Genomic DNA, 72089 nt, shown 5'->3' on the forward strand with positions numbered 1-72089 from the left:
CACAGAGATTTTCCTCTGTGCTGGGATGACGGCGGGATGCCGCTCCTTTGGATAGGGGATAAGATGTCTAGAGGCAGAGTACCCCTTTAAGCCCTAACAGAGCCTTCCAATGAGTGTATCTGTATACTTGTATATCAGTCAGTGTATGTCTATAGAAAGAGAGAGAGAGAGAGAGAGAGAGAGACTGAGTGGAGTATCAGCACAACCAGACAAAAAAAAAACTACTAAACTGGTGCAAACGGACGAAGTCCCTTGGTCAGAGGTATGGCTGCAGCACTCAAAAATGCGGTGGAAAAAAATAGGTGGTAGCTTTATTCCATGTGCTAATATAGATGCAACATTTCGGCTGTCATGCAGCCTTTTTTCAAGCATACAAAGTGACTAAAAGCAGTAGTATATATAGGACCACCTCCAACATGGGGTGGAGTTACAATGTAATAAACAATAAAAATATAAATCAATATACATCATAAAACATATAATAGTGTAAATACATCAAAGTGCATAATTCAGAGAAAATAAAAATTGTCAGCATAATAAAGTATATACAGTGCCGTGCAAGCTATAATTAGGTTACAAAAATACACATAGTGCTTGATTGAACATACAATACATCATAATTGACAGTGGGGGAAAGTTCATGGAGGAACACTCACCAGGTAAGTAGTGTAAATATAAAGGTAACACACTGAAGCAGCGTGCACCACGCTATGGCGGCACCATAGTTGAGAATGGGGATAGGTGTCCGCCAATAGGAAGGCTAAAGGAGAATCACATGCATCACGGCGCTCAAGGTATAAGTGGCCATCTTACTTAAGGGAACGACCGCATATCATCATCCGTTCAGGTGTTTAAATAATTTATGTAGCAAGAGGTGTGGAGGATTCAATAAAGGTCGTGCAGTGAATACTAGTGTGAATGGTGTCAAAAAACAAAATTAGAATGTTAAACATATAATAAAGATGCAGTGGAAGTGTGAATGAGAAAAAGTGAAGTGTGAATGGTGTCCACACATGAATAACAGGGTAATACTATCAGACATAAAATAAGAAAAGAGTATATATAAAAGAAACTAAAAAATGGAAAAATGGGGAAAAAATTTAAAATTAAGAAACAGACAAATAAAATCTAAATATATAAATAGAACAAAAAATGAAAATGAAAAATAAGAAAAATAAAATAAAAATAAATAACTAGAGCTGAAGCAACATTACACCAAAAGCATATATTATATGGATCTCTCAGGTGTAGGCGCCCACCATAGTATAAACCAAAAGGAATAAGTTAGCATGCATCTGGAGACTAATTAAGGCCGTGCACAATTTTACTGCTCGGGTGGGTGCGGAAATACCGTACCCAACTGTGCATCCAGTGACCCATGTGATACACCTGATGGAAAACATTGTCACCAGAGGAAAGTCATGACCGTGGGCTATATCAACAAAGTACAAAAGCTGTTCTTGCTTTAAAGGCAATACGTACTGGGGTCCAAATCGAGAGCATTAGCAGGTGGTGTTGCCAATTTAAAAAAAAATACCAACATTTTTTTGTTAAAAATATTTAAAAAATCTAAAGTAAAAGATGAGAATAATGGAAATATCAAATAAAAATAAATAAAAATAAAAGTTAAATAATATAGGCCATATATTAAAAATATAATAAAAACGTGCAATTTGTAGTAAGGAAGATCAATGTATGTAACAATCGATTAAGGGGTCAATGTGTTTATTCTAGATAATATACATAGTACAGAGGTATATATCATATTGAAAGACACCTTACGGCAAAAAAAGGGGGGGGGGATTTGCGAACATAAATTAAAATAAAACGGTGAGATTCCTATCAGTCAACTTAATCGCCACCCTGAAATACAAAAAGAGAAAAAAGAGAGACATCATTAGTCACTAGGTATATATTTCACAGGGGACATACACAGATACCTATCAGGCATTATAAATTTGAGAGGTAACACTGAAATCAACATTCAAACCTTTCTGATAAAGGGATTGTAAATCAAATATCCATTTCAATTCTCTACATTTTAGGATACTGACCCTGTCCCCCCCCCACCCTTTTCAATGGTGCTATATGGGCTAATAGTACAAATTTAAGATCTTTCTCAGTATGTTGAGCCTCAACAAAATGTTTGGGGACTGGGAGGTCCATTTGTTTTTTACGTAGTGTGTAGTGGTGGTGGTTAAATCTGGATTTAAAATCCCATGTGGTCTCACCCACATAAAGGAGACCACATGGGCAAACCAGAATGTAAACTATGAAGTCAGAGGTACACGTCAAATAAAGTTTAAGATGGTAACCCTTAATCATCTGATTGCAATTGATGCATTGACGACACTGAAAGGAGCCTTTATTTTCTTTTGAGAACACAATCTTAAAGAGACATCTGACTTAACCAGTTCATACTATGGTGGGCGCCTACACCTGAGAGATCCATATAATATATGCTTTTGGTGTAATGTTGCGTCAGCTCTAGTTATTTATTCTTATTTTTATTTTTCTTATTTTATATATTTTTTCTTCTTCTATTTATATAGAGCCAGGAGCTCATGATGTCATAGCCCCTCTTCGTCATGACCTCACGCCCTACCCTCTCATTGCAAGTTTATGGCAGGGGGCGTGACAGCCGTCACGCCCCCTCCCATAGACTTGCATTGAGGGGGTGGGGCGTGAGGTCTTGAGGGGGAGGGGATATGATGTCACGATCTCCCATGCGCCGGATCCAGCATTCAGAACAGTTTGTTCCAAACGCTGAGCAGCGGAGTACCCCTTTAAGTAAGATGGCCACTTATACCTCTATGTGCGCATCGCACATGCGCCCGCATTTGCGAGGGTCGCAATGCATTCAATTCTCCTTTAGCCTTCCTATTGGTGGACACCTATCTCTATTCTCAACTATGGTGCTGTCATAGCGCGGTGCATGCTGCTTCAGCGTGTTACCTTCATATTTACACTACTTACCCTGTGAGGGTTCCTCCATGAACTTTGCCTCCACTGTCAATTATGATGTATTGTATGTGAATTCAAGTAGAGAAAACAGGCATGGTCGTACATCCACAATTTGTATTTTGATCTTCTTGCTTCTCAATATAAATTCAAAAATTAACAGGTTGTTAGCATACATTTGGATCAAAAAGTACAAGCCCACTCCCCATGTCAAGGCCACCTATTTAGATTGAGTCCCTAACGTCCCTAGCATAAAATGGCATAGCACTGGGTGGCGACCGACGCAACACCAGTGCCCACAGGGGAATGACCCACTGGCAGAGCAGTACCAATGCCACTCCAACCAATCCCAGGGCCGCGCCTCCCCACAGACACGGTGCCACAGCAGCAATGGATGCCGCACAGCACCACACCAGTGTGAACAAGGTGTCAAAGCTCACTTACCATGTGCACCCAGTTGGACTGGGAGGCTACCAGAAAAAAAAAAGGGCCCTGAGCAGCTTCCTGCTCATTTATGTAGGGTTGGGCTGAGAGGTGGGGCAGAGTGCAGACCAAGTAAAAACAACAACAAAAGAAAGGGATAGAAGACACAATGTGAATTCAAGTAGAGAAAACAAACATGGTCTCACATCCACAATTTGTATTGTGATCTACTTGCTTCTCAGCATAAATTCAAAAACCAATTGGTTGTTAGTATACATTTTGATCAAAAAGTATGAGCCCACTCGCCACGGCCCTTTCTTTTCTGGTGGCCTCCCAGTCTGACTGGGAGCACATGGTAAGTGAGCTTTTGCACCTTGTTCACACTGGTGTGGTGCTGTGCTGCGTGCATTGTTGCCGTGGCACCATGTCTCTGGAGAGGCGCGGCCCTGGAACTGGTTTGAGTGGCACTGGGGCTGCTCTGCCAGTGGGTCGTTCCCCCTGTGAGCACTGGTGTTGCGGTGGTGGTGGTCGCCGCCCAGTGCTACGTCATTTTATGCTAGGGACATTAGGGACCAACTCTAAATAGGTGGACTTGACGTGACAAGTGGGCTTGCACTTTTTGATCAAAATGTTTACTAACAACCTGTTATTCTTAAGCAAGTAGATCTAAATACAAATTGTGGATGTGCACCAAGTCTGTTTTCTCTACTTGAATTCACATGATGTATTGTATGTTCAATCAAGCATTATGTGTATTTTTGTAACCTAATCTTAGCTTGCATGGCACTGTATACACTTTATTATACTGACAATTTTATTGTCTCTGAATTTGGCACTTTGATGTATTTGCACTATTATATGTTTTATGATGTATATTGAATTATGTTTTATTGTTTATTACATTGTAGGTCCATCCCATGTTGGAGGTGGACCTATATATATACAGATGCTTTTAGTCACTTTGTATGTTTGAAAAAGGCTGCATGACAGCCGAAACGTTGCACCTGTATTACCACATGGAATAAAGCTACCACCTACTTTTTCCACCGTATTTTTGAGTGCTGCAGCCATTCTTTGCTTATATATTTATATATATATATATATATATATATATATATATATATATATATATATGCATTTGTGTGTGACTGTGTAAGCTGTATTGTAAAGTGAAGAGTTGCAGAGTTGCAGCAAGGTAATTACCCAAATGTTATTCTAGAATTATTGATGTACGCTTATTATTTTAAATTCCACAATTCTGTCCTTGGCACAGTCAGGGGCCGTATGGGACATACGCTCTAACAATCTGCTTACAAAAAATACTTTGTATAATATGTCAATGCCTTGTTTCATGTTCTGGAATAAAAATCAAAGCACATTTGAATCCTGCTGAATGCTGGGACCAATTACCATACATTATCTACAAATGGTCTACACTGTTTCGTAGCATTTAAAGGGACTAAACAAACAAATGCTATATGTATCTCATCAGCAAATGCATATATGCCCTGTGAGGTTAACCCTTTGATAGTAATTACATTTATTTTTCAAAACAATGGGACAGATTTACAAAAAAAAGTCTAGTTCTTAGGGCTACATGGTGATTTTGGTTGCGTAACACAAACAGTGTCGTAATGTTAGTGAAAGATGTTGAAGTGCCATATGAGACATAATAATGAAGGGTGAACGTTTAACCAAAGTCGCTATGTAGCCCTTACCTTAGTGTTAACATGGACTAAGAATGTGCAAGATTTATCTCAGGTTGGTTGATAGATCTGTCACAGTATCAGACTGTCTAGTCAAAGTTTAGAAGAATTATTTGTTGGCTCAAACTTCAATTTGTACCAGAATTGTGGTGCAATTTGGGTGCATGATGTCGCACTTTATTAGGGTACTCCGGTGGAAAATATATTTTTTTCAAATCTTAATCCAGTACTTATCAGCAGTATACTACAGGAGAAGTTGAGTTGTTCTTTTCTGTCTGACCACAGTGCTCTCTGCTGACACCTCTCTCTATGTCAGGAACTGTCCAGAGCAGGTGCAAATCCCCACAGCAAACCTCTACTGCTCTAGGCAGTTCCTGACTGGACAGAGGTGTCAGCAGAGAACACAGTGGTCAGACAGAAAAGAGCAACTCAACTTCCTCTGTAGTACAGTGGGGCAAAAAAGTATTTAGTCAGCCACCAATTGTGCAAGTTCTCCCACTTAAAAAGAAAAGAGAGGCCTGTAATTTTCATCATAGGTATACCTCAACTATGAGAGACATAATGAGAAAAAAAAAATCCATAAGATCACATTGTCTGATTTTTATAAAATTTATTAGCAAATTATGGTGTAAAATAAGTAATTGGTCAGCTTCAAACAAGCAAGATCTCTGGCTACCACAGACCTGTAACTTCTTCTTTAAGAGTCTCCTCTGTCCTCCGTTAGTTACCTGTGTTAATGGCACCTGTTTGAACTTGTTATCAGTTTAATGGACTCCTATCCACAACCTCAAACAGTCACACACCACACTATGGCTAAGACCAAAGAGCTGGCGAAGGACACAAGAAACTAAACTGTAGACCTGCACCAGGCTGGGAAGACGGAATCTGCAATAGACAAGCAGCTCGTTGTGAAGAAATCAACTGTGGGAGCAATTATTAGAAAATGGAAGACATACAAAACCACTGATAATCTCCCTCGATTTGGGGCTCCACGCATGATCTCATCCCATGGTGTCAAAATGATCACAAGAACGGTGAGCAAAAATCCAAGAACCACACGGGGGCGACCTAGTGAATGACCTGCAGAGAGCTGGGACCAAAGTAACAAAGGCTACCATCAGTAACACACTACGCCTCTAGGGACTCAAATCATGTAGTGCCAGATGTGTCTCCCTGCTTAAGCCAGTACATGTCTGGGCCCATCTGAAGTTTGCTACAGACCATTTGGATAATCCAGAAGAGTATTGAAAGAAGGTCATATGGTCAGATGAAACCAAAGTAGAACTTTTTGTTAAAAACTCAACTCGTTGTGTTTGGAGGAGAAAGAATGCTGAGTTGCATCTAAAGCACACCATACCTACTGTGTATCATGGGGGTGGAAACATCATGCTTTGGGGCTGTTTTTCTGCTAAATGACCAGGACGACTGATCCGTGTAAAGGAAAGAAGGAATGGGGCCATGTATCATGAGATTTTGAGTGAAAACCTCCTTCCATCAGCAAGGGGATTGAAGATTAAACATGTCTGCGTCTTTCAGCATGACAATGATCTCAAACACACATCATGGGCAATGAAGGAGTGGCTTCTGTGTGGTCTCATATAAGTCATCAGCCACTTTGTTTCAATATGGGTGACAAAAAATGAATGAATGGCACAAGAAGCAGCCAGCATGCATAGATAGTGAATCTTAAAACAGTTAATAGTTGTTACTAATTGTAGCCAGTTCCTGCAGCAAGTGATACTTGTGGAACATGAGATACTTTTATGCTCACCGCTCTGCTGGTTAAAGGGGTACTCCGCCCCTAGACATTTTATCCCCTATCCAAAGGATAGGGGATAAGATGTCAGATCGCCGCGGTCCCGCTGCTGGGGACCCCCGGGATCTCCACTGCGGCACCGCGCTATCATTACAGCACAGAGCGAGTTCGCTCTGAGCTTAATGACGGGTGATACAGGGGACGGAGCCGCGTGACGTCATGGCGCCGCCCCTCGTGACATCACGGTCCGTCCCCTTAATGCAAGTCTATGGGAGGGGGCGTGACGACCGCCAGGGACAGGTTCACTGCTCTGACATCGATCTGTGTGAAGCAGGTATCAGGTTTTTTATGAGATGCTGTGATCTCCCCTGCAGTCTTTTTACTTTCACTTTGTTCAGATCGTCGGTGCCTCTCTCAGCAAGAGAGAACGTCGCCTGGAGACTCGGCCGACTCCTAGGTTGGCGGCGTTTAGGTGGCGGTGGGTCCCAAATGTGGATGCTCCAGCGCTTCCACTGAAGGTGCCGGTCCAGTCCTCGTGGCGACGTGAGCGCATGCACGGGACAGCGTGTCAACAGGAGATAAAGTGACAAAGTCTATACTTGGCAGGATGTATAAAATGATGGTCTGGGTGGTCAAATAATTCTAGCTGGACGCGTTTAAATACTTTCTCAGTATTTTCCTCAGCAGCAAATGAATATACTGTATATTCATTTGCTGCTGAGGAAAATACTGAGAAAGTATTGAAAGTATTGAAACGCGTCCAGCTGGATTTTTTGCCATTTGCTGCTATAGACTATTTCTTATCAATTTCTATTTACATTGTAGGTGGTCTTATTATTATTATTAATTTTTATATACATATTGTTTGCTTAACCATTTACAGTTATCACCATAATTACACAAGGGCCCTGTGTATTATTGGTATCACTGTATAGCTTTTTATTATATTAGAATAAATCAATTAATTATTATATATACACCTGTGTCCTCAAATCCTTGACCTTGAGCCCCAATAATCTTTCTGCTTAATAATCTATTATTGGTACACCGTGGGTAGAGGTGTACAGTTTGGGCAGCCCAGGTCTATTTTGGTTGTAGTAAGAACAAGAGCCATTCCACTTCTTTCTTTTAGATTTGTAAATTACTTCTATTAAAAAATCTTAATCCTTCCAATAGTTATTAGCTTCTGAAGTTGAGTTGTTGTTTTCTGTCTAACTGCTCTCTGATGACTCACGTCCCGGGAGCTGTGCAGTTCCTATTGGAATATTCTCCCACCATGCACAGCTCCCGGGATGTGACATCATCATTGGGCAGTTAGACAGAAAACTTCAGAAGCTAATAACTATTGGAAAGATTAAGATTTTTTAATAGAAGTAATTTACAACTTACATAAGATATTTATCGGCTCCCAGCCATTACTGCCGGGCTCCAGTTTTTATTTGCATAGACATAGGCACTGCGTCTCTCCCCACTCCTTCTAGTGACCAGTTGGGATCTGAACACTCAAACCCGACCAATAAAAACTTTTGACATGTCCCTAGGACGTGGCAAAGTTTCTTTATAATGACAGGAACACTTTGAATAATGCTCCTCTAGGCATCTATAGAAACACTTCAGTAACTTCCCAATATAACTTCCTACAAGAAAACCTGACTGGAGTGCACAACAACTATTCAATTCTACAAAGTGACTTTCATCACAGCAGTTGACTTGTAAGGCAGCTGGTATATGTACCAACAAACAACTCCAAGGTCATTGCTAAGCCTTATGATCCTCACTCGTCTGCTCCTGCAGCAGACTGTGTTCTGACATCTGGAAGGTAAAAGTCATGGTACCGCTTCAGGTATTTTCCGGAACATTAGCTGAAATGCTACATTACACCACCTGCATTTCTGTTTAAGTAAACTACTATCAGTCGGATTATTTGGCCATTTATCAAGTTGTTTGTGCCTGTTGCGTCACATATGGTTGGTTTTATTTTGTATTGTGTGAAAATAGGAACCAGTGGGAGTTAAATAAAGCAAAGAGAACATTCGATCAGCAAGCAGCTTCAATGATCTTTATGCTCAAAGAATCACTACATAACATACGTATATACTCGAGTATAAGCCGAGTTTTTCAGCACGATTTTTGTGCTGAAAACGCCCCCTTTGGGTTGTACTCGAGTGAATCTAAAAAAATTAAAAATTGCTTTAGGTATACCGATGGGGAGATGGGCCAGGCCGTCCATCTACACTACAGGGACTGTCCACATTCCGGTGGGGAGGGTGAGCCGGTCCGGGCCATCCATCTTCACTGAGAGGCCCTCTTCCTCACTCCGGGCCATCTCCGGACTAGTGACACTGCAGTGGGGGGTCCGGGGATAGCCCGGAGCAGAGAAGAGGGCCTCCTGGTGAAGACTGACGGCCAGGACCGGCTCATACTCCCCACCGGAATGTGGACTGTCCTTGCAGTGAAGATGGACGGCCTGGCTCACCCTCCCCGGACGGTCCCTGCAGCTACTAGTGCAACAACTGGGGAGCTGAGAAGAGAACGAAAGGGGGGTCTGGATGATGACAGGGGGGATATGGACAGGGGGATCTGGATGATTACAGGGGGGATATTGACAGGGGGTCATATGGAAAGGGGGTGATATGGATAGGGGGTGATATGGACAGGGGGATCTGGATGATGACAGGGGAGGGGGGATGATGGATGATGACAGGGGAGGGGGGATGATGAAAGGGGGGATGATGACAGGGGGGGATGATGTATTTCTCACCCTAGGCTTATACTTGAGTCAATACATTTTCCTAGGTTTTTGAGGTGAAATTAGGGGCCTCGGCTTATATTAGGGTCGGTTTATACTCGAGTATATACGGTAACTTTAATTGCATTAAAGGGGTATTCCAGGCAAAACCTTTTTTTATATATATCAACTGGCTCCGGAAAGTTAAACAGATTTGTAAATTACTTCTATTAAAAAATCTTAATCCTTCTAATAGTTATTAGCTTCTGAAGTTTTCTGTCTAACTGCTCAATGATGATATCACATCCCGATGGGAGAATATCCCCATAGGAACTGCACAGCTCCCAGGACGTGAGTCATCAGAGAGCAGTTAGACAGAAAACAAAAACTCAACTTCAGAAGCTAATAGCTAATAACTACTGGAAGGATTAAGATTTTTTAATTGAAGTAATTTACAAATCTGTTTAACTTTCCGGAGCCAGTTGATATATAAAAAAAAAGTTTTGGCCTGAAATACCCCTTTAAGAAATGAAGAAATGTAGAAAATTACCTGATTTCTGATCCCTAAGGCTGTGTTTGTGTTTAATTGGTGGCATTGGAGGCTAATTACCACCATAATTTTAACACTATTTTACAAAAATTATAGTAAAAATTGCTAAATTTTGCAGTGAATACTGTAGCACAATCTTACAATTAAAGGGGTATTCCAGGCCAAAACTTTTTTTTATATATATAAACTGGCTCCGGAAAGTTAAACAGATTTGTAAATTACTTCTATTAAAAAATCTTAATCCTTCCAATAGTTATTAGCTTCTGAAGTTGAGTTGTTGTTTTCTGTCTAACTGCTCTCTGATGACTCACGTCTCGGGAGCTGTGCAGTTCCTATGGGGATATTCTCCCATCATGCACAGCTCCTGGGACGTGACATCATCATTGAGCAGTTAGACAGAAAACTTCAGAAGCTAATAACTATTGGAAGGATTGAGATTTTTTAATAGAAGTAATTTACAAATCTGTTTAACTTTCCGGAGCCAGTTTATATATATAAAAAAAAAGTTTTTACTTTGTAAATTTTTACAGCAATTCAGAAAAATTGCAGAAAAATTGCAGTGGTGATTAAATGTCATGTGTAAACACAACCTAAGTGGTAAACCTAATTTGGGCCTTTTTGCCTCCAAAATTTTTAAGAGTAGTTTGTTCTTTTTTTTGTTGTTGTTTATTTCTTTTTAAATCAACGTAGCTATATGTATAATGTCTGTCTATATTATCTTATCAGTCATTCCTCTGGCACAAATGTTTACAAGCACTAGTGTTGCTCGCGAATATTCGCAATACGAATTTTATTCGCGAATATCGCATATTCGCAAATTCACGAATATTCGCGTATATGGCACTATATATTCGTAATTACGAATATTCGTTTTTTTTTTCACAGTACACATAACAGTGATCATCCCTCTCTGCTTCCAGCTTGTGTGGTGTAAAGAAGGCTCTAAAACTACTGTGTGAGACTGGTGCGCAAATCTTCGCATATGCAAAAATTTGCATATGCTAATTTTCGCATATACAAATTTTTGCTTGCACAGGTTTTCTTATATGCAAATTTTCGCATATGTTAATTTTCGCAAACGCGAATATTTGCATATGCGAAAATAAAACGCGAATATTCGCGAAGATATGTCGAATATTCGTCCATATATTCGCGAATATTCGCGAATTCGAATATGGCCTATGCCGCTCAACACTAACAAGCACATACATGGCAGGCCATGAAAACCCATTACCACCCTGCAATCAAGCCCCACAGTTTCCTTGTCAAGGTCACAATTAGACTGTGACCAGTTAGGTGTTACACTATCAGGAGTGGTCTTGGCTGTTAAGGTGTGAGCCCACCTGTCGTGCGGGGAGTAAACCTTCCATGATCCTGGCACGGGAGACCTATGCTGCGTGGCTGTTACGCCGAGCGCTCCGGGTCCCCGCTCCTCCCCGGAGCGCTCGCAGCGTTCTCTCATTCGCAGCGCCCCGGTCAGACCTGCTGACCGGGTGCGCTGCGATATTACTCCCAGCCGGGATGCGATTCGCGATGTGGGACGCGCCCGCTCGCGATGCGCATCTCGGCTCCCGTACCTGACCCGTTCCCCGTCTGTGTTGTCCCGGCGCGCGCGGCCCCGCTCCTTAGGGCGCGCGCGCGCCGGGTCTCTGCCATTTAAAGGGCCGCTGCGCCACTGATTGGCGCAGCAGGCCTAATCAGTATTCTCACCTGTGCACTCCCTACTTATACCTCACTTCCCCTGCACTCCCTCACCGGATCTTGTTGCCATTGTGCCAGTGAAAGCGTTCCCTTGTGTGTTCCTAGCCTGTGTTCCAGACCTCCTGCCGTTGCCCCTGACTACGATCCTTGCTGCCTGCCCTGACCTTCTGCTACGTCCGACTTTGCTCTTGTCTACTCCCTTGTACCGCGCCTATCTTCAGCAGTCAGAGAGGTTGAGCCGTTGCTGGTGGATACGACCTGGTTGCTACCGCCGCTGCAAGACCATCCCGCTTTGCGGCGGGCTCTGGTGAATACCAGTAGCAACTTAGAACCGGTCCACCAGCACGGTCCACGCCAATCCCTCTCTGGCACAGAGGATCCACCTCCTGCCAGCCGAATCGTGACAGTAGATCCGGCCATGGATCCCGCTGAAGTCCCACTGCCACCACGGTGGTCGCCCAACAGTCGCAACAGATAGCGCAACAAGGTCACCAGCTGTCCCAACTGACCGTGATGCTACAGCAGCTATTACCAGAGCTCCAGCAACAATCTCCTCCGCCAGCTCCTGCACCTCCTCCGCAGCGAGTGGCCGCTTCCGGCTTACGATTATCCTTGCCGGATAAATTTGATGGGGACTCTAAGTTTTGCCGTGGCTTTCTTTCGCAATGTTCCCTGCACTTGGAGATGATGTCGGACCAGTTTCCAACTGAAAGGTCTAAGGTGGCTTTCGTAGTCAGCCTTCTGTCTGGGAAAGCTCTGTCATGGGCCACACCGCTCTGGGACCGCAATGACCCTGTCACTGCCTCTGTACACTCCTTCTTCACGGAGATCCGAAGTGTCTTTGAGGAACCTGCCCGAGCCTCTTCTGCTGAGACTGCCCTGCTGAACCTGGTCCAGGGTAATTCTTCTGTTGGCGAGTAAGCCATCCAATTCCGTACTCTTGCCTCCAAATTATCCTGGAATAATGAGGCCCTCTGCGCGACCTTTAAAAAAGGCCTATCCAGCAACATTAAAGATGTGCTGGCCGCACGAGAAATTCCTGCTAACCTGCATGAACTTATTCATCTTGCCACCCGCATTGACATGCGTTTTTCCGAAAGGCGTCAGGAGCTCCGCCAGGATATGGACTTTGTTCGCACGAGGCGGTTTCTCTCCCCGGCTCCTCTCTCCTCTGGTCCTCTGCAATCCGTTCCTGTGCCTCCTGCCGTGGAGGCTATGCAAGTTGACCGGTCTCGCTTGACACCTCAAGAGAGGACACGACGCCGCATGGAGAACCTTCTCTGCTACGGCCTTCTTGGATTCCGGATCTGCAGGAAATTTTATTTTGGCCTCTCTCATCAACAGGTTCAACATCCCGGTGACCAGTCTCGCCTCTACATCAATTCTGTTAACAATGAAAGATTGGACTGTACCGTGCGTTACCGCACGGAACCTATCCTAATGTGCATCGGACCTCATCACGAAAAAATTGAATTTTTGGTCCTCTCCAACTGCACTTCTGAAATTCTTCTTGGATTACCGTGGCTTCAACGCCATTCCCCAACCCTTGATTGGTCCACAGGAGAAATCAAGAACTGGGGTACTTCTTGTCACAAGGACTGTCTTAAATCGGTTCCCAGTACTCCTTGCCGTGACCCTGTGGTTCCCCCTGTATCCGGTCTTCCTAAGGCTTATATGGACTATTCTGACGTTTTTTGCAAAAAGCAAGCTGAGACTTTGCCTCCTCACAGGACTTATGACTGTCCTATTGACCTCCTCCCGGGTACTACCCCACCCCGGGGCAGAATCTATCCTCTGTCTGCTCCAGAGACTCTTGCCATGTCGGAGTACATCCAGGAGAATTTAAAAAAGGGGTTTATCCGCAAGTCCTCCTCTCCTGCCGGAGCTGGATTTTTTTTTGTGTCCAAAAAAGATGGCTCCCTACGTCCTTGTATTGATTACCGCGGACTTAATAAAATCCGCTACCCCTTACCTCTTATCTCGGAACTCTTTGATCGCTTACAAGGTGCCCACATCTTTACCAAACTGGACTTAAGAGGTGCTTATAATCTCATCCGCATCAGGGAGGGGGACGAATGGAAGACCGCATTTAACACCAGAGATGGACACTTTGAGTATCTGGTCATGCCCTTTGGCCTATGCAACGCCCCTGCCGTCTTCCAAGACTTTGTTAATGAAATTTTTCGTGATCTCCTATATTCCTGTGTTGTGGTTTATCTGGACGATATTCTGATTTTTTCTGCCAACTTAGAAGAACACCGCCAGCATGTCCGCATGGTTCTTCAGAGACTTCGTGACAATCAACTTTATGCCAAAATGGAGAAATGTCTCTTTGAATGTCAATCTCTTCCTTTCCTAGGATACTTGGTCTCTGGCCAGGGACTACAAATGGACCCAGATAAACTCTCTGCCGTCTTAGATTGGCCACGCCCCTCCGGACTCCGTGCTATCCAACGTTTTTTGGGGTTCGCCAATTATTACAGACAGTTTATTCCACACTTTTCCACTATTGTGGCTCTTATCGTGGCTTTAACCAAGAAAAATGCCAATCCCAAGTCCTGGTCCCCCCAAGCGGAAGACGCATTTAAACATCTCAAGTCTGCCTTTTCTTCCGCTCCCGTCCTCTCCAGACCTGACCCATCTAAACCCTTCCTATTGGAGGTAGATGCCTCCTCAGTGGGAGCTGGAGCTGTCCTTCTACAAAAAAATTCTTCCGGGCATGCTGTGACTTGTGTTTTTTTTTCTAGGACCTTCTCCCCGGCGGAGAGAAATTATTCCATCGGGGATCGAGAACTACTGGCCATTAAATTGGCGCTTGAGGAATGGAGGCACCTGCTGGAGGGATCAAAATTTCCAGTTATCATATACACTGATCACAAGAATCTCTCCTACCTCCAGTCTGCCCAACGACTGAACCCTCGCCAGGCTAGGTGGTCGTTGTTCTTTGCCCGTTTTAACTTTGAAATCCATTTTCGCCCTGCTGACAAGAACATTAGGGCCGATGCCCTCTCTCGTTCTTCTGATGCCTCTGAAGTAGAGGTCTCTCCGCAACACATCATTCCTCCGGACTGTCTGATCTCCACTTCTCCAGCTTCCATCAGGCAAACTCCTCCAGGGAAGACCTTCGTTTCTCCACGCCAGCGTCTCGGGATTCTCAAATGGGGACACTCCTCCCACCTCGCAGGCCATGTGGGCATCAAAAAATCCTTGCAACTCATCTCTCGATTTTATTGGTGGCCGACTCTGGAGACTGATGTTATTGATTTCGTGCGGGCCTGTACTGTCTGTGCCCGGGATAAGACTCCTCGCCAGAAGCCTGCTGGTCTCCTTCATCCTCTGCCTGTTCCTGAACAGCCTTGGTCACAGATTGGTATGGACTTTATTACAGACTTGCCCTCATCCCGTGGCAACACAGTTGTTTGGGTGGTCGTTGATCGATTTTCCAAGATGGCACATTTTATTCCTCTTCCTGGTCTTCCTTCAGCGCCTCAGTTGGCAAAGCAATTTTTTGTACACATTTTTCGCCTTCACGGTTTGCCCACGCATATCGTCTCAGATAGAGGCGTCCAATTCGTGTCTAAATTGTGGAGGGCCCTCTGTAAACAGCTCAAGATCAAATTAAACTTCTCTTCTTCTTATCATCCCCAATCCAATGGGCAAGTAGAAAGAGTTAATCACGTCCTGGGTGACTATTTACGGCATTTTGTTTCCTCCCGCCAGGATGACTGGGCAGATCTTCTACCATGGGCCGAATTCTCATACAACTTCAGAGTCTCCGAATCTTCTGCTAAATCCACATTTTTCGTGGTGTACGGCCGTCACCCTCTTCCTCCCCTCCCTACTCCCTTGCCCTCTGGTTTGCCCGCTGTGGATGAAGTGACTCGTGATCTTTCCACCATATGGAAAGAGACCCAAAATTCTCTTTTACAGGCTTCATCCCGGATGAAAAGATTTGCTGATAAAAAAAGAAGAACTCCCCCCATTTTTGCTCCCGGAGACAAGGTATGGCTCTCCGCTAAATATGTCCGCTTTCGTGTCCCCAGTTACAAACTGGGACCACGCTATCTTGGTCCTTTCAAAATCAAGTGCCAGATCAACCTTGTCTCTTACAAACTCCTTCTTCCTCCTTTTCTCCGTATTCCCAATGCCTTCCATGTCTCTCTCCTTAAACCACTCATCCTTAACCGCTTCTCTCCCAAAGTTGTTTCTCCCACTCCAGTTTCCGGATCTTCTGACGTCTTTTCTGTGAAGGAGATTCTAGCATCCAAGACGGTCAGAGGTAAAAGATTCTTCTTGGTCGACTGGGAGAATTGCGGTCCTGAGGAGAGATCCTGGGAACCCGAGGACAACATCCTGGACAAAAGTCTTATCCTCAGGTTCTCAGGCTCCAAAAAGAGGGGGAGACCCAAGGGGGGGGGGGTACTGTTACGCCGAGCGCTCCGGGTCCCCGCTCCTCCCCGGAGCGCTCGCAGCGTTCTCTCATTCGCAGCGCCCCGGTCAGACCTGCTGACCGGGTGCGCTGCGATATTACTCCCAGCCGGGATGCGATTCGCGATGCGGGACGCGCCCGCTCGCGATGCGTATCTCGGCTCCCGTACCTGACCCGTTCCCCGTCTGTGTTGTCCCGGCGCGGCCCCGCTCCTTAAGGCGCGCGCGCGCCGGGTCTCTGCCATTTAAAGGGCCGCTGCGCCACTGATTGGCGCAGCAGGCCTAATCAGTAGTCTCACCTGTGCACTCCCTACTTATACCTCACTTCCCCTGCACTCCCTCGCCGGATCTTTATGCCATTGTGCCAGTGAAAGCGTTCCCTTGTGTGTTCCTAGCCTGTGTTCCAGACCTCCTGCCGTTGCCCCTGACTACGATCCTTGCTGCCTGCCCTGACCTTCTGCTACGTCCGACTTTGCTCTTGTCTACTCCCTTGTACCGCGCCTATCTTCAGCAGTCAGAGAGGTTGAGCCGTTGCTGGTGGATACGACCTGGTTGCTACCGCCGCTGCAAGACCATCCCGCTTTGCGGCGGGCTCTGGTGAATACCAGTAGCAACTTAGAACTGGTCCACCAGCACGGTCCACGCCAATCCCTCTCTGGCACAGAGGATCCACCTCCTGCCAGCCGAATCGTGACAGTGGCCTTGTTAACTCTATAAGCAGGTGAAAGTGTAGCCCATGTCCCATTAGTGACCATCATCAAAACACACGTTTGGTCATTACGTTTTTGTAATTTATCAGCCAATAGCCTCCTTTTGTTTGGTCATACTTTATTCTCATATTTTCATTTATAGAAAACTATTCTTCTACACTAAATGTGTCCCAGGAGTACAACCATGTATGTCTTGTCCTCCCAATCCTCCATGTGGCTGTGAGACAACTGACTGTAGAAGAAGTCTTCCACCCCTTCTCTATCTGCAATAGGAGTCCAGGAAAACTAAACACTGTTGGATAAAGGGGTTATACAGGAATAGAAAAACAGAGCTAATTTCTTTCAAAAACAGCTCCATGTCTTTCCCCAGGTTATGTGTGGTATTACAAATTGGCTCCATTCACTTCAAAGGAACTGAGCTGCAGAACTATACCCAACCTGGAGACAGATGGGGAATGGTTTTTTGAAAGAAATTAGTTCTGTTTTTCTATTCCTGGATAAACCCTTTAACCATACGCTTTCCCTCATCTGTCTTTAGTTAATATGGGTATTATAAGGAATTTTCTTTTCTTTGTAGAAGTTTTCAAACTTGTTTGTTTTAGGAGCATGAATGTACTTATGTAGACTGTTAAACAAAGTTAGCAATTTCTAGCTTTTGTTTATCTTTTACATTCCTTTCTAGGTTATGTGTTCCCTTATATGCAAGTCCATTATCAGTTAAATAAGTTGTAGAAGGAAAAATATGAGCAATGCAGTAAAAAGTAGACTGTGTATGGCCCCTATTAGCCTATAGGTTTATCACAATTTTAAGCCCAGAGAGGGCAAATTTTTATTTACATCCTTTTCACTAATCTTGTGGATTTTACGCTACCCATTGAATGGAGCTAAGTCACATTTCTGAAGTTTATTTTAAAAAACTACACCCCATTTTTAGGCCAAAGCTAAAAATTACATGCATGGTGGAAAAAAATGCAAAAATAAAATGGCGCAAATACTTAATACATTTATCTAAAAGGCCAAAGCCATGAGAAAAGCTATATAGAGTTGTGCAAACTGCAAAAGTAATTCAAAAGTAGTGCAAAAATAAAACTGGTAAAAAACAATTTTAGTAAATAAACAGACATTGATTAACTGTTTAAATCATTTAGCACTTTTTCACACATTTACTGGCACATTTTCATCTGTTATCAGAAAAAAGAAAGCCCAGGGACTGGACAGAATGTGAGGGTAGGGGGCGCATGAGGGTAGGGGGTTGGATGAGGAGCAAAAGGGGATGATTAGGGTTTAATGGTAAGAGTGGGAAAATAGAGGAGTGGAGCTAGCAGACAATGGCCGGGGACGGGGGTCGGGGCATCCACGACACCTGTAGTTTCTGTGGCCCGGTGTGTAGCACGGTCCCCTGCAGCGGTCGTGGAAGTGCGGGGAGAGAGTTTCAGATCTAGCGCTGCAACGCAGTCTAGAGCCGGAGGCTAGTGGCAGTCTATGCTGTCACATGCTGAGCTGGTGTGTGGGGGGCACTATCCAGTCCTGCCCACTGCACATCTGATGAAGAAGAAGGGGAGATTCAGGAGGATGTGATGTTGCCACCTGGCCTGCTGGATGACAGTTGATGCCCGGATGAACTGCACCGGGACGGGCCTGGCCTGTCCCTTGTGACCCCTGCTGATGTGGAGCATGGTGCTGCAACCACAGCCAGTCGGGCCCCGAGTCTGGTGTCGTCTGCTAGAGTGTCAGAGTCGGGGCTGGATCCCCCTGGACCATCTGCAGTTACAGCCACTAGACCGTCCGCCCCAGAGAGGTTGGGGTAGTGCACCACTAATCTCAGGTGTGGGGGGGGGAGGGGTGGGGGAGGGCTTGTATGAGCTGTTGCATGATGTGTGGGTCTTATTGCAGAGGCGTGGGAGGTTGGTGGTGGGGTCGGCGGCGGTTTTGTGGGGGGCGCCTGGGCTGTCCTGTAGTTGGGGGGGGGGCTCGGGTCGTGGTTCCTGCTGTGGTGATACCAGTTGCCGTGCCCGTGATGGGGGCAGATAAGGTTGTGAATGGTGTGTGGGGCAAGGTATCTGTGTGCTTTGAGGGCCCGCTGGGTGCGCATTTGAAGGTTGAAGTGCGGGAGCACATTTGGAAACGGTAGTATGTAGAAATAATTTCCTTGCTCCCCTTGGAGAAGTTCAACTTAGAACGGGTCAAGCCAGATCAGTCTAAGAAGGAGGAGGAAGAGCGGCGGCGGTATCGGCTGATACCATACACGTTTTCTAACTGGCTCCAGGCGTACGCCATTCTGTCAAGTGTTGGGGAAGAAGGCGCAGGAGAATAGCTCGGCCCTGTTTTGCTATTTAGATTTGGTGGGGGAGGTGTACAGGGTTTATGGTGGAAATACGTGGCTTCGCTACGACGAACAGTTCTGCCAGAGGAAGGCAGTGCGACCGGTCTTGTGCTGGGACCATAAGGACATTATGTAAGGTCCTCGGAGTGGGGGTAGGCAGCAGCCCTTTTGTGAGGGGGCCGTCAGTTCGGGCTCCGGCTCTGGGCGGTCGGAAGGGGGCGGAAAGGGATATTGCTGGCAGTTTAATGAGGGGCAGTGTAGGTTTGAAGGGGACTGCCGCTTCAAACATGAGTGCTCTCGATGTGGGGGCGTTCACAGTTTGCCGCACTGCTTGCAGCGGGTAAGCAAAAGGGGTCTGGAGAACCTGACCAGAAGAGGGGCGACGCAGGTGAGGCTGGCAGAGATGCTGCAGTTCCTTGCGTGGTACCCAAATATACTGTGGAGTTGCTTAGAGAGGGGTTTTCCTATGGCTTTTGGATCCCTTGTGTTTTGGGCGGCTGCCGGAGGTGGGGTTGCACAATTTGGCTATGGCTTTGAAGGTTGTGGCAGAGAAGTTGTTTGAGGAAGTGGCGCTGGACCGGATGGTGGGTCCGTTTGCTTCTCAGCTTTTGCCAGACTTGTGTTTATCCCCCCTGGGTCTGGTCCGGAAGAAAGAACTGAATAAGCTCCGCCTCATTCACCACCTTTCCCACCCGGAGGTGTCATCGGTGAATGATGGCAATGATTCGGAGCTCTGTGCCATGTCGTATTCCTCTTTTGATGAGCCATTAGGTTGGGTTCGGAAGTATGGCCGGGGGCCCTGTTGGAAAAAATTGATATTGAAGCGGCATTTCGTCTGCTGCCGGTGCATCAGGAACATTTTCATCTGTTGGGTTGTTGTTGGTTGGGGTCAGTTTTTTTGTTGATTTGTGTCTTTCCATGGGTTGTTCGATCTCATGTGCTTATTTCGAGAATTCCAGCACCTTTTTGGAATGGGTAATGAGGTCTGAGGCTCAGGTTGCATCTTAGCTTCACTATCTAAACTTTTTCTTTTTGGGGCCTGGGGGCTCGGCGCTGTGTGGGATTTTGTTGCCGTCTATGGAGCGGTTGGCTAGGTTGTTTGGGGTCCCGCTGGTGCCCGATAAGATGGAGGGCCCGGCTACTGAGATTAAGTTTCTGGGGATAGTGATTGATACCATGGCCATGGTGTGTTGGTTTCCCTCTGACAAGTTGCTGGAGTTGAAGGCGGCAGTATCTTCGGCAGTTCGGACTCCTAAGTTGCAGCTGCGGGATTTTCAGTCCCTGTTGGGTCGTTTAAATTTGCCTGTGGCATCATGTTAATGGGGTGAGTGTTTTGTAGGAGGTTGGCAACTGCCACCTCTGGGGACGTTATGGCTGATTTGGCGGTGTGGCAGGAATTTTTGGAGCGCTATAACTGGCGGTCGGTGGTTGTGGAAGGGTTGGTGTTTCGTTGTACTTTGGAGCTGTATACGGATGCTTTGGGTAGTTGTGGTTTTGGGGCGTATTGGTAGGATCAGTGGTGTGCTGGGACCTGGCCACCAGAGTGGAGGGAGGCTGGTTTGGTGCGTAACTGCTGGAATTGTTTCTGATTGTGGTGGCGGTGGAGATATGGGGGGAACAGCTTCATGCAGGATTTGTTTTGATGGATTTATTTTTGGTGTGACAATTTGGGGGTGGTGCAGGCAGTAATGTGCAGACTGCGTCTTCTCCGCCGGTTGTTCACTTGCTGTGCCGGCTGATACTGCGGCGGCTTGAGTTGAACTCATTTTGTTGCGTGTCATGTGCCTGGTGTGCAGAATGCCATTGCTGTCTCTCTTTCATGATTTCAGTGGGAGGGGTTTCGGGAGTTGGATCCGGAGGTGGAAGAGCGAGCTCTGCTGTGCCCATTGTGGCTGTGGAAGCTGGTCTGAGGGATGCCTTTGTTCTGGTTCGTTGGTCTGTAAGTGAGGCCACTTGGTTGGGGTATACTCTGTGTTGGCAGGAGTGGGAGTTGTTGTTGGTGGAGATACGGAGTAATGGGGAGTTTGCTGATTGGGAGATGTTGGTGCTTTTTTATGTAGGGTGGTGCTTTGGTGAGGGTGCGTCCCCTTCTGGGCTGGCATTTTGGTTTAAGTTTCGAGGATTTGACCAGCAGGCCGCGAAGGGGGTTTTGTAGGGATGCTAAAGTGCGGGACTCGCGCCGGTCAGTTCTGTTTCCTTTGTTAGGATGTTAAGGGGGTGATGCTGGAAGAGGTGTGTGTGTCAACTTATGAGGGGGTGCTTCCCTTAGCATTTTCGTTGGCGTTTTTTGGGGCCTTCAGGGTGTCAGAGTTTGTGTCCCCTAGTAGGGTGGTGTTGGGGGGGTTTGCTTCTGACGGAGGTTAGTTTGATGGGCTCGGTTCAGGAGTGCTTTATTCGTAGGTCCAAAACGGATCAGTTGGGGAAGGGTTTTATAGTGAGCTTGGCGTCTCACGGTGAGTCTATGTGTCCGGTGTGGTGCTTCTGGGCTTTTGCGGCCCTTTGGCCCGACATTGGGAGCCCCTTGCTGGTCCATACCAATGGTAAGTTTTTGTCATGTTTTCAGTTTATTCAGGTTTTCAGGCAGTGTGTGGGCAAGGTGGGTTATGTGGAGAGTGAATTTAGTTCTCATTTGTTCCATATTGGTGCGCTACCGAGGCGGCTTGGTGGGGTCTAGGGCCGGAGGATTGGTAGGTGGGAGTCAAGTAGGTTTTCGGGTGTAGGTCCGGCCTCATTTGTTGTAACTACTGGGGGTAGTATAGTGTTTTTTTCTGGTGGGTGTGTTTCTGCTGGCTGGTTATGTTTTTTGTGTTCTGTTTTGTAGATACCGTTCCATGTCTGATTCGTAAAGTGGGTTCCTACGAGCTGCGGTGCGGCCAGACGGCTGTCAGTTGGGTTTCCCCAGGACTGTTGCTTAGGTGCGATGGGTTGCTGTGGTCGGAGCTCCTCCCCTTTGTGCATTCCTTTGTGGCCATGGATCATGCCCCGGATGTGCTGGTTGTACACGCTGGGGGGAATGACCTGACGGTCCCTTATACGAGACATTAAGTTGGATCTGTTAAGGCTTTGGTCTTTGTTCCCTGGTATCCTGCTAGTCTGGTCGGATATTGTGGCAAGGCTTCGCTGACGCCAGACGAGCTCTGTGCGCTGTGTGAATCGGGAAAGGGCCCGGGTCAATAGGGCAGTTAGGAAGTTCGTTGCTAGAAACGGGGGGCTGGTGGTCCAGAACGTGGTTCTTGAGGTTCCTTCAGCTGATTTGTTGGGACCGGATGGGGTGCATTTGAATGATATTGGCACTGATTTGTGGGCCCTGTCTATTCGTGAGGTGGTGGAGCGAGACGTGAATTTGTGGCAAGACGGCCGGGTGTAAGGGCTCACATCTGGCCACCTTGGCAGGAACGGAAAGGGGGGACTTGGAGGTATTTTTTGGAAAATTGGGGCAGCGGCCCAGCTATACAGGCCCCTGGTGGAGCTGGGATGGGACCCAGCTGGCCATGGCAGTATACTCTCCGAAAGTGGGGCCCTTGGGTCAGGGGGTGAGGTGACTAAGGGCACAGTAGGAGACATATAGGATTTGGTTGCCTTCAGGGCCTCCTTCTCCTGGGCAGTTTAACACCTCAGGGGTTAAGTATGTTTTGCACTTTTTATAATTGTTATGAAGGGGTTAGTGTTGTTACCCCGTAAATTTTATATGTTAATGTGAATATATATATTTATGTCAAAAGTTTAATAAACGTGGTCCACTGTGACCACAAAAGCAGGTGTCTGTGTCATGATGTAAGGTGGGTGGGGTGGTAGTAGGCGAGTGGATCTAGACGATCCCCTAGTCAAGGGCTGTAAAAAATGCAGCCTTTTTTGCCAATTAAATAAAATATGTAGTACATTTTATAATATGTAAACTTTGGGACACATAGGGCTGCTTTAAAGTGGTACTCCAGTGGAAATTTTTTTTTTTTTTAATCAACTGGTGCCAGAAAGTTAAACAGATTTGTGAATTACTTCTATTAAATAATCTTAATCCTTCCAGTACTTATTAGCTGCTAAATACTACAGAGGAAATTCTTTTTTTTTTGGAACACAGCGCTCTCTGCTGACATCATGACCACAGTGCTCTCTGATGACACCTCTGTCCATTTTAAGAACTTTCCAGAGTAGGAGAAAATCCCCATGGAAAATATATGCTGCTCTGGACAGTTCCTAAAATGGACAGATATGTCAGCAGAGAGCACTGTGGTCATGATGTCAGCAGAGAGCGCTGTATTCCAAAAAGAAGAGAATTTCCTCTGTAGTATTTAGCAGCTAATAAGTACTGGAAGGATTAAGATTATTTAATGAGAATTATTAAGATTATTTAATGATAACAAGTCTACCTGTGGTTATAAATAACTCCCTGGGACACTCACAGTTTATAATATTTTTTTGTTTTTAAGTTTTCACTCAAAGTGCCCCGGTTACAGGGAAAAGCACCCCTCTCATAAAATACCGTAAGTCCTTGAAAGAGTGTGTCTAGATCTGCTAATACCCAGTGGCTATGCCATGGGGGTTGCGAGTAGCAGCTGTTGGCCAAGCAGGTATCTAAGTCTGGGTTCACATTTTAATCAGAGGTCCGTTCGTAAAATGAACAGATCTTGATAGATCTCATCAATTTAAATGGGGTCTGTCTGATGTCTATATGTCTATTTATTCAGCAAGATTAGATCAGACAAAAAATCTTGTCCAGACAAATCTTGCTTAATAAATTGAAATTGGATGGAGTCCCCGTAATGTAACTCCAATGCAAATCTGAACCTTGCTTTAAATATATGGATAACTTTACAACCAACTTGCAGAGATATGGACAAGGCCCCTTTATCAGTTGAAAGAGCATTCATAGTAAGGCTTGTTCCCAATTATTGGCCCATATAAGGGTGTGTTTACATGTTCAGATTTTTTATTGCAATTATTGAATACAAATTCAGGAGAGGATTATAAATACCATGCAATACTGTATACTCGTGTTATGTATGCACATATGTTGTTATACGGTTTGTACAGTTTGTGACTATTACACAGTCATGGCCGTAAATGTTGGCACCCCTGACATTTTCAAGAAAATGAAGAATTTCTCACAGAAAAGGATTGCAATAACACGTTTTGCTATACACGTGTTTATTTCCTATGTGTGTATTAGAACTAAACCAAAAAAGGGAGGGAAAAAAGCTAATTGGACACAATGTCAAACCAAACTCCAAAATTGGGCTGGACAAAATTATTTGCACCCTTAACTTAATTTTGTTTGCACACCCTTTGGAAAAAAAACTGAAATCAGTCGCATCCTATAACCATCAATGTTAGGATTCGGCTAGCTGGATGTGGATCCTCTGCGTCAGCGAGGGATTGGCGTGGACCGTGTCGGTGGACCGGTTCTAGGGTTGCTACTGGTTTTCACCAGAGCCCGCCGCAAAGCGGGATGGTCTAGCTGTGGCGGTAGCAACCAGGTCGTATCCACCGGCAATGGCTCAACCTCGCTGACTGCTGAGAAGGCGTGGGACAGAAGGACTAGGCAGAGGCAAGGTCAGACGTAGCAGAAGGTCGGGGCAGGCGGCAAGGTTCGTAGTCAATGAGGATAGCAGGAGATCTGGAACACAGGCTTTGGACAACACTAAACGCTTTCACTGGCACAAGGCAACAAGATCCGGCAAGGAAGTGCAGGGGAAGTGAGGTAATATTGACAGGGAGCAGGTGGAAGCTAATTAGGCTGATTGGGCCAGGCACCAATCACTGGTGCACTGGCCCTTTAAATCTTAGAGAGCTGGCGCGCGCGCACCCTAGAGAGCGGAGCCGCGCGCGCCAGAACATGACAGCCGGGAACCGGGACGGGTAAGTGACTTGGGATGCGATTCGCGAGCGGGCGCGTCCCACTATGCGAATCGCATCCCCGCCGGCAATGTCAGTGCAGCGCTCCCGGACAGCGGGTCTGACGGGGGCGCTGCAGAGAGAGAGACACCGCGAGCGCTCCGGGGAGGAGCAGGGACCCGGAGCGCTCGGCGTAACAATCAATAAGCTTCTTACACCTCTCAGCCGGAATGTTGGACCACTCTTCCTTTGCAAACTACTCCAGGTCTCTCTTATTGGAAGGGCGCCTTTTCTCAACAGCAATTTTAAGATCTCTCCACAGGTGTTCAATGGGATTTAGATCTAGACTCATTGCTGGCCACTTCAGAACTCTCCAGCGCTTTGTTGCCATCCGTTTCTGGGTTCTTTTTTACGTTTGTTTGGGGTCATTGTCCTGCTGGGAGAACCAAGATCTCGGACACAAAGATTTCTGACACTGAGCTGTACAGTGCGACCCAAAATCCATTGGTGATCCTCAGATTTCATGATGCCTTCCACACATTCAAGGCACCCAGTGCCAGAGGCAGCAAAACAACCCCAAAACATCATTGAACCTCCACCATATTTCACTGTAGGTACTGTGTTCTTTTCTTTGTAGTCTAATTCCGTTTTCGGTAAACAGTAGAATGATGTGCTTTACCAAAAAGCTTTATCTTGGTCTCATCTGTCCACAAGACGTTTTTTCAGAAGGATTTTTGGCTTACTCAAGTTCATTTTGGCAAAATGTAGTCTTACTTTTTATGTCTCTGAGTCAGCAGTGGGGTCCTCCTGGGTCTCCTGCCATAGTGTTTCATTTGATTTAAATGTCGACGGATAGTCAGTGCTGAAACTGGTGCTCCCTAAGCCTGAAGGACAGCTTGAATATCTTTGGAACTTGTTTGAGGCTGCTTATCCACCATCCGGGCTATCCTGTGTTGACATCTTTCATCAATTTTTCTCTTCCGTCCACTCCCAGGGAGATTAGCCACAGTGCCATGGGTTGCAAACTTCTTGATAATGTTGCACACTGTGGACAAAGGCAAATCTAGATCTCTGGAGATGGACATGTAACCTTGAGATTGTTGATATTTTTCCACAATTTTGGTTCTCAAGTGCTCAGACAGTTCTCTTCTCATCTTTCTGTTGTCCATGCTTAGTGTGGCACACACAGACACACAATGCAAATACTAAGTGAACTTCTCTTCTTTTTATCTGCTTTCAGGTGTTATTTTTATGTTGCCCACACCTGTTACTTGACCCAGGTAAGTATAAAGGAGCATCACATGCTTGATACAATCTTATTTTCCCACAATTTTGAAATGGTGGCAATAATTTTGTCCAGCCCATTTTTGGAGTTTGGTGTAACATTATGTCCAATTTGCTTTTTTCCTCCCTTTTTTGGTTTAGTTCCAATACACACAAAGGGAATATACATGTGTATAGCAAAACATGTGTTACTGCAATCCTTTTCTGTGAGAAAGTTCAGGGGTACCAACATTTACGGCCATGACTGTATGTGCAATGTAAAACATTGTTATTTGAGTTATATGGGAACAGTAGGCAATACTATTTGATCACTGTTTAGCATTGTTATCCACTATCCACCATGGAAAGCAATAGCTGTGTAGTTTTTGTTACACTTTGGGAAGGTGTTTGCAATGTTAATCTGATACTACTGTGAATAGCCCAGAATTTTGCAGGTTTTCAAAAAGAGACAAGAACTCTTGTAATAGGCTGGAAAAAAAAACATTCAGGTGATTCAGCCAAAGTGAGAAATGGATCCAATGGGAAGAAGGAATAAAGTCAAGTTTCTTCCTTTCTATTTTTTACTCCTTTTAAATCCACTTCTGGTTTTGTTTCAAAAACTGCACTTCATGCTGCAACAAAAACTGCATGTGTATTTCCAGCCTGAAGGAGACATAAAGTGGATTTGATTAGATTAAAAAAGATTAAAATTTTAGCACAGAAATAAAAATAAATAGGTAAATGGTTGAGAATGGAAGAGAGTTTAAAATCCTGAAATGTTTACTTTATTTGTTGTCAAGTTTATATCCATCTTAAAGTAGGGCTATCCCTCTGGAAAAACATTATAACATTCATAAAGCTCCTTTGATGAGGGTTCACAGCCATCTAATCATAATACATGAGAAAACGTGGGTTTTTTACATTACGCAGACATATGATAAAGTTTCTCTTAAATTGAGTTGGTATTTCACCTACACATGACTGAAACAGGATTTGTATATTATTAGCAGAAATAGCAAGAGCCCAGCATATAATAAAATGCACTGTAAGTATATATAGAACTAAATGCAAAGACTACTGTCCATTTGTAATGTACACTAATAGTGTTTTTCTTCTTCTTACAGGTAAGTGCATCATCTTTGTGATTCTGAATAGTTTTGGCGAGTGTAAAAGACCATGTGTATTATCTATAGCTGGATGTCATTCATTCCTATGAAAAATGTCATAAATGGAATAAATACAATGTAAAGGTGACCCAACACATTGTTATCATTATTATTATTATTATTATTGAAGTAGTTTAATAGTTGTTTAATAATTGTGGTAAATGAATATTACACCAATGCAGCCGTACACATTTTAGTCCATATAACTATATATGTTCTATGTCCCCATACAAAGAACAATCTTTAACTGGGGACTATGGGTGAGATTTATCAAAACCTATGCAGAGGAAAATTGCCCATAGAAACCAATTAAATCGCTCCTTTCATTTTTAAAAGGGCCTGTGCAAAATTAAAGAAGCTATCTGATTGGTTGCTATGGGCAACTTGGCAACTTTTCTTTGGAACAGGTTTCGATAAATCTCCCCCTATTTTTCCAGGGCACGAATATTCACCTAATGGCTGACTGCAACATATACATTCAAGAACAAGCAAATATTGGTAAAAAATGAATGAAAAATGAATTTTGCAGTCACTGGAACTTAAGGAATAAACTGTTACAGTTCCCCTAGTCAAAGTGGATTGTTCCTACAGTCTGATAGCTCTGTTAGTTCTGACTTATAAGACTATGTAGCAAAACACCTTTAACAGGCAATTCCCAGTTGTGAATTTATTCATACATTTTTAGGATTGGACAGGGTAACAGCACAGAGTTCTAAGAGAGATGTGGACAAATACACTGACGTGGTATCAGATGGCAGAAGGTTGCTCAACCCCTGAATGCAGATGTGCATAGATACTGGGGGGCAGAGCATGCTCTTATGGACTGTTGCTATGGGCAATCCCCAGCATAAAATGCATACAATGGAGGATGCCTGCAATCGACAAAAGTACCACAATGGCATCCTGCACCATATAGATAGGTGGGGATGTGAAACAATCAAAATAATCTATGTAAAATATAGGTGCACTACTGTGGTGGATGTAACAATGACATTGGCTATCCCTCAAAACTGATATTAAAGTTGAAACATTCGCCAGTATATCCTTACATCAAGGAGATACCTGAGCCCGCACTCCAACGCCAAGGTTTCTCAAGTGGCACGGGACCTAACACTAACCTACCTGTGCATGATAAGCAAAACCAGGGGCCAGTGGGCAATAACAGCAGTATTAAGTCTGACGCACAGCCTGCTCCCAGGTTACCTCCAGTGTGACTGAGCACACATACAATGGGAGGAGGAAGACAGGCTGTAAGCCCCACCCAAGCTGGCTGATATGATGCCAGCCTCACAGGTGAACCTTAATGGTACCTAAAATGATAATAAAGGCGCATTAGTATAACATTTTGACAAATACACTGATGTGGTATCAGATGGCAGAAGGTTGCTCAACCCCTGAATGCAGATGTGCAGAGATACTGGGGGGGCAGAGCCAGCACCTTTATTATCATTTTAGGTAGCATTAAGGTTCACCTGTGAGGCCGGCATCATATCAGCCATCTTGGGTGGGGCTTACAGCCTGTCTTCCTCCTCTCATGGAATGTGTGCTCAGTCACACTGGAGGTATCCCGGGAGCAGGCTGTGAGTCAGAACTAATGCTGCCGTAATTGCCCACTGGCCCCTGGTTTTGCTTATCATGCACAGGTAGGTTAGTGTTAGGTCCCGTGCCACTTGAGAAACCTTGGCATTGGTGTGCGGGCTCAGGTATGTCCTTTATATGAGGATATACTGGTGAATGTCTCAATTTTAATATCAGTTTGGGGGGAAAGCCAATGTCATTGTTACATCCACCACAGTAGTGCACCCATATTCCACATAGATCATTCTAAGAGAGATGTGCCAGAAATGTTATATTTTGGGGAATACAGTTGTTTACAAAAACAGGCATGTCAGGAGAGGTGACAGTTTCTCATGAAACCACTCTTGTATATTTACCTAACCTTGAGATTTTCTATCACTGAATAAGCTGCGTTTGTGATATGCTGGTCTATAATAAAAGCTAAAAGAGTATACATATAATTTGCATAGGGTTTTATCCCTGGATGTTGTACAAATATATACTAAAAGCTTCTCATTTCTGATGGAAGGTTAGAGGATGATGTTCAGTGTGTCTCTCTGACCTTGTGTGAAAATAGTTGTATTAATTCTTTTAGAGTAGAAGGAATATTAAAGCAGACAGGGCTGTGGTAAGATTTAATGACAGCTGGAATGTCACAGTAGGAGTTTGTCCTTTGAAATGAGCATCATAAAAACATTTTGATTTCTTTTTACATCTGAAATTATTTTTTCCCAGTAATACTCTTACTGGACTGATTCATTAATGTTTTCTTGATATTTCATACATTAAATGATGGTACAGCTGAGCAAAACCATTGCCATCAACATTGTGCAGCTAAAATCTAGAGCTGGGCTCGAGTTAGATGCTTATACTCACCTCCAAAGATGCAAAATTGTCTCTCCAGTGCCCCCTATAGGCCCAACCTCTTAAGGAGCCTAAAACATGACTCAAGTTATCAGCTAAGCCGGACATCCATCTGTAGACAGCTCAGAGTTCTTGCTCCACATCAATACAACATAATGTTTTTCACTGTATAAGATGGAAATTAAAGAGTCTCACGCTTTTACACATTTTACTTGTGGAGAATCAGCAAATGACAGGAATGCTTTTATGGCAATGTTTCCATTTTAACATTGTATCATTCTGTCTCCAAATGAATATTTTTCCAATTGCTTTATGTTATGCAGAACTCCAAATCCACTGCACCGTCTTGTCTTTAATGGTGTAATTCTTGCTGCCTACAGCCACACCTATAGGGAACAGATAACATTTAATATATAGATGTTTTATACAGTTGAATGTAGAAGCAGTATTCAGTAATTCCAGCAATGGCCAGAATCAGTGAATAATGTTCATGTGAGTAACATATATCCCATAATAAAGATATACAGTATTAAGAGATTAACCAGTACATCATTTTAGACCATTTTATGTTAAAATCAAATCTCAATGATGTTTGTAGGTAAACAGTCAATGTAAGACAATGCTCACGGTAATTCCATAACATTCTGGGTATTTGTTTAATAATAGCAAAGAAGCTGCCAACTATGGACCAATGAAGAAAAAAGTTACTTCATTTTCAATGGTTGGGGATCATATAGAAACAGAAGGCATCTTTCTGAAGTTTATATCCCAAACATAAGTTAAAACATAGATATAAAGCCCCTAGGCTTCAATACAACATTTGTAACTGGTATCCTCATATAGGACTGAAAACTTTTCACTGCATTCAGGCTTCGGTGGAGGCACAGAAACAATCTCTGACCCCCCCCCCCCCCCCCCCCTTAGTTATGCCCTCGTCTTACAACACTGCTTCACATGGAGGAATATCAAAAGCTTTAACATGTTATTATCTAAAAATGTATTTATGCCTTATTCTTTAGTATCTCTCCCAAGGGTGTGTGTCTAATGGGCCTTGTACATGTGACCATGATTGCCTAAGCAATGGTTATGACTATCATTGGTCTTTGATCTTTAATGTGGGCATAAAAATATTGTTTGTCTGCAGTACATCTCCAGCACGGGGGGCATGCTGCCAACAATAATGAAAACTGGTTAATAGAAATGATTATTGGAACCTGAAAACGTAGAACCATTCATTTGCTATGGCATTGATCTGTGCTTTTTATGAGTAGTACATCTACCCCTGTAAAATGATCCTAAATGATCCTTAGGAATCTTTATCATGGCTGGATTCAAGTTCAGACTGCAATAAGAAGAGGGCACAACCAACAACCTTTTTGCATGTATTCAGTGTATAAAGTATCTAACCAAAATGGCATGTAGTTCAAAACAACAAGCTAAGTAAGGGGACTTAGAAAAGTTACTTAGTATTTTATAAAGATTTTGGCCCTCATTTACTATTGCAAACCCGACATGTTTTGTTGGGTTGTGCACCAGATTCTGTCGCATTGCGCCAGAAATTCTGTCTGCGGCAGAATTTGCGCCAGAAATGAAAAAATCCCGACTAACTCTCCACTTTGCTAAGAAAACCTAAAAAAAAGGGGCGCGACCGAATGGGAATGGGACATGGTCTCAGAAAAGGGGCATGTTCCCGACATTTTCACAAAAACCCAACATATTAACTAAGGTTTCCACATAAAATGTGGTGGATTTGAGCTGAGGAAAACCAGACAGATCAGAGCATGTAAAAAAAAGCAAAATGTAGGGAAAGTGGAAAATGTAGGGAAACATTAGTAAATACCGTGGAAAATAAATTGTAGGGAATTAAAACCCACAGAGAAACCTACACAACACTCTTAGTAAATGAGGGCATTTAAGTAAATGTTTAAAAATTGAATTTCCTTTTATTCCCTTCAACCAGTGGCCTATGGACCTCTCTATGTGGCTGCCTGGTTATTGGCAACTGCAGATACTGTTGTGATGGCTGGCATCATGGATATCAAGCTATTACTAGAAATAGGCACCTAATCATAACTATATTATAGGGAATATTGTGTTGTTTCTCTAGAAGCTGTGATGTGTATGACATATCTGTTTTCATATAATGCATAAGGCTGTATCTACATCTGTGCCAGAGGGTCCATTTGGGGTCTCCATCTTGGATTTCATTCAAATAACGGAGCAACGCTTAATTCTGATTTTTTTTGTGCCCTGTTGTTGCCCAGGTCTGACATCCAAACCCCATATCCCCCCCAACAATCAGTTTGTCAGGGTCGCTGCACATGTATACACAATAAATAAATAGACAGTTCTGTACATTGGGTAATGGAAGCATTTCACTTCAGTGGGAGCTAGGCTGCAGTAACCCAGAATGACCACTAGATGAGGTATGGAGCTGTCTGCCTCCAGCTCTGCTCTTTGTGTATGTTGGCATCACATCTCTAGTAGATAGCAGATAGGCTGGGGTGCTGGGTATTAGCCCCCCTCTGATCCGATGTTGATGGCCTATCCTGGAAATGGGCCGTCAATAAAAAATGTGCAGAAATCCTCTTTAATACAACAGTGAAGCATTCTGCCTGATTCTGACTGTCAAGAGGAATTGAGGTCTTATGTAAAAAACTAAATGTAAACAGAACCTCACAAAACATCGCTTGGTCAGATCTTTAACAGGCTATTTCACTTTAAATAATTATTGTGGCCCAATACCACCTGCTATATCATAATGTCATAGGATAATGTCACAGGAAATAAGTTTGGTCTTATGATATAACTATTGCGGGGAATTCTACCATCATGTAGTGAAAGAAGCTGTTAATACAAGGAGCAAATGTACAGCTAAACTATTATAGTGCGAATGTTGAAGCTTGGAACTGGTTATAGGACAATCTGTGCTTTGAGCCTCAGAAGCAGCCAAGCCAACTCACCAGAGAGCTAACAAAGATAAACTGCTGGCTTTTGAGTCATTCCAGACACATGGTAGGGCCATTTCTCTATATATTGACTACTAAATGATGCCAGGGAATATCTATTTCTCCGCTATGATTGTGTGGGCATTTTGCAGTGACTGCAGTTCAATAACAGCAGGACATTAAGATAAGATTATGAGAATTTCTGCATGATTTCACTGAAAAGCATAAAACGTTAAAGCTTTGTTTGTAATTAAAGATGTGAAATATAACATCTAAGTTAACTCCTATTGGGAGCAAGTCATAATATTGCTGAAGTGCATTCAGGGAAACCGCATCCCATAGACTTTAATGAATGCAGCCTGCCTATACAGCCGCCACCCTGATTGTACACGAGCCACAAATGCCTCAATTAAAAGACAAATTATGCAATCACATGCCGGATAGGAATCTGCCTTTAAATGATTGGGACTTCTTGCTTTATCGGTAATGTTTAATGCCAGGTGAGAAATCCTAAAACCTAAAATTCCTGAAAGTGCTAGATAGGTTGGAGATAAGACTTTGCTCACACAAAGTATTTTGACCTAGTGTCTGAGTTGTAAAATGTGCCAAACTTTTTTTTTTTCTTTTTGTTATTTTGTTTTTAAATATTGAGTTTAATTCTACTCGTTTGGTAATTTCCATTAAGAAAAAAAATTACAGTTTGAAAACTGCATAAACAATCCCCATCCCTTCCATTGTAGCATCAATCCAGGAGACATCTAAGGCCTTCCCACAGAGGTGAAATATTGGTACAGAGATCCCACTGTACATGAAATGGCCTCCTATTGGACACCATTTTTCCTTGATTATGACTATCCAAAGAGATATTTTACCTCTAACCCATTTTTGCAATCTTACCCCTTTCTGCCATATTTCCCCAAGGCATCATTCTAGGATTTGAAAGATTACAGAAAGAATGCCTTAAGGTGCCCCTGACAAGTGCCCAAAGGGGATTCACTGGTATGTTCCACTAGCCTGCAAGTGGGCTAGTATAGGTATGAGTGTGGGCTTCCCATTGTTTGGTTAGTAGCCAGAATCCTCTTGATTTGGAAGATAGGTGGAAAACTTACAGATTTACTGTAGTAATGCATGGACTTGGCAGTTTACATATAAACATGAAAAAATCCTATCCAACAGCGTCAGTGAATTTTAAAATCATGATGTGTAAATGTAATGAATTGTGTCACACCACTTTTTAAAGTTTTTCCTCTGTTTTCATGCACAGGTTAGGAAGCAAAGTAGAAGCTTATTACAGCTTGTGAGGACTTGAACTGGGTGATGGTGCCCTTGGATGTGATATGTATGGTAACGGGGGGTTTACCTGCTATCAGGGATTGCAAACTTCTGGGTTCTTGTTCTTGTTCTAGCACTGCTGGTGTCCTCTCATCCTGGGAGCCGTCAACTGGGATATTTTGAACTCTCTAATAGACTTTCTTCAGGTGGTTCTTCACTGGGCTCCAATAGAAGGAAGCAAGTCAACTAGGAGCAAACCTTCTTTCTATTCCGTCTCTCTCTCTCTCTCTCTCTCTCTCTCTCTCTCTCTCTCTCTCTCTCTCTCTCTCTCTCTCTCTCTCTCCATCTAAAAATGCCATTTCTATCTCCAAAATGCCTATCCACATATATTATTATGTACTATACACTACTAACCAGTTTCTTAGACTTCTTTCTTAAACCTCTTTGCAATTTTGGGTGAGTGCCATATTTATTTTTGCTTTTATTACATGGATGCAATTTTATAGCGCATAGCTATTTCCAGACCAGTTATGCTTAGAATGTTTCTTTCCAGATAGATAACCATGCCAGTAAATGAGCACATTCTTCTTTTTCTGGTTATTAAATCTGATTTGTGATTTCCTACATGTCATTTACTTCACATCTGCTCATATCCACAATTATCAATCTCAACCCTTGAAGCAGATGTTGTTCTTTACCAATACTCATTTCCAAATCCACAACATAATTGAGTATAAATCAGATTGTATCCTGGAGAAATACATGCAAATGTACTATTGATTGCATCCATCTACATATTCAGGCATTGTAAGAATGAGTTCCAGTGATCCTCACAATCCATCACTCTGGGTCAGGGAGATCACTTTCACCTTGCTATTAAGTACCGTAAGAAACTAAAATCCTTTTTATAACCGCGGTGTAATAGTCATTGCTCTTGGAACTGTAACACTAAATTTTATCAGCATGTCTCCTTCAAAGGCCACTAGTATTACTCACCATCTATAAAGACTATATAGTGTTCACTTATCCTAAAGGTGGGTAGCATCGTGCTGGTACTGTGCAAGAAATATTGCTTATTGAATTACATTTTATTGATGCATGTGTGTGTGTTTGAGGGAAGGAAAGCAAGCAGTGTTGGTAGGAATATAGCAAACACATGGCTCAGGGTTAACGTCCATATCCTTCACATTCATGCTTTATGGCTCAATGCTACAGTGATCAGAAGTGAAGTCGGCAGTAACAGTGGCAGAATACACAGTGATATGATTTCAGATTTTTATGCAGCGCGGCTGCTCACTCTTCCTTAACAGAATCAATACAACTTGGAGATGACACACTGTCCTTTCAGATTTCTATTGTTGCTTTTTAATTGACATTGAGAGTAGACTCGTTCTCGGTGTTTGCTTCCTCTAATTTATATGTATCAATCCATGTTGTGCATGTAAATCACACATTTGCACTTGACGTCTGACATTTCCGTTGTTGAACAGAATAATGGCAGATGTTGGGACATGTGTATATGATTATCAGACCCCCATAGAAACATGGCGGAATGTTAAAGTGTTGCAAATAATTACAGTACGTAGGATAACTGTTTATATGTTTTCTATCAGAGTAAGAGGGAAACAAAATAACATTATAAAATCTGAGGGGGGGCCTTACCTGTTCACAGCCATGCTTCAGTTTCCCTTATAGGCATCTTATGTCCTGAAGTAGGCCAATACTTAAAAAAAAACATTTATCCATGGTTTTATGATGTTAAGGGTAAAAGATGAAGTCATCAGTTTAGTAAATGTTACAGTACTTTTCAATAGGCTCTTCTAGGTGTAGGGCACCTGAAACGCGTCATTTCCTGTTCCACTTTCCTTTTGTGTGTGCTGTCTATGGAATAAATCCAAGTTTCTTAAGCAACTTTCCTGCGCTGGACTTTGTTGTTCTATTGGTATGGTGTTGTCCTACAACGCCCGTGCTGCGGCCTGAGCTGAAATTGCTATAAAAATGTGTACTCTAGGATAGCTTGTGCAATACTAATTTATTACATACAGTAATACATTGCCAGTTAAGTTAGTGTTTATATATTGCAGGAGTGAGTAAGGCTGGGTTTACTAATATCAGGTGTCCAACATAGTTTCCCTTCGGTGTGTTGCGTAGGAAAATACAGGTGAAACTTGAAAAATTTGAATATTGTGCAAAAGTCCATTGTATTTCATTAACCTCTTAAGGACCCAGGGCGTATGGATACGCCCTCACACCCTGGGCCTTAAGGACCCAGGGCGTACTAGTACGCCCTGGCGTTTTCCGGTCTCTGCCGCGCGCCGGGCAGAGATCGGAACTGGATGCCTGCTGAAATCCTTCAGCAGGCATCCAGGGCAAACGCCGAGGGGGGCCCATGTCGGCGATCGCCGCAAATCGCAAGGAAAATCGCCCTTGCGATCTGCGGCGATACCGGGCTGATCGGGTCTCTGGGACCCGACCGCCCGGTAATTTCGCATGATCCCGGCTGTCACAGACAGCCAGGACCATACTAACGTATAGGAGCAAGGTGGCAAGCCGGCCACCTCCTCCTATACCCTGCGATCTGTCGGTTAACTAACCGACCAATCGCAGGGGGGAGGGCGGTTACTTTCTCCCGTCCTGCCCGGCCCCTGAAAGTCCGGAGAGGACGGGAGGAAGACCGGAGGACGCTGCGGGGGATGGGGGAGTGCTGGGGACCGGCCCCGGTACTTACCTCGTCCCTGAAGACCCGGATCCCGGCGAGGAAGACGGCGGCGGCGGCGACAGGTGAGTAGATCTTCAGCCGCGGCCGGGCCCTTTACAGCAATGCACGTCGCCGTAAAGCGACATGCATTGCTGTATTGGGACCCTGTAAACTACAACTCCCAGCATGCCCAGACAGTCCTTGGCGTCTGGGCATGCTGGGGGTTGCAGTTTTGCAACATCTGGAGGTCCACAGTTTGGAGACCACTGTGCCCTTCCAGATGTTGCAAAACTACACATCCTCAGCATGCCCTTACTATCCAGGCATGCTGGGAGTTGTAGTTCTGTAACATCTGGCCCTTCAGATGTTGCAGAACTACAACTCCCAGCATGCCTGGACAGTTTTGGCATACTGGGAGTTGTAGTTTTGCAACATCTGGAAGGGCACAGATTGAGAACCACTGTATTAGTGGTCTGCAAACTGTAGTCCTCCAGATGTTGCAAAACTACAACTCCAAGCATGCTGGGAGTTGTAGTTCGGCAACATCTGGCTCTAAAGATGTTGCCAACTACTACTCCCAGCATGCTTGAGAATGCTGAGAGTTGTGGTTTTGCAACATCTGGAGGCACACTGGTTGGGAAACATTGTCTGTTTCCTAACTCAGTGTTTCCCAACCTGTGTGCCTCCAGCTGTTGCAAAACTATAACTACCAGCATGCACTGATAGACTGTGCATGCTGGGAGTTGTAGTTTTGCAACAGCTGGAGGTCCCCCCCCTGTGAATGTACAGGGTACATTCACATCGGCAGGGGGCTTACAGTGAGTATCAGGCTGCAAGTTTGCGATGCAGCAAATTTTGCGCGGCAGCTCAAACTCGCTGTAATCCCCTGCCCGTGTGACTGTACCCTAAAAACACTACACTACACTAACACAAAATAAAATAAAAAGTAAAAAACACTACATATACACATACCCCTACACAGCCCCCCTCCCCTCCCCAATAAAAATGAAAAACGTCTGGTACGCCACTGTTTCCAAAATGGAGCCTCCAGCTGTTGCAAAACAACAACTCCCAGTATTGCTGGACAGCCGTTGACTGTCCAAGCATGCTGGGAGTTTTGCAACAGCTGGAGGCACCCTGTTTGGGAATCACTGGCGTAGAATACCCCTATGTCCACCCCTATGCAAATCCCTAATTCAGGCCTCAAATGCACATGGCGCTCTCACTTTGGAGCCCTGTCGTATTTCAAGGCAACAGTTTAGGGTCACATATGGGGTATCGCCGTACTCGGGAGAAATTGCCTAACAAATTTTGGGGGGCTTTTTCTCCTTTCACCCCTTATGAAAATGTGAAGTTGGGATCTACACCAGCATGTTAGTGTAAAAAAATAAATTTTTTACACTAACATGCTGGTGTTGCCCTATACTTTTCATTTTGACAAGAGGTAAAAGGGAAAAAAGTCCCCAAAATTTGTAATGCAATTTCTCCCGACTACGGAGATACCCCATATGTGGGCGCAATGTGCTCTGGGGGCGCACAACAAGGCCCAGAAGGGAGAGTGTGCCATGTACATTTGAGGTGATTTGCACAGGGGTGGCTGATTGTTACAGCGGTTTTGACAAACGCAAAAAAAACTAAACCCCACATGTGACCCCATTTTGGAAACTACACCCCTCACGGAATGTAATGAGTGGTGCAGTGAGAATTTACCCCCCACTGGTGTCTGACGGATCTTTGGAACAGTGGGCTGTGCAAATTAAAAATGTTGTAAAGCCCACTGTTCCAAAGATCTGACAGACACCAGTGGGGGGTAAATGCTCACTGTACCCCTTGTTACGTTCCTCAAGGGGTCTAGTTTCCAAAATGGTATGCCATGTTGGGGTTATTTTGCTGTCCTGGCACCATATGGGCTTCCTAAATGCGAAGTGCCCCCCGAGCAAAATTTGCTCTCAAGAAGCCAAATATGACTCCTTCTCTTCTGAGCATTGTAGTTCGCTCGTAGTGCACTTCAGGTCAACTTATGGGGTACCTCCATACTCAGAAGAGATGGGGTTTCAAATTTTGGGGGGTATTTTTTGCTATTAACCCTTGCAAAAATGTGAAATTTGGGGGGAAACACCCATTTTAATGAATTTTTTTTTTTTGTTACGTATGCAAAAGTCGTGAAACCCGTGTGGGGTATTAAGGCTCACTTTATTCCTTGTTACGTTCCTCAAGGGGTCTAGTTTCCAAAATGGTATGCCATGTGGGTATTTTTTGCTGTCCTGGCACCATAGGGGCTTCCTATATGGGACATGCCCCCGAGCAAAATTTGCTCTCAAAAAGCCAAATATGACTCCTTCTCTTCTGAGCATTGTAGTTCGCTCGTAGTGCACTTCAGGTCAACTTATGGGGTACCTTCATACTCAGAAGAGATGGGGTTACAAATTTTGGGGCTATTTTCTGCTATTAACCCTTGCAAAAATGTGAAATTTGGGGGGAATCACACATTTTAGTGAAATTTTATTTTATTTTTTTACATATGCAAAAGTCGTGAAACACATGTGGGGTATTAAGGCTCACTTTATTCCTTGTTACGTTCCTCAAGGGGTCTTGTTTCCAAAATGGTATGGCATGTGGGTATTTTTTGCTGTCCTGGCACCATAGGGGCTTCCTAAATGCAACATGCCCCCCAAAAACCATTTCAGAAAAACGTACTCTCCAAAATCCCCTCGTCGCTCCTTCGCTTCTGAGCCCTCTACTGCGCCCGCCGAACACTTTACATAGACATATGAGGTATGTGCTTACTCGAGAGAAATTGGGCTACAAATATAAGTATACATTTTCTCCTTTTACCCCTCGTAAAAATTCAAAAATTGGGTCTACAAGAACATGCGAGTGTAAAAAATGAAGATTGTGAATTTTCTCCTTCACTTTCCTGCTATTCCTGTGAAACACCTAAAGGGTTAAAAGGCTGACCGAATATCATTTTGTATACTTTGGGGGGTGCAGTTTTTATAATGGGGTCATTTGTGGGGTATTTCTAAGATGAAGACCCTTCAAATCCACTTCAAACCTGAACTGGTCCCTGAAAAATAGTGAGTTTTGAAATTTTGTGAAAAATTTCCAAATTGCTGCTGAACTTTGAAGCCCTCTGGTGTCTTCCAAAAGTAAAAAATCGTCAATTTTATGATGCAAACATAAAGTAGACATATTGTATATGTGAAAAAAAAATGTAAAATATTTTGAATATCCATTTTCCTTACAAACAGAGAGCTTCAAAGTTAGAAAAATGCAAAATTTTCAAATTTTTCATAAAATTTTCACATTTTTCACCAAGAAAGGATGCAAGTTACAAAATTTTTTTACCACTATGTTAAAGTAGAATATGTCACGAAAAAACAATCTCGGGATCAGAATGATAACTAAAAGCATTCCAGAGTTATTAATGTTTAAAGTGACAGTGGTCAGATGTTCAAAAAATGGCCAGGTCCTAAGGTGTAAAATGGCTGGGTCCTTAAGAGGTTAAAGGGGTACTCCGCTGGAAAACATTTTTTTAAATCAACTGGTGCCAGAAAGTTAAACAGATTTGTAAATTACTTCTATAAAAAAATCTTAATCCTTCCATTACTTATCAGCTGCTGTGTGCTCTACAAGAAGTTATTTTCTTTTTTAACTTCCTTTCTGTCTGACCCCAAGGGCTCTCTACTGACACCTCTGTCCATATCAGGAACTGTCCCGAGCAGGATAGGTTTGCTATGGGGATTTGCTCCTACTCTGGACAGTTCCCAAAATGGACAAAGGTGTCAGCAGAGAGGACTTGGGGTCAGACAGAAAGGAAGTTCAAAAATAAAAGAACTTCCTCTGTAGCATACAGCAGCTGATAAGTAATGGAAGGATTAAGATTTTTAAATAGAAGTAATTTACAAATCTGTTTAACTTTCTGGCACAAGTTTATTTAAAAAAAAAAAGTTTTTCAGCAGAGTACCCCTTTAATGCAACTTAAAGGGAAAGGAAGCATGAAGTGCTCCAAAATCTACTGGTAGACGGATGCGTTGACCCTGGACTTAACCCCTTAAGGACGCAGGGTTTTTCAGTTATTACATTTTTGTTTTTTCCTCCTTACCTTTTAAAAATCATAACCCTTTCAATTTTCCACCTAAAAATCCATATTATGGCTTATTTTTTGCGTCACCAATTCTACTTTGCAGTGAAATTAGTAATTTTACCCAAAAATCCACAGTGAAATGAAAAAAAAAATCATTGTGCGACAAAATCGAAGAAAAAACGCCATTTTGTAACGTTTGGGGGCTTCCATTTCTACGCAGTGCATATTTCGGTAAAATTGACACCTTATCATTATTCTGTAGGTCCATATGGTTAAAATGGTACCCAACTTATATAGGTTTCATTTTGTTGTACTTCTGGAAAAAATCATAACTACATGCAGGAAAATGTATACGTTTAAAAATGTCCTCTTCTGACCCCTATAACTTTTTATTTTTCCACGTACAGGGCGGTATGAGGACTCATATTTTTGCACCGTGAACGGAAGTTTTTATCGGTCCTATTTTTGTGTTGATCGGCCTTTTTGATCACTTTTTATAAAATTTTTAATGGTATAAAAAGTGACCAAAAATAAGCTTTTTTGGACTTTGGAATTTTTTTACGTGTACGCCATTGACCGTGTAGTTTAATTAACAATATATTTTTATAGTCGGACATTTACGCATGCGGCGATACCACCTATGTTTATTTTTATTTACACTGTTTTATTTAATTTTTTATGGTAAAAGGGAGGTGAATCAAACTTTTATTAACTTTTTTTTTTGAAATGTTATAGCTCCCATAGGGGGCTATAACACTGCACACACTGATCTTTTATACAGATCACTGGTGTGTATTAACACGTCTGTGATCTGTGTTATCGGCACTTGACTGCATCTGCCTGAATCTCAGGCACAGAGCAGTCATTCGCCGATCGGACACCGAGGAGGCAGGTAAGGGCCCTCCCGGTGTCCTGTAAGCTGTTCAGGACGCCGCGATTTTGCCGCGGCTGTCCCGAACAGCCCAACTGAGCAGCCGGGATACTTTCACTTTCGCTTCAGACGCAGCGGTCAGCTTTGATCGCCGCGTCTGAAGGGTTGATATAGGGCATCACCGCGATCGGTGATGTCCTGTATTAGCTGTGGGTCCCGGCCGTTGATGGCCGCTGGCACTGACACGATATGACGCGGCAAATATACGTCCTTCGTCGTTAAGGGATTAATGAAGCACAGTGGACCAACACCAGCAGATGACATGGCTCCCTAAATCATAGTAATTGGGGGGGAGGATTTGGGGTTTTCATGAGCTATAAGCCATAATCATCACAATTATGACAAATCACGGCTTGAACTATCTCGCTTTGCATGTAATGAGTCTCTCTCATATATTAGTTTCACCTTTTAAGTTGCATTACTATAATAAATGAACTTTGCACAATATTCAAATTTTTCGAGTATCACCTGAATGTGATCCCAGCCTTACACGGGCCAACTTTAGTAGAGTCATCACTCTAATAAGATCTACTATGAACTGATCGATATAATCTGAGACCATAAAATGCATGATCACAAACACAATAGAGTATGGTAATAACAATAATATTTACCCATAAGTGTTGGGAAACATAACAATCATAGGTAGAACTTATTTGTTGTTTTTAAAATGTTATACTAAGTTAAGGAGTTAAATAAAACTGCCATGATTCTTTGTAAAATGTATCACTAACTAGTGAAAGTAGATCAAATAGCCTTAAGAAAGTAATAGAGCATTAAGAATATTGTTGTTATTTAAAAGATCTCGTAACCTACCTTATGCTTTGTATTACATTAACGTTAGGTACTTTATTATTATTGCTTCACCGATCATTCAAAACATGTTGTAGGTCTCCAGTGGAAAACTTTAAGATGCTGTTAAATGGTAATTTGTAAGATTGTTGCTGGGAGACTGATACTAAACATAAAAGCTTATAACAGTCAAGTCTGAACTACCTTCCTAATGTGTATTACATTCAATGGATTATCACAAACGAAAAAAAATATTGTGGATATTCCTTACTGCATTAAAACACTATATTCTGTAGCTGGAACCCACTAGTCTTAAAGGGGTACTCCGCCCCTAGACATCTTATACCCTATCCAAAGGATAGGGGATAAGATGTCAGATCGCCGCGGTCCCGCTGCTGGGGACCCCGGGGATCGCTGCAGCGGCACCCCGCTTTCATTACTGCACAGAGCGAGTTCGCTCTGTGCGTAATGACGGGCGATTCATGGGATGGAGCAGCGTGACATCATGGTTCCGCCCCTCGTGACATCACGACCCGCCCCCTTAATACAAGTCTATGACAGGGGGCGTGACGACCGCCACGCCCCCTCCCATAGACTCGTATTGACGGGGGCGGGCCGTGACATTACGAGGGGCCATGACGTAACGATGCTCTGGCACCTGTACTGCCAGTCATTACGTGCAGAGCGAACTTGCTCTGTGCAGTAATGACAGCGGGGTGCCGCAGCGGCGATCCCCGGGGTCCCCAGCAGCGGGACCGCGGCGATCTGACATCTTATCCCCTATCCTTTGGATAGGGGATAAGATGTCTAGGGGCGGAGTACCCCTTTAAAGTGGACCTGTCAGTAGAAAAAAGGTTACATCCAATGGCCCACTTGCATCTGCCTATCATGTTTGACTGACAGCCACTAGATAAAAAGTAAGGAAAACAGGCGCTCCATAGAGTAGTAACGTTAAGATCCCGTAATGAGATAACTATATAAATTGGTTTGCTCACCCTGGGTGGTTGTGCAAATTCATACACAACAATGATGTAGGCATAGAATAGTGATGGGTTGTCTGCTGCCCTCCGGTAAGTATATGGCAAAATTAGGAAAAGGCTTCAAAGGAACCAGGCTCCGTGGCGCTGACAGACCACAACAAGTGAACGGTAAAAGGAGTTTATTTGACTAGAATGCAGCGTGTTTCGCTGCGCATGCGCAGCGAAACGCGTTGCATTCTGGTCAAATAAACTCCTTTTACCGTTCACCTGTTGTGGTCTGTCAACGCCGTGGAGCCGGGTTCCTTTGAACCCTTTTCCTAATCTTACTAGATAAAAAGGACATGCACTGGACTTACCTGGCATCGTGCTGTGCTGGGGAACACCCCCCTGGGCTTTTGTGGTTCATTTGCATAATAACAAAAAGTTTCATATCTCAACACTGGAAAGGACTAAAGAGATAAAAAGGTATGCTAAAAATTCTGATGACTAGCCAAATGTAGTAATGTGCTTATTTACACCACGGTTCCCTGCCAACATGTCCGCTTTATGGTAGCTATTTTGGATGGATACCTCCATACAATGATCACAATTAGTTAACAGCCCCCTCTTATCTCAAATGGTATACGTCAAAGGCGTGCCTAGGGCAGAAGTGGAGCACCAAGAAGATGATACCTTTTCTGCACCCTGGATAACCCCTTTAAGCCAACTGATGGTATATCACTATTATCTGGAAAGAATTTGGCCAAAATTGTCCAATAGTTGCCAGTACTTGAGTGTGTATGGATGCAGTGAGTCTTTACACAAATGATCATTCAGTAAATATCATTCAGTGATAGATATTCATCCCTCTGGTCTTATTGAAGGTGTGGCCAATTTGAAAGACTGTATTAGCCAATATGGACTAAAATGTGTCCTAACAAAAGTAGTTCAGCCATTAAGCTACTTCTATCTAATGTGCACTGTCCCCTTTAACCATGTTCCCTGTAATAGAAATGCTAATGTGGCGTTGGTCCAGTTCTTAAAGGGGTACTCCGGTGGAAATAAAAATGTTTTCAAATCAGCTGGTGCCAGAAAGTTAAACAGATTTATAAATTACTTCCATGTACAAATCTTAACCATTCCAGTACTTATCAGCTGCTGTATACTACAGAGAAATTTGTGAAGTTCTCTTCAGTCTGACCACAGTGCTCTCTGCCGACATCTCTGTCCTGTCAGGAACTGTCCAGAGCAGGAGAGGTTTTCTATTGGGATTTGCTTCTAATCTTGACAGTTCCTAACATGGACAGAGGTGTCAGCAGATAGCATTGCTATCAGACTGAAAAGAACTACACAATTTTCTCTGTAGTATACAGCAGCTAATAAGTACTGGACAGATTAATATTTAGAAATAGAAATAATTTACAAATTTGTTTAACTTTCTGGCACCAGTTGATTTGAAAACATTTGTTTTCCAGTTGTTTCCACCAGAGTTCCCCTTTAAATATGAAAGGTCTCTGTGTCAGAAAAGATTTCCTATCTTTCAGTCAAGAGACCCTACTTATTTTTCCAGACTCTTACCTGGAGTTCTGATTCATTTGTTACAGCTTAGAGATGACATATCACCCCAACATACAGAATAAAAAAAAAAACTTTTTGCTAAAACATAATGGTATTGACATTGAACAGTAGTGTTGTAGTGAACAAGAAAAACAAGGCTACTTTCTTCAATAAACAGCGCCCTGCCTGTCCAAGAGATATTATTAAGGTTATAATTATTTTTATCTATAGATTTAGTTCCAGGACACTTAACATTTGACAAAGGTAAAAAAAAAAAAAAGGACTCCATTAATTTTTTTTTTTTTTATCAACTGGTGCCTGAAAGTTAAACAGATTTGTAAATTACTTCTATTTCAAAATCTTAATCCTTCCAGTACTTATCAGCTGCTGTATTTTCCACAGGAAGTAGTATTTCTGGAATTCTGACCACATGTGCTCTCTGCTGACACCTCTTTCCTTATCAGGAACAGTCCAGAGCATTATATGTTTGCTAGGGGATTTGCGTATACTCTAGACAGTTCCTGATATGGACAGAGGTGTCAGCAGAGAGCATTGTGGTCAGACAGAAAAGAACTCCAGAAAGAAATAGAGCAGCTGATAAGTACTGAAAGGGTTTAGCTTTTTAAATGGAAGTAATTTACAAATCTGTTTATCTTCCTGGCACCAGTTGATTTAAAAAAAAAAAAAAAGGTTTTCCACTGGTGCACCCCTTTAAAATACACAATACAAATGCAGGTATAAAGGACGTGATAGAATATACTCCAGATAGATATAGAGGGAGAGAGGGCCCTGCCCGTGAGGGCTTACAATGTACAAGATATTGGCAAAAGTGGCCAATTGTCAAGTAAGCTCATTGGAATAATATTGGGCAATTTTGCTTATAGCAATGGGGAAAACACATGGCTATTAAAATGAGCTCACATAAAATCCACATAGTCCGCAGACACTGAATTTGCTTGTCATAAGGGATAAACTATATCTATATATCTGTAGCAAACATAGAAGAAAAAGAACGGAGCACTCCCACTGCGACTCTTGTACGGAGGCTGGTGGCTGATAGATTAATTCAGTCTCGGACTTCCATGGCGGGGAGGCCGCAGGTGTAACGAGGGGAGCCTCAGACGCTGGCCACAGAACGTATCATGCCCACTGGCGCTTCGTCATGCCGTGATACACAGTGCCAGTGGGCATGATACGGTCCGTGGCCGGCGTCTGAGGCTCCCCTCGTTATGTTTTCTTTTTCTTCTATGTTTGCTACAGTTGATACAAGTACCTTTATACACGTAGAGCACCTCCAGACACCGTAGCTCCCTCCCATCTACATCCCCAGCCCAGGTGTAACACTTCCACCTGGTTGGATGATATACCGTTAAGTAATAGTTCACACTATACTGGAAGATAGAAGTACTGGTGCCGTTTCCTTCCTTCCTTTCTTAGAATCGGACTGTATATCTATATATCTCCTGTAGCTCTGGAAGTTAGTGGTATGGACACTGCTTGGGAATAAGCATCATTATCACTGACTGGAGAAGAGATTGTCATTGTTATGACATCACTATTCTAGGTAAATCAGAACTTTTTGTGTTGTGTGTGAGAAAAATAGTTATAGTGGATCAGGGAGAGGAATTCTCCCAAAAGAATAGGTGTCTTTGGTTGTGCTCTCCTCCGAGAGGTAGGCGTCTGAATTGGGGCAATAAACCGACCAAAACGGACTTAAAAAATAAAAAATATATTTATTTAGGAACATGCAGGTGAAACAACGCGTTTCGAAGGGCGGGGCCCCCTCTTCGTCAGGATTATGTAACAGGAACTAGTAAATTTAATCTGCATTCTAGGCCATAAAAGTGAATGGACATTTTGTTCTAACTCTATTCTAGGTTGATGAGATTACCCTATGAAACAACTGTGGTAATTTTTTTATAAATTCAAGTTTATCTCGCTACCAAGTAGGCCCCTGGAGGTCTGGTCCCTGGTGTTTATTTTACCTATAGAAACTTCCCCCCCTCCACACACACACATTCTACATCAAACCACCAAAGTGTTCAGTCATTGTTATGAAAATCATTAACAAATAATTATTTCTTTTAGAATTCATTTCATAGGAAAGTTTGAGAGAGGAAATTTACTTCTCGGAAATCAATATACATTTTACCACCTTGCCTTTGACAATTTATGGATTGCTCTCCAGTTATAGTAGGTTCACCAAGGAAAATGTAGTAATAAATAGAAAAAAAAATTCACAAAGAAATAACTTGCCCATAAAAATAGCAGAAGGCAATCTGTACTATGTCTGAGCACATTTATTCTAATGTTAAGTTATTCTTGCTTCATTTTCCCTGGATTTCGACATAGTAACAAACATAAATGGCTGCATTTGTTTTTCCTTCTTAGACTTTCATTACAAGGGTTTTCAATAAAACTAAAAGAACACGGTGCTTGCGCTACAATAACAAATGATTGATTTGTTTAAGATACACAGATATTGCTAAAATAGTACTAACAAACATCCATTTAAGAAAATAATTGTATATTAGGGCATCATATCCTATATACTGTTAATATACACAGTATATTTCAATTTCTGACACTGGCATACAGTAAAAGTCCTTACTAGCTTAAAGCCTAAGATTGAAATGCTTGGGGTTTAGGATTTGTGCTAATGCATTGTGAGATTGATGGAAGGTTTTTTTTATAACTTAACGTATTTAGCATTCCGTTCCTTTGGGTTTTTAGTCTATCGGAGTAAATGTTTCAGTTCATCCAATAAGCAGAATTCTTGAAAGCATCAGAAACTAAACCACAAAGTATAAAGAGACATAACTTTTCATTTATATAGTTATAAAGAAAACTATTTTCAACAATGAAGATATAAAGATTTGCATGACTTGCTTGGCTGAACGAGGTATAATGGTCAGGTTTCCCATGGTATCTTCTTTTTCTCATTTAAGGTTGGATTCACATGGGCTTCCTATGGACCCATTTTTGCCCCTTATAGCTGCAAGTCTTGACCTGAACTTCAACTGGCAGCTGTCAATACGGCTAACAGAAACACAGTTGCTGCAAAACTTGTGGCTATAAAAAGGTGGTAAAAAAGACACAAAAATGTGTATGTAATACACCTGTGTGAAACCGACCTTAAACTGGATGTGCAACTCACATTATCCATACGGCTCTGCTAATATATGTATACATTTATTAATCTGGCTAGGATAAACTGAGAAAACAATCAAGTTTCTGATGATATCCTGATAGATGAATGTTTCCGTCTTCATGACCTTCATTAAAGGAGTACTCTGCTGCTCAGCGTTTGGAACAAACTGTTCCGAACGCTGTAGCCGGGAGCTCTTGACATCATAGCCCCACCCCCTCATGATGTCACGCCCTGCCCCCTCAATGCAAGTCTATGGGAGGGGGCGTGACATCAGTCCTGTCCCGCCCCCTCCAATAGACTTGCATTGAGGGGGTGGGGAATGATGTCATGAGGGGGTGGGGCTATGATGTCATGAGTTCCCGGTGCCAGCTCCAGCATTCAGAACAGTTTGTTCCAAACGCTGAGCAGCGGAGTACCCCTTTAACACTGTATACCCAGAAGAATTATATATTCTCAAAAGTAGATATCATGTGGTCCTAGAGGCCATATGCCCTAGATATGTCTTACCAGTAGCAGGGCCAACAGAGGACTGAATTAATGGGTTAAATAGCCCCATATAGTTCATGGACTACAAATACTATAGACCCACCTATCCTATTGATCAACTCAAGAATATTTGTAAGCAACTGCCAGGAATCCTGGTTTTTTTTAAGGGTATGTTAACTTTTGTGCTTCCTGAAGTGAAAGGTCAAATGGTGTTCTACATCTTCCCAACTAGAAATGAGGAAACAGCATAGATGGACACGTGTGCTTCCAAAGTAGTCAGGAAAGGGTACTGTCTGAGGCATAGCTGGGCGCCTTTCCTAATGGGAATCATCAAGACATAAACCTATGTGAAAAGGGCAATTTAAAAAAAAAAAACAGCAAAACAAAATGCTGCCCCATTGTTTTTAAAGACATGATCTGACAATTGTATGGCCGAACATAATGTGAACAGATCCTAAAAACATTCTATAACAGCCATACTTGTTGATGGTCGTGTGATAAGATTTGCTGTCTCAGGACTTTGACAACTTGTCAGTTTTAAGAAACCATAAAGTCTTCCCAATAAAGAGGTTGTGGCGGTCCATGAAATAAGCAGCTCAATAGCAGTGGGAAAGATTGAGCTTAACCCCTTAAGGACCGAGCCCTTTTTCACCTTAAGGACCGGAGCGTTTTTTGCAATTCTGACCACTGTCACTTTAAACATTAATAACTCTGGAATGCTTTTAGTTATCATTCTGATTCCGAGATTGTTTTTTCGTGACATATTCTACTTTAACTTAGTGGTAAAATTTTATGGTAACTTGCATCCTTTCTTGGTGAAAAATCACCAAATTTGATGAAAAAAATGAAAATTTTGCATTTTTCTAACTTTGAAGCTCTCTGCTTGTAAGGAAAATGGATATTCAAAATATATTTTTTTTGGGTTCACATATACAATATGTCTACTTTATGGTTGCATCATAAAATTTATGAGTTTTTACTTTTGGAAGACACCAGAGGGCTTCAAAGTTCAGCAGCAATTTTGACATTTTTCACAAAATTTTCAAACTCGCTATTTTTCATGGACCAGTTCACGTTTGAAGTGGATTTGAAGGGCCTTCATATTAGAAATGCCCCATAAAAGACCCCATTATAAAAACTACACCCCCAAAGTATTCAAAATGACATTCAGTAAGTGTATTAACCCTTTAGGTGTTTCACAGGAATAGCAGCAAAGTGAAGGAGAAAATTCAAAATCTTCATTTTTTACACTCGCATTTTCTTGTAGACCCAATTTTGGAATTTTTGAAAGGGGTAAAAAGGAGAAAATTTTTACTTGTATTTGAAACCCAATTTCTCTTGAGTAAGCACATACCTCATATGTCTATGTTAATTGTTCAGCGGGCGCAGTAGAGGGCTCAGAAGAGAAGGAGCGTCAAATGGTTTTTGGGGGGCATGTCACCTTTAGGAAGCCCCTATGGTGCCAGAACAGCAAAAAAACACACATGGCATACCATTTTGGAAACTAGACTCCTCAGGGAACGTAACAAGGGGTAAAGTGAACCTTAATACCCCACAGGTGTTTCACGACTTTAGCATATGTAAAAAAAATTATATATTTTTTACCTAAAATGCTTGGTTTCCCAAAAATTTTACATTTTTAAAAAGTGTAATAGCAGAAAATACCCCCCACAATTTGAAACCCAATTTCTCCCGATTCAGAAAACACCCCATATGGGGGTGAAAATTGCTCTGCTGGCGCACTACAGGTCTCAGAAGAGAAGGAGTCACATTTGGCTTTTTGAAAGCAAATTTTGCTCTGGGGGCATGTTGCATTTAGGAAGCCCCTATGGTGCCAGAACAGCAAAAAAAAACACATGGCATACCATTTTGGAAACTAGACCCCTCGGGGAACGTAACAAGGGGTAATGTGAACCTTAATACCCTACAGGTGTTTCACGACTTTTGCATATGTAAAAAATTTTTTTTATTTTTTACCTAATATGCTTGGTTTCCCAAAATGTTAACATTTTTAAAAAGGGTAATAGCAGGAAATACCCCCCAAAATTTGAAGCCCAATTTCTCCCGATTCAGAAAACACCCCATATGGGGGTGAAAAGTGTTCTGCTGGCGCACTACAGGTCTCAGAAGAGAAGGAGTCACATTTGGCTTTTTGAAAGCAAATTTTGCTCTGGGGGCATGCCGCATTTAGGAAGCCCCTATGGTGCCAGAACAGCAAAAAAAAAACACATGGCATACCATTTTGGAAACTAGACCCCTCGGGGAATGTAACAAGGGGTAATGTGAACCTTAATACCCTACAGGTGTTTCACGACTTTTGCATATGTGAACATTTATTATTTTTTTTACCTAAAATGCTTGGTTTCCCAAAATTTTTACATTTTTAAAATGGGTAATAGCAGAAAACACCCCCCAAAATTTGAAGCCCAATTTCTCCCGATTCAGAAAACACCCCATATGGGGGTGAAAAGTGCTCTGCTGGCGCACTACAGGTCTCAGAAGAGAAGGAGTCACGTTTGGCTTTTTGAAAGCAAATTTTGCTCTGGGGGCATGCCGCATTTAGGAAGCCCCTATGGTGCCAGGACAGCAAAAAAAAAAAAACACATGGCATAACATTTTGGAAACTAGACCCCTCGGGGAACGTAACAAGGGGTTAAGTGAACCTTTATACCCCACAGGTGTTTTATGACTTTTATATATGTAAAAAAAAAAAATTTTTTTTTACCTAAAATGCTTGTTTTCCCAAAAATTTAACATTTTTAAAAAGGGTAATAGCAAAAAATACCCCACAAAATTTGAAGCCCAATTTCTCCCGAGTACGGCGATACCCCATATGTGGCCCTAAACTGTTGCCTTGAATTACGACAGGGCTCCAAAGTGAGAGTGCCATGCGCATTTGAGGCATAAATTAGGGATTGCATAGGGGTGGACATAGGGGTATTCTACGCCAGTGATTCCCAAACAGGGGGCCTCCAGCTGTTGTAAAACTCCCAGCATGCCTGGACAGTCAGTGGCTATCTGGCAATACTGGGAGTAGTTGTTTTGCAACAGCTGGAGGCTCCGTTCTGGAAACAGTGGCGTACCAGACGTTTTTCATTTTTATTGGGGAGGGGGGCTGTGTAGGGGTATGTGTATATGTAGTGTTTTTTACTTTTTATTTTATTTTGTGGTAGTGTAGTGTAGTGTTTTTAGGGTACAGTCACACGAGCGGGGGTTCACAGTAGTTTCTCGCTGGCAGTTTGAGCTGCGGCAGAAAATTTGACGCAGCTCAAACTTGCAGCCGGATACTTACTGTAATCCTCCGCCCATGTGAGTGTACCCTGTACGTTCACATTGGGGGGGGGACATCCAGCTGTTGCAAAACTACAACTCCCAGCATGGACGGTCTATCAGTGCATGCTGGGAGTTGTAGTTTTGCAACCGCTGGAGGCTCCGTTTTGGAAACAGTGACGTACCAGACGTTTTTCATTTTTATTGGGGAGGGGAGGGGGGCTGTGTAGGTGTATGTGTATACGTAGTGTTTTTTACTTTTTATTTTATTTTGTGTTAGTGTAGTGTAGTGTTTTTAGGGTACAGTCGCATGGGCGGGGGGTTCACAGTAGTTTCTCGCTGGCAGTTTGAGCTGCGACAGAAAATTTGCCGCAGCTCAAACTTGCAGCCGGATACTTACTGTAATCCTCCGCCCATGTGAGTGTACCCTGTACATTCACATTGGGGGGGGAAACATCCAGCTGTTGCAAAACTACAACTCCCAGCATGTACGGTCTATCAGTGCATGCTGGGAGTTGTAGTTTTGCAACAGCTGGAGACACACAGGTTGTGAAACACCGAGTTTGGTAACAAACTCAGTGTTTTGCAACCAGTGTGCCTTCAGCTGTTGCAAAAGCTACAACCCCCAGCATGTACGGACAGCGGAAGGGCATGCTGGGTCTTGTAGTTATGCAACAGCCGGAGGCATACTACATTGGCTGGGGATGCTGGGGATTGTAGTTATGCAACAGCTGGAGACACACTGGTTTACTACTTAACTCAGTGTGCCTTCAGCTGTTGCAAAACTACAACTCTCAGCAGTCACCGACAGCCAACGGGCATGCTGGGAGTTGTAGTTATGCAACCACCAGATGCACCACTACAACTCCCAGCATGCACTTTAGCTGATTGTGCAAGCTGGGAGTTGTAGTTACACAACAGCTGAAGGTACACTTTTACATAGAAAGAATGTGCCTTCAGCTGTTGCAAAACTACAAGTCCCAGCATGCCCATAAGGGCATGCTGAGAGTTGTGGTGGTCTGCCTCCTGCTGTTGCATAACTACAGCTCCCATCATGCCCTTGTTGCATGCTGGGAGCTGTTGCTAAGCAACATCAGGAGGCTGTCACTCACCTCCAACGATCCAGCAGCACAGGTCAGTCCCTCGTCGTCTCCGCCACCGCCGCTGCTCCTGGGGCCCCGATCCCAACAGGGGCGCCGGGGATTGGGGTCCCCAGCACCGGGGGTCGTCTTCCCGCACCCGCTCACGTCCTCCGGAAGAGGGGCGGAGCGGGTTGCGGGAGTGTCACCCGCAGCAGGCGCCCTGATTGGTCGGCCGGTAATCCGGCCGACGAATCAGGGCGATCGTGAGGTGGCACCAGTGCCACCTCACCCCTGCTGGCAATGGCTGTTCGGGGCCGTCTCTGACGACCCCGATCAGCCAGTAATTCCGGGTCATCGGGTCACTGGAGACCCGATTGACCCGGAATCTGCCGCAGATCGCTGGACTGAATTGTCCAGCGATCTGCGGCAATCGCCGACATGGGGGGACATAATGATCCCCCTGGGCGATATGCCGGGATGCCTGCTGAACGATTTCAGCAGGCATCCGGCTCCGGCTCCCCTCCGGCTAGCGGTGGGGGCCGGAAATGCTCAGGGCGTATCCATACGCCCTCGGTCCTTAAGGACTTGGAAACGGGGGCGTATGGATACGCCCTATGTCCTTAAGGGGTTAAAGGGGTACTCCCATGGAAAACTTTTTTTTTTTTTAAATCAACTGGTGCCAGAAAGTTAAACAGATTTGTAAATTACTTCTATGAAAAAATCTTAATCTTTCCAGTACTAGCTGCTGTATACTACAGAGGAAATGGTTTTCTTTTTGGAACACAGAGCTCTCTGCTGAAATCATGACCACAGTGCTCTCTGCTGACACATTTGTCCATTTTATGAACTGTCCAGAGCAGGATATGTTTGCTGTGGGGATTTTCTCCTACTCTGCACAGTTCTTAAAATAGACAAAGATGTCAGCAGAGAGCTCTGTGTTCCAAAAAGAAAATAATTTCCTCTGTAGTATTCAGAAGCTAATAAGTACTGGAAGGATTAAGATTTTTTAATAGAAGTAATTTACAAATCTGTTTAACTTTCTGGCAACAGTTGAAATAAAAAAAAATAAAAAAGTTTTCCACTCGAGTACCCCTGTAAAATATGAGGAATTAAAATTATTTTGTTGCCATTTTTTCTGGGAACATCTGGACCACGTCACACGCTTACTGCTTCATACTGTACTGTAGATCCACTGCTTTTAGGATAAAATATATTGCACATACCGTATTTTTTGCCGTATAAGACGCACTTTTTCTTCCCCAAAACTAGGGGGGGGAAAGTTGGTGCGTCTTATACGGCGAATACACCCCTATCGCAGCGGTCCCTGCGGCCATCAACGGCCGGGACCCGCGGCTAATACAGGACATCACCGATCGCGGTTATGCCCTGTATTAACCCTTCAGACACGGCGATCAAAGCTGACCGCCGCGTCTGAAGCGAAAGTGACACTAACCCGGCTGCTCAGTCGGGCTGTTCGGGACCGCCGCGGTGAAATCATGGTGTCCCGAACAGCTTACAGGACACCAGGAGGGACCTTACCTGCCTCCTCGATGTTTGCTCTATTCCGGGATCCCCTGCATGGCCGCCGCTCTCCTTCGTCGTCATCACGTTGTTGCGCATGCCATCCCGTCGTCGAATAGGAGCGGCGTGCGTAGTGACGTGATGGCGGTGACGGAGAGCAAGGATACCCGGCAGCAGTGACGTTCCGGAGCAACGGGGACACCCCGGGGACGCAGCGACAGGGATGGAGGGTGACATCCAGGGCAGCGGTGATGGTCCGGAGCAGCGGGGACATGTGAGTACTACCTCCTATACCAGTGGTCTTCAACCTGCAGACCTCCAGATGTTGCAAACTACAACTCCTGGCATGTTGTAGTTTTGCAACATCTGGAGGTCCGCAGGTTGAAGGATCAGAATATTTTTTTTCTAGATTTTCACCCTTTAAAATTGGGTGCGTCTTATATGCCGGAACGTCTTATATGGCGAAAAATACGGTAATATGGAATAAAAATGCTGTACATTTAATAACCCAACATGAATAGACTTTTTGTGGTTTCAAGCTCCCAGCAGGTATCATGACCTTCTTGGCATAGCAGACTTCTCGAAATGATTCATTTCAAAGTATTTTCTATATTTAACTGCGCAGCAACCTATATACCATATAGGAATAAAGAAACCCTGTATTTCTTAGAAGATACCTCTTATCTGATATCCAAGATGTTTCCACTTTTGTAGTATCTTCCTTTGTACTATGAAAGCCTCAAAAAATCGTATTGAAAAAGAAAAGAAAATCTACAATGGAATCTAAATGGATGATGTTCACAAAGCTGGTCTTTAATGTGTCTTTATATAACCAGAGGAGTGTCACATCTTCCACGTAGCACATCTCTTTGCTGAGCAGTCCAAGCAGGAAATTAAATTTGAGCCCAAGACCAGGACTCTCTGGATCATAGCATTAGCGTCCTTATACAGAGGTCTGACATATATAAGGTTAAATTCTAAATATTTAGAAGCAGCGGGAAAAAGGAAATCATGTTGGCTTTGGGAAGTGTGAATAAAGCAATTGTACGACCCATATAAGCAATATTTCAAGGAAAATATAAGGGAACAGCCAATTATCTGGACATCACAGACGGAGCAGCCCCAGCTGTACTTCAAACAAATCATTACAACTAATCCAGTGCGAGCAGGTAATTATTCCCCATTATACCGGGAGCAAGGAGCAGGGAGAGCGAGCGCTTATATTTCCTCCAGGATTTAATAATTAAAAGGGTGGAGATTAAACCAGGAAAATTCCCATCAAAATCTCTCCTTCATAATAGCAAGTTAACTATTGGGACTCCTCTTCCGTGGCATGGTCAGTGTAATTAGTACTATAAGGTAGCATGTATATAGCGGAGCCTTGTATATAGCTGTGTACTGTATACATGCTGCCACATGGTGCCTCCATATAACACTCTATAGGCTTGTTACGGCTAAAATGTTTATTGATTTGCATGCAGATATAAATCAGCTTTGTGATGCACTAAAAAATCATCTCCCATTGAATGTAATGGGAAATTTTATTCCACACAAAGTAGACTTTTTTTTTATAGTAAGGAAAAAGAAGTGTCATGGATTCTCCTATTAAAATCCTAATTGGAGCTTCCATAAGAGGTGGTAAGGAACCATGCTGCAGTTATATACAGTTATATGCGACTTGTTGTCATTATACATCTAAAATTCTAAGGGGACTAAACCAGAAAACCCAAGACTGTTCAAATCTGTGACCAGAGAAGAAAGAAAGAAATATAAAAAAAATGTGTCTCAAAATAGGAAAGAAAGAATAAGAAAGGGAAAGGGGAGGACCTCATTATGAACAGTGGTACAGTGACCCCTTGATCTACGATGGCCCCGATATACGATAATTTCAACATGCGATGGCCTCTCAGAGGCCATCGCATGTTGAAGGCAGCATCAACATATGATGCTTTTGTATGTCGGGGACATCGCATAAACAGCTATCCGGCAGCGCTGACTGCTTCAGCTGCCACCGGATAGCCGTTTACGGTGCCCCGTGTGGTCCAGTGATAGTTACTTACCTGTTCTCGGAGCTCCGGTGCGCCCTCTTCAGGATCCCCTGCATCGTCGGCGCTCTCCGTGGTCGTCATCACGTCGCTGCGCACGCCGTCCCGTCATCCAATAGGAGCGGCGTGCGTAGCGACGTGATGGCGGCGACGGAAAGCGAGGATGCCGGGGAAGCAGAGGCCTTGCCGGAGCGTCGGGGATACCCCGGGGACGCAGCAACAGCGATGGAGGGCGACATCCCGGGCAGCGGTGACGGTCCGGAGCGGCGGGGACAGGTGAGTACAACTTCCTCTAACAGTGGCCTTCAACCTGCGGACCTCCAGATGGTGCAAAACTACAACACCCAGCATGCCCGGACAGCCAACGGCTGGACAGCCAACGGCTAGAGGTCCGTAGGTTGTAGACCACTGTCCTATACTTTACATTGCACGGATCCCTCAACATGCGATGATTTCAACAAACGATGGTCCGTTTGGAACGGATTACCATCGTATGTTGAGGGACCACTGTATTCTCATTATTACCACTAAAGGTCAGACATTAGATCAGTAAAAACCCAACTACGCCTTTGATATCTGTTCTTTAAGGGAATATTCACAAGGGGCAGATTTGTTGCTAAAGTGTTTTTAGCCATCCCATGTATCTGAATTGGCTGCAGAAATCACATGCACATTCTGCAGAAACAACCAAATGCAGATGTAAGGGATATTTGTGCAACCTATTAATATTTTGCTGCATATAAATCTAAGTTAAAAGATTTTAAAATGTCAGATTTTGTGTATCCCCAATATGAACTTGTATAGTGACCAAATTTGTACGTCTTATTAGAATTTAGTGGCTTAATAGTAGCTTCCAGAATATGACGATAGAGGACAACTCAAGGACTACTTAGCAATAAATGTACATTCACTGATCTCTTTATTAGGTACACCTTCCACTCAAGGCATTTAGGCATGTAGACATGGCCAAGAAATCTTGCGGAAGTTTATACTGAGCATCAAAAAGGAGAAAAAAAAAAGGATCTTGCAGTGACTTTGAACATGGCCTGCTTGTTGATGCCCAACAGGTCTTTCAGAAACTGCTGACATAATGGGATGATCACGCAACATACAGATTCACATTCGCAACATGAAAGTATGATCCATCCTGCGTTGTATCAATGGTTCCGGCTGGTGGTGATGTAATGGTGTGAGGGACATTTTCTACCGGAGTATTGTTGCTGACCATGTCCATCCCTTTATGACCACAGTGTACACATCTTCTGATGGCTACTTCCAATGAGATAATGCATCATGTCACAAAGCTTACATCATCTCTAAAATTGGTTTCTTGAACATGACATAGTTCACTGTACTCCAATGACCTCCACAGTCACCAGATTCCAATTCATAGCACCGTTGGGATGTGGTGGAATGGGAGATTTGCATCATGGGTGTGTAGCAGGGTCATCATGCCATCATGTCCATAGTGACCAAAATCTCTGAGGAATGTTTCCAGCACCTTGTAGAAAGTACGCCAGTAAGAACGAAGGTAAAAAAAAGGTGTCCAACCCAGTACTAGCAAGGTCTGTTCAATAAAGTGGCCAGTAAGTGTATATTGATATCTACTGCATATTGCATCCTGGAAACATCTTCTATCTTCGAAGAATACCTTTTACTAAAGCAGCAATCGTATGACTCAGGCTTTCTTGTTTACAAGAACTACGTTGCGAATCCCGCTGCCAAGGAAGAATAAGAAATTGATTCTGTATCACTTACAATCTGAGATAAGGCGCCTTGATTCCGTTATCTCTGGTTTCTGATTTTTAATGGAATCTGCTCTCTCACTTTAATGACGATAAATTCACTTGCCACTTTCAGTCTGATAGATAATATCAAAGAAAAAAAATCCAAGTCTCTTACCAGAAATGTCCTCAGACTTACATACTACGTCTCAGGAACATTTTGGTTTTGTTCTCCTTCTCATCATACTTTATGGTTTAACTAAAACTGTTAATGTGTCATAATAGAATTGTCTTGGCTCAATCTGTGTTTACATCTAAACATATATGCATTTTCTACATAACAGCAGAATCCGCACGTGGCCGACTTTAACAACACTCAATGAACCCCACTGACGACAATAGGGCTCTTCGGGTCATGGTGGGTGTCTTATCATTTTACAGGAAGAAAATATGCAGTATAATGTACCATATTTTTCGTCCTATAGGACGCACCGGCGTATAAGACGCACCCAATTTATAGGTGCAAAATCTAAAAAAATAAAGATTTTGAACCCAATAGTGGTCTTCAACCTGCGGACCTCCAGATGTTGCAAAACTACAACTCCCAGCATGCCCGGACAGCCGTTGGCTGTACGGGCATGCTGGGAGTTGTAGTTTTGCAACATCTGGAGGTCCGCAGATTGAAGACCACTGCATAGGAGGTAATACTCACGTGTCCCCGCCGCTCCGGACCCGTCACCGCTGCCCTGGATGTCGCTCCATCGCTGTCGCCGTGTCCCCGTCGCTCCGGAACGTCTCTGCTGCCGGCCGGGTATCCTCGCTCTCCGTCACCACCATCACGTCGTTACGCACACCAACGCACGTATGCGACGGCGTGATGACGAAGAAGGAGAGCGCCGGCCATGCAGTGGATCCCTGAACGGAGAAGACACCGAGGAGGCAGGTAAGGTCCCTCCCGGTGTCCTGTAAGCACTAACCCGGCTATTCAGTCGGGCTGTTTGGGACCGCCGCGGTGAAATCGCGGCGGTCCCGAAAAGCCCGACTAAACAGCCGGGTTAGTGTCACTTTCCCTCAGACGCGGCGGTCAGCTTTGATCGCCGCGTCTGAAGGGTTAATACAGGGCATTACCGCGATCGGTGATGTCCTGTATTAGCCGCGGGTCCCGGCCGTTGATGGCCTCAGGGACCGCCGCGATAGGGGTGTATTCGCCGTATAAGACGCACAGACTTTTTCCCCCCAGTTTTGGGGAAGAAAAAGTGTGTCTTATACGGGGAAAAATACGGTACTTTTCTTTACTTTTTTTGCTTAACCCCTTAAGGACACATGACGTACTGGAACGTCATGTGTCCACTCCCGATCTATAACGCGGGGCCACGGCGTGGCCCCGCGTCATAGCGGGTCGGGCCCGGCCTCTAACAACGGCCGGGACCCGTGGCTAATAGCGCGCGGCATTGATCGCTGTGCCGCGCGCTATTAACCCTTTAGACGCGGCGTTCAAAGTTGAACGCCGCGTCTAAAGTGAAACCGAAAGCATGCCGGCTAGCTCAGTGGGCTGTTCGGGATAGCCGCGGTGAAATCGCGGCATCCCGAACAGCTGACAGGACAGCGGGAGGGCCCCTACCTGCCTCCTCGCTGTCCGATCGCCGAATGACTGCTCAGTGCCTGAGATCCAGGCATGAGCAGTCATCCGGCAGAATCGTTGATCACTGGTTTCTTATGAGAAACCAGTGATCAATATAGAAGATCAGTGTGTGCAGTGTTATAGGTCCCTATGGGACCTATAACACTGCAAAAAAAAAGTGCAAAAAAAAAGTGAATAAACATCATTTAACCCCTTCCCTATTAAAAGTTTGAATCACCCCCCTTTTCCCATAAAAGAAAAAACACAGTGTAAATAAAAATAAAAATAAACATAAATGGTATCGCCGCGTGCGGAAATGTCCGAATTATAAAAATATATCGTTAATTAAACCGCACGGTCAATGGCGTGCGCGCAAAAAAATTCCAAAGTCCAAAATAGTGCATTTTTGGTCACTTTTTATATCATGAAAAAATGAATAAAAAGCGATCAATAAGTCCTATCAATGCAAAAATGGTACCGTTAAAAACCTCAGATCACGGCGCAAAAAATGAGCCCTCATACCGCCCCATACACGGAAAAATAAAAAAGTTATAGGGGTCAGAAGATGACAATTTTAAACGTATTAATTTTCCTGCATGTAGTTATGATTTTTTCCAGAAGTCCGACAAAATCAAACCTATATAAGTAGGGTATCATTTTAATTGTATGGACCTACAGAATACATATCAGGTGTCATTTTTACCGAAAAATGTACTACGTAGAAACGGAAGCCCCCAAAAGTTACAAAACAGCGTTTTTTTTTAAATTTTGTCGCACAATGATTTTTTTTCCCGCTTCACCATAGATTTTTGGGCAAAATGACTGACGTCATTACAAAGTAGAATTGGTGGCGCAAAAAATAAGCCATCATATGGATTTTTAGGTGTAAATTTGAAAGAGTTATGATTTTTTAAAGGCAAGGAGCAAAAAACGAAAATGCAAAAACGGAAAAACCTCCGGTCCTTAAGGGGTTAAACCAAGACTACTAATGGAGACTCTGATGTAGATGTGAGCGTAAGCTGTGTACCTGAATGCATGGTAAGCTAAATGTGACAAAATTTACCAAGCTGTCAATGGTGATGAAGGTTTCTATACATAACCAGATCCCTGGTAAAGCTGGAGCTTTATTGGCTGTAGACAAAGTATGTATTTTTGACAATGAATTTGCTCAGCCAAGGAAACTATTGACTAGTTCCATATCCCTATCTAAAATCTATCTAAACAAAATGTCATAGGTTCAATAGATGGTCAGCAGCCTAATCCCTTAATCATAAATATTATTAAAAAAGGTACAAGGTAGCATATTCTTATACATACTCTTGTACAACACCATATTAGGGCTCATTCACATCACCTTTTACGGCAGCCGGATCCGGCAATAGAGTTTGAAACCGGCTGCTGCTGTATTCCTGCCAGACCTGTGCCACACCCCATTTATTTGAATAAGCCAGACACAGTCAGCTAGTGACTCTGGTTGGCACATTTTTTTAGACCATATGCGGTTTTGTTGCCATACTAAAAACCATGGTCTGCCATGGTTTTGGTCTAGCTACAAAACTGGATATAGTCCAAAAATTAGAAAGGGCACAGCGGCATCATTTATTGAGAGGGCACAGTGGCATAATTCATTGTTTTATGGTACAATAAGTTGGTACAGGGCACAGTGTATGGCAAACTATACCAGGGGCATACCAAGTGGCAGCACTATACCAGGGGCATACCGTGTGATAGAAATATGCCAGGGATACAGCATGTGGCAGTAATATACCTAGAGAACAGCGTGTGGCAGTAATATATTAGGGGCATAGCATGTGGCAGCACTATATCAGGGGCAAAGCATGTGGCAGTAATATACCAGGGCACAGTGTGAGGCAGTAATATACCAGGGCACAGTGTGAGGCAGTAATATACCAGGGCACAATGTGAGGCAGTAATATACCAGGGCACAGTGTGAGGCAGCACTATATTCAGGGCCCAGTGTGCAGACAGTAATATATCCAGGGGCACAGCATTCAGGCAATAATATGTCCAGGGGAACAGCATGCAGGCAGTAATATATACATGGGCATAGCGTGTGGCAGTAATATATGCTTGGGTATAGTATATGTCAGTATTATATTATATTTAGGGGTACAGCATGTGGCAGTATTATATTCAGGGGTACAGTATTCATGGGTACAACATGTGGCAGTATTTTCAGGGGTACAGCGTGCAACAGTTTTATATTAAGGGGTACACAATGCGGCAGTATTTTATTTTGGGGTACAGTGTGGCAGTATTACATTTAGGGTCAGTATTTTATTGTCTTTGGCAGTATTATTTCCATGGGTACAGTATGCGGTAGTATTATTTTCAGAGATGCAGTATGCAGCAGTATTTTTTTCAGGGGTATAGTAGGAAGCTGTATTATTTATAGGGGTACAGTATGCAGCAGTATTTTTTTCAGGGGTACAGTATGCGGCAGTATTATTTGCAGGGGTACAGTAGAAAGCTGTATTATTTATAGGGGTACAGTATGCAGCAGTATTTTCAGGGGTACAGAAGGCAGCAGTATTTTTAGGGGTATGCGGCAGAATTCAGAAAATACAGGAAACAGTACATTTACATCATCCAGAGTTCAGTCACTTTACCTATATTCTTCATGGCCCTGCGGCCACTAGGTGTGAACCAGGCCTTAGCGCTTACCGCGGACCTCTACCAGTGACAGACCTGGATGAGCGGACCCTCACTAAAAATAGTTGAGTACCCTGTAGGTAATTGTATTTTCAATTTTTTTATTTATTTCTTTCTTGCTTTTTTTTTTTTTTTTTTTGCAGAAAATCCATGCAGACAGAAGTAAGTCTATAGGGAAATATGAAATTCTCTACCTACAATGCTCTATTGAGGAATTTTTAAACTTTTTAAATTTAAAATATAAAAGAACATGAGATACAAAAGAGTTGAATTTTTTTTTTAGATATTATAGGCAATTCAGTCAAAGGTGCAGTACAAAGAGTTACGGTATAGTTGTGTACAATATAACTGTAGAGGCATATGAAGAACATTTTGTACATGAATCATGGTCTGTAACAATAGAGAAGAAACAAAACTGCCTTGAAAAATGTGTCAGTCACATCTTAAAGGGATATTTGGTGAGGTAAAAAAATGATATTGTTGGGGCTGGAGAGAAATATGCTATACTTAACCACCCCGCTTTCCTGCTGGTTCCACTGCAGCTCTCCTTTGCCCACTTACCATCTCCACATCTATTCTATCTGCTTCAGAGACAAAAACTCAGACCAGGACCTGCCTGTACAGGGTCAGTGTTTTATTGTCTGTGGCAGTATTATTTCCATGGGTACAGTGTGCGGTAGTATTATTTTCAGAGATGCAGTATGCAGCAGTATTTTTTTATGTTTGCAGTGATGTCCTGCGGGCAAGTCCTGTTCGGGGTTTAGATTAATGGGAACTGCAGCTGACCCAGCGGGGGATCAAGAATGGATAGGTATAGCTTTTTTTTTGCTCCTCTACAGTCCCAGCAATATATATATAAATTTTTTGCCACACTTGAATATCCTTTTAATTAATATAATGAGTAATTACTGCATGCATATGAGACCAGGGCAGCACAATACTGCCCCATAAGAGACCAATATTTTAATTGGCATATAGGGCCCTGTTGCAGATTTTACATCGGGCCCAGAAGCTACAAGCTATGCCTCTGACATGAGATGTGGGGTAATTTGTTAACAAACCGTCATACCTGGTCAGCAGGGAAATTCCTATACTCACTGCATATACAATGACTTTGTATAGGAAAATTGGGTTTATTTGAGAGTTAGGTGGCTGGTGTTGTACCAGCATAGGGCAATGCATTTTCTTGCCATAAATAGGGATTTCCTCAAAAAGAGACATAAATGATGTGTCCATGTCTTTTCAGACAAGAGGCCAAGGAGATCAACAACACTTGGTGAGAAACCAAACAAGACAGAATATCCACAATCCATAACCATAACCCGTAAATCATATACATGGTCCATATAATGTACTAGATGTCTGGAAAAAAACAACAACAACTGACATCTGGGACGGGTGGACAAGGCTATTTTTCTTATATTCAATTAAGGGATCAGTGTGAGATATGCTTGGTGGGTTATTTATATGGGTAACTATGTCATTCAGTAACCGATAGAGATACTTTTACATACGATTCTATTAACTCTGCAATTTGATTATCCATGAGTGTTGTAATTTGTTGTTTCCCTTTATCAATGAAAGTAACTAATACTTGGATTATTTTACTGCAGATTAGATTAGTTCAGTACAGGGAGAAAACTAACCCACTTGGGCTCTGGGGAATTACTGGATAATGGGAGATAGGCATTTGAGGAGGAGGGAACTAGGCATTCAGGAAATGATAAAGTTGTTGGAATGGTGTAACACCACACGGGTATGGACCCACTGTGCCACAAGTGGCAGCCGGCCAGGCAGGCAGAATGGTGCAAAACTGACACTTAGAAATAGCGCCAGACAGCAATGCTGATAATGGTGTTTATTTACAAAGTGCATACAGAGTCCAATAAGCAGGCACAGATCAGGAGCCAGGTACAGCAGACAGATCAGGCAGAGACCTAGCAATGCAGACAAACAAAGCAGAATGCACAATCTTGCTGAGGCCCAGAACAACAGGTGTGGTGTCTTTAAATAGGGAGTGCTTTCCAAGTAATGAAAGGGGAACCACTGGAGAGCGCATGCCAGCTCTATAAGACAAAGGCAGTGCTCGCGCGCGACCCCTAGTGGACAGAACAGCAAGGCACACATCATACCAGGCAATACAACAGGAACATAGCACCCAGAATGTCGCACTGTGCTGGTAAGACCCTGGGAACATGGTACGTTGGTGTTTGCCAAACAGCAGCGTTACAAATTGTAAAAGTGATGTCACATAGGGCAGGGATAAGTACAGCCCTGTGCTCACCCACAGTTACTTTCCTTGACTATTTGAGTATCCATCATAAGCGAGGAATCCTCAACTGGGTGGTGGTCCCTGTTCTGAATAAGTGAAGGGGTGTAACATGGTCCAAAACAATAAACAAAACTCTGTACACACATTAGGAAACCAGGTCAGGGTTCTCAAAGTTGTTAATACTATATCTATAGCACAAGGAACTAGTGTTTTTTTTTTTTTGTTGCTTGTTTTTTATAAAAATAAGATTATGTCGTTAGCATAGAGGTCTACCTGGTCCTCTCTGAGGTCTGTAAGGTTTTAGGAATCCCAAGTTTTTTGTGTATGTATAGAAAGGAAGGTGGTGTAGCAGCTTTATGCATTGTGATACAGTTCTGGCTCAGGAGGGGTTTCTTTAAATTATTTTGTTCCACAGACATATGGATTAGGATCCCTTAACATTTTTGAACTACTGGAAATGGGTATTTTCTTACAAGTGATGTTTAATAAGACATTTTCAACATGTACTAGAATTCAGAAGTTTTGGGGTAAATTTATATTGATATTATCAATTAGGGTAGTACGCCTTTTCCATGTTATAAGTTTAAGGATGCAGCATTTTGAGGCAAGCATGGGGTTATGTGAGTGGAACACTTGCTTGTTTTTTCAAGAAAAATATGGATATAGATTGGAAACATAGTTTTAGGTACTATTAAAAGGGTTTTCCAGAAAAAAACTTTTTTATATATATATCAACTGGTTCCAGAAAGTTAAAAAGATTTGTATATTACTTCTGAAGTTAAGGTTGTTCTTTTCTGTCTAAGTGCTCTCTGATTACACGTGTCTCGGGAAACGCCCAGTTTAGAAGCAAATTCCCATAGCAAACCTCTTCTAAACTGGGCGGTTCCCGAGACATCAGAGAGCACTTAGACAGAAAAGAACAAGCAAAACTTCAGAAGCTCACAAGTACTGAAAGGATTAAGATTTTTTAATAGAAGTAATTTACAAATCTGTTTCTGGAGCCAGTTGATATATAAAAAAAAAGTTTTTTCCTGGATAACCCCTTTAAGTTGTGCATGCGGTTCATTGTTCTACTGCAAAGAATTGCTTTTCTATGCACACAAATGTAAAAAAAAAATGAAAAGAGATAGGAAACTCCAAATTGATTGGACGTCTACAGAATATCCTGGATTTAGTGCATTTAGGACATAATGAATAATTGTTCCATGTAATGAAACATTTTAATTGTAATCATTATATAGTATAAAGGAAAATGCTAATACAGATCATTTCATATTTCTCATAGTATTTTCAGCCCCTATTGTGAATGTTAATTTTCTTATGAACCTTGTACGGTAGTCGGTTTATGAATTTTCATCTACTACTGGTCAGTGAGAACTGTGCACTTTTTATGTGATGTTAAAATAAATGGAACAGTTTTATGATAATAATTCATCATGTGTTAACTTGTAAGACTCATAAAAATTATTTATACATACACATGAACATTTCAGAATAAAAATAATCTACTACTATTTATGCTTGATATGAATTTTTTTATGCTTACAATGAAACAAACTGTAAATGGAGTAGGGGTTAAATAAATAATCACCTTGGTAGATTGGAATTGCTCAATTTATTTTGACACAGGAAATGTTATTGATCTATCTAACAGTAAACAAACAGATCTAAGATGGTGCATAAATAAACGCTAAAATAAATAGCTGATATAGACCATCATTTAAAGGCGCCATTTAATCAAGTCCTACTTTATAGACTAAGAAACCAATCTTTCTCCAATATGGTCGCTCACCCTTGAAATAAGAGAAAGTGTTTTGAAGATCATAATTCCATCATTAAACGTGGCAGTTCCTCATTAATGGTGATTAACAATCGCTGTCTTGTTTCATTAACCCTCATAAATCCTGCTCTTCGGTCGCTTACTCATACTTAGGGATCCTCAATAGATGTTGTGACACCAAACTTACCCTGCAATTGTTGGGAAGATTGTCAAGTCATCATTCAAGCAGCATCCTCAATCTTCAGTCTGCAATACTGTGACCCAGACAAGGTCTCATTCCCTCAAGCCCAGACTCTAAAGCAAATCACTTCTCAGATTATTGATACAGAACATGCATTACGTTTTTTAGCTAGAAAGATGCCTAGAAAAAGTAGCATTCTCAAATGTGAAGATCTAATGAAAGGTACCGTATTTTTCGCCCTATAAGACGCACCGGCATATAAGACGCAACCTATTTTAAAGGTTCAAAATCTAGAAAAAAAAGATTCTGCACCCAACAGTGATCTTCAACCTGCGGACCTCCAGATGTTGCAAAACTACAACTTCCAGCATGCCCGGACAGCCGTTGGCTGTCTGGGCATGCTGGGAGTTGTAGCTTTGCAACATCTGGAGGTATGCAGGTTGAAGACCACTGGATAGGAGGTAATACTCACCTGTCCCCGCCGCTTCGGACCGGTCATCGCTCGTCACCGCTGCCCTGGATGTCGCTCCATCGCTGTCGCCGCGTCCCTATGGTGTCCCCGACGCTCCGGACGTCTTCTTCAGCGGGATCCACGCTCTCCGTCGCCATCATCATGTCACTACGCACGTCGCTCCTATTGGATGACGGGATGGCGCGCGCGATGACGTGATGACGTCGAAGGAGAGCGCCGGCTATGCAGGGGATCCCGGCACGGAGCAGACACCGAGGAGGCAGGTAAGTTTCCTCCCGGTGTCCTGTAAGCCGCGTTCCCAAACTGCCCGACTGAACAGCCGGGTCAGTGTTATTTTCGCTTCAGACGTGGCAGTCAGCTTTGATCGCCGCATCTGAAGGGTTAATACAGGGCATCACCGCGATCTGTGAAGTCCTGTATTATCCGCGGGTCCCGGCCGTTGATGGCCGCAGGGACCGACCCGATAGGTGTGTATTCGCCGTATAAGATGCACCAACTCCCCCCCCCCCCCCCCCAAGAAGAAAAAGAAAAAGTGCGTCTTATACGGCAAAAAATATGGTATTTCGAAATGATCAAATACTATCAATGATGGAGACTAGTACTGTAGAATTAGCATACTATGAAAACCGTAAACATTTAACATTATTTATAAATACTGCATATTTATAATACAATTCTTAGAACAGTAATACAGTTTAAGTAGTAATTAACATATTTGTCCTATTTCACATATAAATGGCATATTGTATGTGTACATCATGGATCTGGCTACCTATCCCAAAACTTGGTTGGAAAGTTTAATAAAAATTTTCAATAAAAATTGTATGTGTCTGTGATAGACTTTGGTAAGATATATGAGGGTAAGGTATACCAATCCATTTCCTTGTCTATACACCAAAACTATATTTATTATACATGGTAAATGTAAACTGGTCTTTGCTATCCTAAAAAAATCCACAATTGTTTTTTGGGTGGGGTCACACGTGACATATTGTGTTGCATATTTGCTGCTGCATATTTTCCTACCCTTTGAAGTCAATGGATAGCAAAATCAGCTGCATAGTTTGCTGCCCATTGACTTCAATGGGTAGAAAGTACACAGCAGCAAAATACGGCACGTGTGACCCTACCCTTATGGTGGATTTTGGTCTTGATTTTCAATTTAAGAATATTCTTTAGATTATGAAGTTTTAATCATAGATGTCATGTTTATTACTGGTCTGTGAACACGTATTCGGAAGAATATACTCAGCTGTTGTATTCTAGGAGTATAATTCATTAATAGCTACCTGGAGCAATATAAAGCATCTAATCCATCTTTTTATTGAGAACTTACTGAAGCAGGAAATTATTTTGAATTTACAACAGAAAAGATGTCTTAGTCACCATTTTAGACGTAAGGCCATAAAAGTATAATGGCTTTTGTGAAGGTTCAGCATGGTAGATTATTTAGTGGGAAACTAAATTGAAAACACCTCCTATAGATTTGAAAAAAAAAAAAAAAAAGGATCGGCTAGACTGTAATCCATTGCTATATCTCTTGGAGTTTGGAGGAATGTAATGTAAAGACGAATGAAAGGTGAATTAAACTTTTATTAGGGAAGGGGTTAAATGACCTTTATTAACACTTTATTTTTACTTTTTTTTGCAGTGTTATAGGTCCCATAGGGACCTATAACACTGCACACACTGATCTGTTACACAGATCACAGGCGTGTATTCACACGCCTGTGATCAGTGTTATCGGCGCTTGACTGCTCCTGCCTGGATCTCAGGCACGGAGCAGTCATTCGCCGATCGGACACCGAGGAGGCAGGTAAGGGCCCTCCCGGTGTCCTGCAAGCTGTTCGGGATGCCGTGATCACCGCGGCGGTCCCGAACAGCCCGACTGAGCAGCCAGGTCACTTTCACTTTCACTTTAGAAGCGGCGGTCAGCTTTGACCGCTGCTTCTAAAGGGTTAATACCGCACATCGCCGCGATCGGCGATGTGTGGTATTAGCCGCGGGTCCCGGCCGTTGATGAGCGCAGGGACCGACGCGATATGATGCGGGATCGCGGCGCGATCCCGCTTCATATCGCGGGAGCCGGCGCAGGACGTAAATATACGTCCTGCGTCGTTAAGGGGTTAAAGGGGTACTCCGGTGGAAATTTTTTTTTTTTTTTTTAAATCAACTGGTGCCAGAAAGTTAAAAAGATTTGTAAATTACTTCTATTAAAAAAAATCTTAATCCTTCTAGTACTTATTAGCTGCTAAAAACTACAGAGAAAATTATTTTCTTTTTGAAACACAGTGCTCTCTACTGACATCATGACCACAGTGCTCTCTGCTGACATCTCTGTCCATTTTAAGAACTGTCCAGAGTAGAAGAAAATCCCAATAACAAACATATGCAGTTCCTAAAATAGACAGAGATGTCGTCAGAGAGCACTGTGGTCATGATGTCAGCAGAGAGCAGAATGTCCTCTGTAGTATTCAGAAGCTAATAAGTACTGGAATGATTAAGATTTTTTGATAGAAGTCATTTACTAATCTGTTTAACTTTCTGGCACCAGTTGATTAAAAAAAAAAAAAAAAAAAAAAGGTTTTCCACCGGAGTACCCCTTTAAAAACAAAGGAGTTTTGTAAACTGTGGGGTGGAACTTCAGAGAAATGTTCCTAACATATACCTCCTAGCTCCTTAAATAAGGTGAAAATGATTTCTTCCGCACTCTCTACATGGAGTATACATAGAAAGTACATGGAGTATGCATATACTATGCGTAAGCCTAGTTACTAAAATCAGGAGATTCAGGCTCAAGACTTTTCCAAATATCTCAAATATATCCCGAAAATGTCCACTTTTGGATGCAGTTTAAATAAACTCTCTGTGTATCCCATATTACAAAACTATAAGATCAGGTCTGTTGGCTAGTATACAGGTGAACAAGGGAGGATGGAGGAGAGGAAGAGTCTGAATGTTGTCAGGAGGGATTTGAAAGGTTAAAATGTAATGCTATAGATCACATAAAGTCCTGCACACAAAAGAAACCGACCATGTGTCCAAACCCTAGAGCATGTACTGGACAATGAGTCATATGATGTGGCTGATATTTTAAAAGGGTTAAATTGCGTGGATTTGCAGATCTGAAACACATTGCGCTGCCAGAATATATGTAAAAAATAATGGATCTGACAAACTGCATTGCATTCTTACCTACGTGTTTATATAAAAGGGTGAAAATGCCTATTGAAGTCTAGATTAAAAAGATTTCAGTGATTTTTCATTTCTATATTTAGAGAGGAGAATGGAGGGGATTTGGTGGCTTGATTTAGACTTTTATGTTACCATTCTGTCCCCTGAGAATGAGAAATAAAATCTAAAACCATCAGCTACATTAATAAACATGGGATGAAGTTTTACTGCTTCATTTGCACAATAAAAACAAGTGAAACTTCAAAACCTAAAGCATTTTTGAGTGAAGGACTGTGGTTTAATATGCAAATTTAGAAATATTCATCTAATATTGTAAACTAGGACCTTGCTTATGTGGGAGATTTTTTCTGGGCAGATCCATTGTCCCTGCCTTTTCTATTAATATCTTAAGGATGCAGGGCATACCTGTACGCCCTGCACCCGGTCCCGGTCTATAACGCAGGGTCAAAGATAAGGTTAAAGATAATTTAACCCCTTCCCTAATAAAAGGAAGAATCACACCCCTTTTGCCATTTAAATGAAAATAAACATATGTGGTATCACCGAGTGTGGAAATGTCCAAACTATAGAAATATGTTGTTAATTAAACCATACAGTCAATGGCGTATGCGCAAAAAAAAAAAATCCAAAGTCCAAAATAGTGTATTTTTGGTCACTTTTTATATCATGAAAAAAAATGAATAAAAAGCAATCAAAAATCCAAACAATACAAAAATGGTACCACTAAACACTTCAGATCACAGTGCAAAAAAATGAGCCCTCATACTGCCCCGTACGCAGAAAAATAAAAAAGGTATAAGGGTTAAAAATGGCAATTTTAAACGTATTCATTTTCCTGCATGTAGTTATGATTTTTTTCAGAAGTAATATAAAATCAAACCTATATAAGTAGGGTATCATTTTAATTGTATGGACCTACAGAATAAAGAAAATATGTTATTTTTACCAAAAAATGCACTGCGTAGAAATGGAAGCCCCCAAATTTACAAAATGGCATTTTTTTCTTAAATTTTTTCATGTATTTTTCGGTGAAATGACTAATGTCATTACAAAGTAGAATTGGTGTCGTAAAAAATAAGCCATAATATGGATTTTTAGGTGGAAAATTGAAAGGGTTATGATTTTTAAAAGGTAAGGAGGAAAAAACGAAAGTGCAAAAACGGAAAAACCCTGAGTCCTTAAGGGGTTAAAGCATTTGTGAGGAGAGAGTAAAAATGCAACCAACCTATATTTTTCCTTACTGTATACGCGTTCTGGGTACAAAACCAACCGACAAGATAGTGAGACAGAAGCAGAAAACTGATGGGCTTTAACACTCGCCTGGACTTTCTCATTGAGTATGTTTGTTCAATAGTTTTTAATTCCTTTTAATGAAATTATGTTTTTACATATCTAAATTCTATA

This window comes from Hyla sarda, chromosome 3, assembly GCF_029499605.1.
Source record: "Hyla sarda isolate aHylSar1 chromosome 3, aHylSar1.hap1, whole genome shotgun sequence".
NCBI lineage: Eukaryota > Metazoa > Chordata > Amphibia > Anura > Hylidae > Hyla > Hyla sarda.